General features: G+C 37.2%; 2 protein-coding genes across 3 annotated transcripts in view; one reads left to right on the forward strand and one right to left on the reverse strand.

Moving 5' to 3' along the window:
- The first annotated feature begins 5,505 nt into the window (after nt 1–5,505).
- SLC5A12 (solute carrier family 5 member 12) lies at nt 5,506–50,612 on the forward strand. The gene is made up of 15 exons (XM_027115697.1): nt 5,506–5,858; nt 12,636–12,701; nt 13,904–13,955; nt 16,381–16,448; nt 20,587–20,741; nt 20,862–21,002; nt 25,687–25,816; nt 27,207–27,295; nt 31,931–32,043; nt 36,641–36,708; nt 41,466–41,552; nt 44,246–44,412; nt 45,258–45,361; nt 48,340–48,467; nt 50,452–50,612. Exons 1-15 carry the CDS (start codon nt 5,520–5,522, stop codon nt 50,602–50,604), a joined length of 1,860 nt encoding a protein of 619 aa, XP_026971498.1. The 5' UTR covers nt 5,506–5,519; the 3' UTR covers nt 50,605–50,612.
- A 9,947-nt stretch (nt 50,613–60,559) lies between these two features.
- ANO3 (anoctamin 3) overlaps nt 60,560–72,089 on the reverse strand; it is a 193,099-nt gene continuing 181,569 nt past the window's right edge. For both annotated transcript variants that reach the window (XM_027115153.1, XM_027115154.1), the window contains 4 exons: nt 71,104–71,251; nt 67,179–67,259; nt 66,902–67,007; nt 60,560–61,899 (listed from right to left, as the gene is read on the reverse strand). In XM_027115153.1, the coding sequence (XP_026970954.1) occupies nt 61,717–61,899; nt 66,902–67,007; nt 67,179–67,259; nt 71,104–71,251 (518 nt within the window). In that variant the 3' untranslated portion in view covers nt 60,560–61,716. The remainder of the gene's footprint in view (nt 61,900–66,901; nt 67,008–67,178; nt 67,260–71,103; nt 71,252–72,089) is intronic.

A 72,089-nucleotide genomic window follows, 5' to 3' on the forward strand; every position in this document is an offset into this window, starting at 1 on the left:
AAGAAATCTCCATATCCTGACTCTGATAGAATACCAAGTGGTCTTCCCTACTTAACCTCAAAGATCATAAAGCTCTCAGGAGCTCTTTCTCCAATTTTTGTTTCTTCCGGGTTCTCAATCCCCTTCGTGTCTCTCTTCCTTCAGTAATATTCTGTCATCCTGCCCCATTTTGAGATCAAAGATGAACACAGATTTTTTTTCCCTTTAATTAAATGATAAAACATCAATACAATACCAGTGATATAGGAGGTTTTCCCTAAAGGTTAGGAGAAAAGACAGGAACTACACTCCAGCACAACATGGCTAAAACTTAACATTTATTTGGGGGTCTAATGGACAGTATGGTGACTATAGTTAATAATATTGTATTATATATTGGGCAGTTGTTAAGAGAGTAGATCTTAAATGTTCTTACCCTTCCCTGCACCAAAAAGGGGTAATTATGTGGAGTGATGGAGATGTTATGGAATCCTACTGTTGTAACAATTTTGCAGTATATAAGTGCATCAAATCATCATGTTGTACACCTTAAACTTACACATGTTATATGTTATTATATCTCAACAAAGCTAGAATAAATTTAACGTTTAATATTAATTATTTCCATTGTTAAAATCCCTTTGGCTCTCCCTTATACTGAGACAGTCTCACTAGTTTTGAGAAATGTCCCTGCCTCCATTCACATTTGTGTACCATTTCCTTGTCTTTACTCCTATGCCATGTCTCTAACATCATTCCCAAGGATAAAAGAAAAAAAAAATTAATTAATTTGTAGGCAGAGTTTTTGCTTCTTCACTTTCTCCTCAAACCTAACCTTTCTATATTCATAAAAATACCAGCTAATCAAGAGACTTCTACAACAGAGCTCCAGGCCATGTCTTCTGCTCAAAGGAGGAATAGAAACTCTGGATTCGTAGTTTTTCTTTTTCATGATAAAATTCTTGGATGTGGTCCCTTCTTCATCAGTCTCTGTAAGAATTATATAGAATTATCTTCCTCAGGATAGGAATTATTCAATTTCCCTTGGAAGAGAAAAATGGGTGCAGTCACTTTGCGTTTGAAAAAAAAGCGCAATAATTTCTGTTCAACTGTAGCTTGGCACACTAGTTTGTCTCCTAGGGGTTGGTTTGATAGGCATGATCATTGAGAGAAGAACTTTATGGGGAGGACTGCTTTCATAACCTGATTTAAGCAGCTTACTTACCATGTGGGAAGTTCTTTGAGTCACCCTTAATAATGTCCACTGGATTAAAAAATTCATTCATCATGTAAAATTATTAGAATGAGTTAATCTATCTGAGGCACAGTTCTGATCATGCCACTTCCCTGTCCAAATTCAAAACAAAACAAAATAACAGCCATGAAAAGGTAATATAGTGATAATGCAATCTCAAAATGGACAAGTCCTATCCATTTTCCTCCTTTCTGTCCTAGGCCAATGTAAACATGGTGTGCATAGCCTGCTATTAGGAATATTGCAACTGTGGTTCTTTTCCCTGGTTGCCCTATCCTTCCAATTCTTTACCCTTCCCCCCACCCTTACCTTGGTAGCATTCAATGTCCAACTGTTTTCCTCTTTTCCATTATAAATACTCTATGCCAGGTGCAGAACAATTTTACACTACAGAGCCTACTAATGATCACAACTACAAACCTAACCTATTAGGCAAGAGGGTAATTGAGTAGCTGGGCCTTGTTAAGGTAGTGTGTGTGTGTGTGTGTGTGTGTGTGTGTGTGTGTGTGTGTGTGAGTGTGTGTGTGGCAGGTGATGGTGTCTACATTCTAACAAGGGTCCCAGCTTTACACTAAAGGAATAAAGTAGAAGTGGTTGCCTTGGAGGCCCCTGCAAGAGGGTGCAGGAGATACTGAGATTTCTCCAAAGAAGCACATTTTCCTTTGTTCTCCTATGTTAGTATTTCTGACATAGGGATGTACTTTCTAACTTACGTAGCCATTGAATGTGTTGGCTTTTTGTTTTCCCTGAAAAGTTATGAATAAATGGGTGTTATGCTTTGTAATCAGCATGAACCTTGCATAGAGTGAGTTTCAATGGGATAGACAGAGAGTATGAAGACACTGGATACTACCAAAGGGAGAAAGTGTAAAGAAATAGAAAATAACTGAGAATTAAATTAATATAGTAATGCTGTGCCTTATAATCAGCAAAATGTTGGAAGCAAGGAATACTTTACTGTGAGAGGCGTGAGGTTCACATCCCGAACCATTAGCCACTCTGCTTCCCCACTGTTTTGAAGTCCAAGACCAGTGGAAGCCATGTAGATAATACTGTTTCTTGATGAAGGTTAATTGAATCAGCAGTACTCATCAACACTTCACCTACAAGCTTCCAGTATTTAACCTCTGGACTTCATTGATGTAATAATAGTCTTTTGAATTAATATTCACCAGACTTGTACAAGTTGTCCACATACCTCGTGGACTGAACATTAACACTTAATTGATGTTAATATTAAAGCATAAAATAGTTAAGCTTCTGAAAGCTGGAGCTCTGATTTTCTGCTGAGACTGTTAACGAATAAAAATCTGTTATATAATTAGAATACCCCACGGTACAAATTAGTAAAAGCCAAGGTTAAGACAAAATATTAAAGACTATTTTTCCCATTAACCCTGATTATATCAACTGTGTAAACTTAGAGGAGGAATTTAAACAACAGGACAGAGACAACTCCTGGCAGAGTTTTTGCACATTTCTTTGCAACTAAAAGCATATTTCAGCCATCAAAGCTTTGTGTGGTCAAATTCAAATCCATGGATCAAAGTAGGGAGTGCAGACAGTACCCAGACTAAACAAATAATCAAAGATTCATTCAGTTACTCAGATGTCAAAAACAAGATTAAAGTTTCCTCTGTTTGATAGGAAATATTTCTGGCCTTGGACATTATGGATAATTTTTGTCTTTTGTTTTTTGGATGAGTTCCTTACTTTCTACAATAGCTAACTATGTATAGGTACATAATAACTATGTACTGGGCACTCTGGACCAGGCCTTGTGCCTCTGCCTTCAATGAGTTGGTCATCTACAACTGCTGACTTGCTCATACAGACATACACATAGAGATTCTTTAAAATAGGTGAGGATATTCTCAGAGTAAAAAGTGAGTACCAAGGGAGCCTGTTTCCTACAGGAGTTGGGGGAGAGAGCAGCAGGAGATGTGAGTCAGGGAAGGCTCCACAGAGCAAGGTATACATGAACTAGATCTTGTGGAACATACTGGTTTTGTAGGGATGGTGTTGGGGAAGACCTTTGAGAAGGCAGGAGAAGCATGAATGATGTAGAGAAATTGTCCTCCAGAGGTTTGCTGGGGGTACTTTAGAACAATAAACAGAGTCTAATAGGAGCAGAATCAAGAATCCATTACTGTTTTGTAAATAAGTTCATTTGTATCATTTTTTTAAATTCCACATGTAAGTGATATCACATATATTTGTCTTTCTCTGTCTGACTTACTTCACTTAGTATGATAATCTCCAGGTCCATCCATATAGCTGCAAATGGCATGATTTCATTCTTTTTAATGGCTAAGTAATATTCCATCGCATATATGTACTACATCTTCTTTATCCATTCACCTGTCAATGGACATTTATGTTGCCTCCATGTCTTGGCTATTGTAAACAGCGCTGCAATGAACATTGGGGTGTGTGTATCCTTTCAAACCATGTTTTTCTGCAGATATATGCCCAGGAGTGGGATTGGTAGTTCTATTTTTAGTTTCTTAAGGAACTTCCATACTGCTCTCCATAGTGGCTGTACCAACTTACATTCCCACAAACAGTGTCGGAGGGTTCCCTTGTCTCCACACCCTCTCTAGCATTTATCGTTTGTAGATTTTTTTGATGATGGCCATTCTGACCAGTGTGAGGTGATAACTCATTGTAGTTTTGATTTGCATTTCTCTAATAATTAGTGATGTTGAGCATCTATGTGCCTCTGGGCCATCTGTATGTCTTCTTTGGAGAAATGTCTATTTAGGTCTTCTGTCCATTTTTTTGATTGGGTTGTTTGTTTTTTTGATATTGAGCTCATGAGCTGTTTGTAAATTTTGGAGACTAATCCCTTGTCAGTTGCATCATTTGCAAATATTTTCTCCCATTCTGAGGGTTGTCTTTTGGCCTTGTTTATGGTTTCCTTTGCTGTACAAAACAGAAACAGACTCATAGACTTAGAGAATGAACTTATGGTTACCAGTGTGGAAGGCTGGGGGGAGGGATAGATAGGCAGTGTGGGATTGACATGTATACACTGCTATATTTTACATAGATAACCAACAAGGACCTACTGTATAGCACAGGGAATTCTGCTCAGTATTCTGTAATAACCTTAATGGGAAAGGAATTGAAAAAGAATATCTACATGTATATGTATATGTATAACTGAATCACTTTGCTGTACACCTGAAACTAACACAACAACATTGTTAATCGACTATACTCCAATGTAACATTAAAAAAATAAAAAAGAGGAAAAATAAAAATAATTTTAAGGCACATAAGAAAAAGAATCTATAACTGGATTCTTACCTTCTTTCTCTCATTTGTCCTGGTCTTAACTAAAACTTAACCTCTTTGTACAAGAGTTGTGAATGGGTCTAAATGAAGGAGAGACAGAAAAGATAAAACTGAGGACTACAAAAGATTTATTAATTATTGGTAAATTTATTTTCTGAAGCCTAGAGTCAAAAGAGAGTCAACTCTATTATGTTCCAGGGTGCTTCACTATAAGCACACATAATAGCTAATTATTGATCAGAAAAAAGAGGGTCAGAAAGTCAGAGACACTTAAAGACTCATCATAACCCTCTGAGGTGTTATTATTCCATGTTCCAGATGAAGCTCCGAGGGGTTAAATATTTCATCAGCAATATCACAGCTCACTTAGGTTTGCACCAACTTGAGCAAAGGTCTCCTGATCCCTCGTTCTTTACTCCTTTTCCCCCACACCCACTGTCTCATGGAGTTGCAGGGACACACCTTCACCCTCCCTTACTCGGATGGAAGATACAGGTGATAGTTGTGTTGGCATTTAACAGATTCTGTTTCACTCATTAAAAATGCTGAGGTGGTGAACTTGTATCACTTCTATGGTTCCCAGTAATGTTTAACCTTAAGTTTAAAAAAATCTAGGAGATTAAAGAGCATGTTATCTGGCAAGTTCATTCCACCCCCAGTGGTTATTAATTTTGGAACACATCTGAATTCCTTCTCTGTGGCATATGCTTTAGCAGAGGAAAAGACAGCTCCAGGCCAGGGTCAGATTTCAAGTTCTCATCTGTTGGTACCACTACCAGATCCCTCTTTGTCGTCAACTTTTGAGATCTTCCCTGAGTACAACTTGGTTTCCGAAGTGCTACACAGTGCCCCTGGTCATCATTCTCTTCACACAACCACAATCTCCTCTCCTGGAAAAGCGTCTACTCTACTGAGCTTTGCTTTTGGAAAGAACTTCTCCCTGAGACCAGGTTGAGAGCGACTCTCTGGTGCCATACTTCCCAGCATGGAGGTGAAGAACTTTGAAGTTTGGGATTATGTCGTCTTTGCAGCCCTCTTTGTCATTTCCTCTGGAATTGGGGTGTTCTTTGCCATTAGGGAGAGAAAAAAGGCAACTTCAAGGGAGTTTCTGGTTGGGGGACGGCAAATGACCTTTGGCCCCGTGGCATTGTCTCTGACAGCCAGCTTCATGTCCGCTGTCACTGTCCTGGGGACCCCGGCTGAGGTCTACCGCTTTGGGGCATCCTTCATCATCTTCTTCATTGCGTACGCATTTGTGATCCTCTTCACGTCAGAGCTCTTTCTCCCTGTGTTCTACAGATCTGGCATCACCAGCACATATGAGGTAAGACAACTACTTCCTTCATCTTCACTTTGGGAGGTAGTTGCTGTTTCCTCTCCACTTGAACATGTTTTGTTATTCTTGCTTTTTTCTCTAGTGATACACATTGTCTTGATGATAACACATGATAGTTGAAAAACACTCACTTATTTTCAGGGCAATTATACATCATGGGAAAAAATATTGCAGTGTTATTGGGGAAAGCTTAAGCTTTGGATACAGATACACTTGTATCCAAAGACATCTACAGACACCTACACTTTCCATCTGTAGAACAGAAATAACAAAGTCAAGCCCACCAGGCTACTTCAATGATTAAATGAGAACATGTAGGTAAACATCTAATATACTGTCTAACTTGTAGGAGATTCTCAATGAAGGAAAGCTGATGTTATTACTTGTATTATTATTAACATCAGTATTCTGCAAAGCACAAAGAACATTGTGTATTGTCACTTTTCAGCTAAGAAAACGGAGATACAGATAAATGACTTAGTCAAGGTTGTACAGTGGATTGTATAGTTTTAGTAAAACAGTTCAGTTACTACATTAAACCAATTGCAAATATATAACTGAGGAGATTTGAGACAGTACAGATAGAGGACATATAAGCATTTCATTGAATTTAATTTACCATTTACCTTTGCCCTTTACATATTTTTTAAATTGTAGTACCCTAATAAGAAGAAATTCAGATTGTGTAAAGTACATATTTTGGGACTGCCTCTTTCTTTATAAGAATTAGCAGTGTGGCATTAAAAGGGGTTAAAAGTATGAACTTTAAACTCAGGCTACTTGGCTTTGAATACTAGCTCTGCTGCTTAACTAGCTGTATGACTTTGGGAAAATGACTTACCCTCTCTACCTGATTTTCACATATGTAAAATAAGAATAATAAAACTACCTATCTTAAAGAATTTCTGTGAGGAGTAAATGAGTTATTATATGCAAATACTTTTAACAGAGCCTGGCAAGTTGTAAATGCCATGGAAGAGTTTTATATTATTTATCATTATTGTTCTTGTTGTTGTTACAGTCCCCAAATTTCTACCAATCTCTGTATAGAAACTTGAATTTATGTTTATTTGTTCATCATCCATCTTCTGTTACCTAGCCATAGATATTCTTACCAGGATCTTTTGAAGTAGTTAAAACTGAAAGGGTAGAGTCTATTTCCTGACCTCTTGAATCTGGGATGGTGACTTGCTTGTGACTTGCTTTGACCAATAGCATGTGGCAGAAGTGATGTGTGAATTGGGAGCTTAAGTCTCATGAGGCGTAATTATAGCTTCTGCCTTTGCCTTCTTGGAATGTTGTCCTGATATAGCTATGTCAGGAAGTGGGTCTAGTTGTTCTAGCTTCTGGAGGATGAGTGAACAAGTAGAGAAGAACAGAAGCACACTGGCCGGCAGCCAACACCAATCACCAGACATGTGAGTGATGCCATCTTGGATTTTCTCCTCCAGCTGAACTTCCCATTGATTGCAGCCCCATGGCAGCCCTTGATTCAAGAGAATCAAGTAGAGGAATCACCCAGCCAATCCTAATAATTGTGAGAAATATTAAGTCCTTGGTTTTTAAGCCATTGAGTTTTGGGATTGGCAATAGCCAACTTATTTAAATGCTTTGATATGCAGGGGGATTTCAAGACTAATCTATGTCATCTGTGCTACTTTGTCACTATCCTCTCCCGTGTCAAAGCATAAGGAACTGTTTTCACCCTCAAGTTATAAATTAGACTCAACTCATTTGCAATATCATACATTTTCATTATCTCCACTTGGACAGTTTATAATTGGTCTCATCATGTTGTCTCCACTTCACTTAGAGTTATTTTCTTCTTTGTCTTATCAAACACTAATAGATCTAGCATGCTATTATTTACCCTTAACACTACCTGTGAGCTGATGTCTACCTGCTTTCTCATTTTTCTTGGACTTCTTAAGCTAAATAGTTTCTGAACTACTTACTTCTCTCTAATCCAGACTTTTTCATTATAATGCCCAGGCTACTACTTCTTCCATAGTGTTTTCTAAGCATAGATTATACACTTTTTTTTTCTGTAAATTGCTTTCCTTTTAGTTCTCCTTTAAATTACATTTGTGGCATTTTAGTAATTATATTTAAAATTTGAGAAATTAGGTGTGTAGGTATAAGATATCATTATTGAGTATTATTTCAGTACAGTAAATAAAGTGACAAAATATTTGTTGTAAATGGATATTTAGGGTGTGATATGGTCTAAACCAATGTTGTGAGGCCTTTTCAAGTCATTATAAGGATTGATGTTTACTCTCAGTGGGATGGGTCATTGCACTGTTTAGGCAGGAGAGTGCTGTAATGTGATTTGTATTTTAAGAATATTACTCTAGCTGTATGTTGAGGCTAATTATAAGGTTTTTACTGCTGAAGCAGGGGGTCTAGTTAGGAAGCTATTGCTGTAATCTAGGCAAGAATGATGGTATTAGCGTGGAGACAGAGGGGATAATGCAAGTGAAATTTTGAAAGGGTAGGGAGGAGGTGCCAGGATTCTTTTATGAATTGCATGTGGGGAGTGAGACAGAAAGAGGAGTCAAGGATGGCTCCATGATACTTGAACCAACATGAAAAGTGGACTTATTTCCTGAGATGGAAAATAGTGTGGCTATATCAGGTTTGGGGTTTTGAAAATAGTCAAACATGATGGTAAATGTTACCTGTGCTATTTTTAAAAGCAAGCACAAAGCATGCAACTTTTCTGCTGAACTTCCATTTTTACTTTTGACTGTAGTTAAAACTATACACCGATCCAGGATGACCACTGGATACGTGAGTGAGTGAATACAATCTTTCAGATGGAGAATTATGCAGTTTGAATAGTCTCTTATTTCATGGATGAGAAACCAGAGGCTTAGATAACAGAGTGAGATAGTGGCAAAGCTCAAACTAGAATTCAAGATGTCTTACTTCTGATCTAGTTCTTTTTTTTTCATATATATTTTTCTTAATACTGTCTCTCTAGTTTGACTGAATTGACTGAATTTAGAGGAACTAAACTGAAATGTTAAAACCATTGACTTTTGCTGATTCCTATAGCAGTTTTCTCACTACCTTTCCATTTTTCAGGAACGATTTCCCCTTTGCTTTCCTAGACTTCATATGCCAAACAGTCCCAAAGCCAATATCACATAGTTTGGGTTTTGTTACATTTCTCCACTTCTGATACCACATTTTATATCAGTTATCTATTGCTGTGTAACATACCATCCCAAAACAAATTTCTTAAACCAACAATTTTACCTGCTCACAATTTTGTGGATCAGTAATCTGACCTGAGCTCAAGAGAGTCTAGTAAGACAGTAAGGTTCTTCTGGTCTTACTTGGGGCCATCTCTGTAACTGCCATCAGTTAGTGGGTTGGTTAGTGGCTCGTTGGTCTAGGGGAACTCAGATGGGACAGCTTGTAGCATACTACACTTGGTTTCATCCTCTAGTAGGCTATCCGGGTTCTTCATGTGATGGGAAAAGAATCCCTATCAACCAGAAGACACAGCTCATTACAAGCAATTTTGCAGTCTCCACTTGAATCATATTTGGTAGAAATATCACCGTCTTAAGTTGTGTTCCCCCAGAAGCAAATTCTGAGACAAGGAGTTTAATGCAAGTCATTTTGGGGGGAAATGATTTTATTAAGCATTGGTAGGCAAGTGGCAAGTAAGACATGAAAAAAAAGGAAGCCAATAAAGTTATGCTTTTGAGCAGGTTGTTATTGTGAGCAACTGAGGTTCTAGCTCACTGGGGATTTCTGGGGGACAATACAGATCACATATCAGGGTTGGTCTCCTTGAAATAAAAATAACTGGGATTTTTTGGTCCAACTTCCTTTTGTCATTGGCTGAAAGACAATGATAACACCCCCAAGCACTTCTAGTCTGCCCTGTGCAAGGGGTGAGATAAAGCCCTCAAGCAGAAAATCACGGTGCAGTTAGATGCTATCAACATGTACTGGGACAGAGAGTGCCAATAAGCTCCAGGGGTCACACCCACAATGACTACTACACTCACTAAGATCCCACTATGTTCCTGTCCCTGCACTTGATGTTATCGTACACTATATCATTAGATCCTACAAATGCCAATTTTAGAAAGAGGTGGCCATCATTTAGTGCAATAAACTAATCCTTCCAAGGACATGTGATTTGAACCCATGTTGTCTTCAGCTTAAAAGTTTTGCACTGTTTTTTATCCTATGATACCTGAGACTTTCAGTTTCTCTCTCAGTGACTTCCTTACTTCTTTAAAAATATTTTCCTCATACCTAGTGCCCTCAGTTACACATCCACTTGATTATTACCTGACTCACAGTGTACTGAATGTGTTGTCTGAATAAAGATGGTCTGAAAATAAGGTGGTTCTTCCCTTGGGGGAAGGGTTGAGCAGTAAATTGGGAGATGTGGATTAGTGTGAAACTGAGTCACAATTCTGTCAAGAGGAGTTTTTTCTAGGGTTTCAAAGAAGGTTCCACCTTAAGCCATCAATCAACACTTACTATGTATTATTTCTAGGAAAAGGACACATCAGTAAACTTCTGGGTTAATCAAAATGATTTTTCTTAAATTAGATAAGAAAGAACTGCTACCAATTAGAAATTACTACCAAGAACTACCACCAGGATATTAAGTCCTCAAGTCATTTGCTACTTTTAACATTCATTTTGTTCATTCAGTACATGTTTATCATACACTGGAAGACAAATACTAGTGCCTTCTAGAATATTTGTTCAGGAATACCTTTCTTGACCTCCAACAGTAAATCAGATCCATCTGTTTAGTGTGTTCACACCTCCCTGTAGCTTTTTAGTACATACCATCACTGTAATTTTACTTTAGTATAAATTTGTTAATGGTCTCCTCTAATCTGTAAAATCCTTTGTGACATGAACTATATAATATTTGCTATCATTGTATAGCAGAATGCCATATAGAGGGAAAGTAATAAATATTTGTTAAATGAATGAATACATGAAAGACGAAGATAAAATGAATAAAATAAGACCCTGTTTACATGTACCAGGGAAAGTAAGTGTGGTAGGCTGAAAAATGCATCCCCCTCCCTCTAAAAATCATAATAAGTGTTCTAATCCCAGGAACCTGTGGCTGTTACCTTATATGGTTTAGAAAAAGAGATCTCTGTAAAGTTGAATAAATTAAGGATCTTGAGATGGAGAGATTATCCTGGTTAAACCAGGTAGGCCTTAAGTACAAGCACATTTATATGAGGGAGGCAGAAGGAGATTTGACAGACAGAAGAAAAGGCAGTGTGACCAAAGAGGCAGAGATTAGAGTGATAAATCTAAAAGCTAAAGGACTGCCTGCAGCCACCAGAAACCCCAAAGAAACAAATTCTTCCCTAAGACCTCCAGAGGGAGCAGAGCCCTGCCAACACTTTGATTTTGGCCCAGTGAAATTGATTTTGAACTCCTGGCTTCCAGCAGAACTGTAAGAGAACACAGTTCTGTTGCGTTAAGCCACCCAATTTGTGATATTTTGTTACAGTAGCCATACGAAACAAATACAGTAAGCTACGCGAATCCAACACTAAAATACAAGGCAGCAGGTGATCAAGTGTTATTACATATGAAAGAAGTTTAATATTAGTTGCCCTAAATGCTCAGAGGAGAAAGTATGAGTAGGAACAGGAATGGCAATTGGGCTATCCTTTTTTTTTGTTTGTTTTTTTACATCTTTATTGGAGTATAATTGCTTTACAATGATGTGTTAGTTTCTGCTTTATAACAAAGTGAATCAGTTATACATATACATATATTCCCATATCTCTTCCCTCTTGCATCTGCCTCCCTCCCACCCTCCCTATCCCACCCCTCTAGGTGGTCACAAAGCACCGAGCTGATCTCCCTGTGCTATGTGGCTGCTTCCCACTAGCTATCTATTTTACGTTTGGTAGTGTATAAATGTCCATGCCACTCTCTCACTTTGTCACAGCTTATCCTTCCCTCCCCATATCCTCAAGTCCATTCTCTAAGAATTGGTGAATTTGGAGAGAGGGAGGCTCTCTCACACTGAAAATCTGCCTACACAAAGGACAAATCTGCAGAGTACAAAGCATGCTGGTTGAATTATACATAATGATTTTACGTGGAGAATAAATCATGTGAGGGTTAGTGATGTGAGCTAACAAGAAGGGTGTGGATCAGACAGTAGAGAGTTTAGAATGTCAAGCCTGGGATGTGCATTTTGTTTTGTCAATGATAGAGAGTCACTAGAAAGTTTGAGGAAAAGCATGACATGACCAGAGCTCTGCTTTAGGAGAATCAGTGCAGCAGGTGTGTGGTTGGTGGAATGAGTGGGCAAGGCTTGGAATTAGAGAGGTCAGTTAGGGGGCTACTGCATTGATCTGGGAAAGAGGAAAGGAAGGCCTGAGCTGAATCTGGGGACAGTGGGGATATAAAAGGAAATAATGGCTTTGGCATATCCACTAGGAAGAGCCCTGGATAATGAGCCAGAAAATCTGGTTTTTATTGAAGCAATAACAATTTAAAAATAAAAAACATTTATCTTCTCTGACCATCAAGGGAAGCTTGAGCAAAAATTGAGTTTTACTATATCTTTGACTTTAAATAATCCAAATTTGTTTCCTTTTCTCCCAAGTACAGATAGCGTATAATCATGTTATAAACTAAGCACTAAACTCAGAGAAATACCAAGAAAACAGAAAACCTTCTTAGCAGCCCTTACATAAAACTTGCTGATTCTTTGCACATCCTTCTCTCTGTTCTTTCTAGTACTTACAACTACGATTCAACAAGCCAGTTCGCTATGCAGCCACAGCCATCTACATTTTGCAGACGGTAAGGGGTAAGGGTTGCTGCAGAGGTGGATTGGGGAGTGACAAGTATGGGTTTGTTTATTTCAGGGGGCAATTAACACAATTAAAAGAAAGATTCAACACTAAGAAGAAACTACTTTCTTCTAAGGATAGCACTTTCAAGACAAATGATTATATCAAGGTATTTCCACATTTCATAGACCCCATATATCTGTACAAATAATGACAAACAAATATATATATAATAAACCACCAAGGGAAAAAAAGCTTTTTCTTAAATTTATTTTGAACTCTTATTTAACCTGTTCAAGTTGCTTTTGATATGAAATGATCTGGTAACTAATTCTGTTTTGTTTTGTTTTTTTACTAGTAAACTATGTTGAACCAGAAATACCCGTTTTGCTGAAAATCTGTTTAAGATTATACTCTCAAACCAATATTCCCACATTCCCCTTTTGGACTCCTCTCCTGGGTTCTAGGGTGCCCTCTTTCTGCCCCACACTTGCCTGTGGGACACCCTCAATGCATTTCCCGTGACTCACCAAGAACTTTCTGCTAGAAGCTAACTCCCTTCTCTTTCCTTAATCAAAACTCCCACTCACTGACTGAAGGATTTAAGAACAAGTAACTGCTCCTTGACCTGTCCATAGATATTTGCCTTTTAAAACCCCACATGGATCTCTAAATGGTGAAATTTCATTTAAAATTAAATGGGACTCCATCCACTTCCATCAGTGTAGTGGCTGCAGGTCTGGGAGCTTGAAGATATACCCACTATGAAGATCACCCATGTTGGTAGTTTTCCCTGCATGGTGCTCTAATCACGGATTATTTCCATCTCCACTCTAAAATTTATGTTCCAAATTGCTAAAATGTGTTTGTGTCATGGTGATATGTGTATGATGGGGTAGTGGAAGGGTGAATCAAAAACTTAACTTGAACCCTATTTTCATATCCTTCAGAAATATACCAGATCTAGCCATAAAATCTCAAAATATGCAGCCATCTTAAAAGTCCAACACTCTTCCTCCATCGCATGCTTATTATCCCTTCTGCAAATTAGTTACAGTAGCCAAGGATTTCAAAACAAGAGTGCCTGGGATTGAAGTGTTTGACGAAGAAGTTTAAGGAAATGTAGCTTTAAGGTCATAAGGAATTTTTTAGGCAGACTTAATTTCAGTGTCACTTTTCTCACTGGTCACCTGATTCTTGTCTCTCCACCAGATTCTCTACACAGGAGTGGTGGTGTATGCTCCTGCTCTGGCCCTCAATCAAGGTGAGCTAGCGACACTCTCTTGCACTGTCCACCATTTTTATACATGCCTTGTCACCTTGAGAAATATACACACAACATCTTGTTGAGGAGACATTCCTGTGGTTAGGGTGCTTGAATTACTCTAGTTGTCACAACATAAAGCTCTATAAACTGAACGCTGAAAACAATGCAAATAACTAGTTACTTGATTTTATCCACATGGTTCCAAACACCCAATGTGATTATTGCTTGTTTTCTAATCACTGAAGTTATGGCAATTTTTTTTGAAGTATGGTTGATTTAAAGTATGTTTTGTTAGATTGTACATCAAAGTTATTCAGTTGTATATACTTTTTGTGCAAATTATTTTCCATTATAAGTTATTACAAGATATTGAATATAGTTCCTTGTGCTATACAGTAAATCTTCCTTGTTTATCTTTTTCTTTCTATTGGAGTATAGCTGCTTTACAATATTGTGTTAGTTTCTGCTGTACAATGAAGTGAATCAGCTATAAGTATACATATATCCCCTCCCTGTTGGACCTCCCTCCCACCCTCCCCCGCATTCCCACCCATCTAGGTCATCACAGAGCACTGAGCTGATCTCCCTGTGCTATACAGCAGGTTCCCACCAGCTGCCTATTCTACACATGGTAGTGTACATATGTCAATCCTAATCTCCCAATTCATTCCACCCTCCCCTTCCCCACCCCCCATGTTCACATGTCTGTTCTCTACATCTGCGTCTCTATTCCTGCCTTGCAAATAGGTTCATCTGTACCATTTTTCTAGATTCCACATATATGTGTTAGTATACAATATTTGTTTTTCTCTTTCTGACTTACTTAACTCTGTATGACAGTCTCTAGGTCCATCCACATCTCTACAAATGACCCAATTTCATTCTTTTTTATGGCTGAGTAGTATTCCAGTGTGTATATGTACAACATCTTCTTTATCCATTTGTCTGTCGTTGGATATTCAGGTTGTTTTCATGTCCTGATTATTGTAAATAGTGCAATGAACACTGGGATACTTGTGTCTTTTTTTTAAATTTTATTTATTTATTTTTTATACAGCAGGTTCTTATTAGTAATCTATTTTATACATATTAGTATATACATGTCAATCCCAATCTCCCAATTCATCCCACCACTGCCACCCCCACCCCCACTCTCCCCCCTTGGTATCCATACGTTTGTTCTCTACATCCGTGTCTCTATTTCTGCCTTGCAAACCGGTTCATCTGTACTTTTCTTCTAGATTCCAAATATATGCGTTAACCGACAATATTTGTTTTTCTCTTTCTGACTTACTTCACTCTGTATGACAGTCTCTAGTTCCATCCACGTCTCTAAAATGACCCAATTTCATTCCTTTTTATGGCTGAGTAATATTCCATTGTGTATGTGTACCACATCTTCTTTAACCATTCATATGTCTATAGGCATTTAGGTTGCTTCCATGACCTGGCTATTGTAAATAGTGCTGCAATGAACATTGGGGTGCATGTGTCTGTTTGAATTATGGTTTTCTCAGGATATATGCCCAGTAGTGGGATTGTTGGGTCATATGGTAATTCTATTTTTGGTTTTTTAAGGAACCTCTATACTGTTCTCCATAGTGGTTGTATTAATTTACATTCCCACCAACAGTGCAAGAGGGTTCCCCTTTCTCCACACCCTCTCCAGCATTTATTTTTGTAGATTTTTTCATGATGGCCATTCTGACCGGTGTGAGGTATGTATAGTAGTGTGTTTCAGTAATCTCATACTACTAACTTATCCCTACTCCTTCCCTTTCTCCTTTGGTAGCAGTAAGTTTGACAATTTTGTATGGTACATACACAACCACTAAATAAGGTCATCTATAATATATGTCCTTTCTCAGCAATCTCATGAAGTTGATACTCTGAATACATGAGTAAAATGTGCTTGTAGTAATTATTTTAAGATTTATACCTGACCCCTTTGAAAGAATAGAATCCTAGGGAAAAAAAGGAAAGAAGAAACAAAAGTGAAAGAAATTTCATAATAATACCTGTAATATTAGAAGTCCTCAGTATTCAATTTAATTGTGCTATGTGATTATAATGAGAAATATTTATTCATGGTCAACGTTTAGGTGGTTTCAAAGTACTCAGACTAACTTTGTTAAGAAAAACAAACAAACAAACAATTGGTGCAGAGATTGGAAGCTCTAGAATATTAAGAGGAATAATTTGGCTTTTAGCATTACATGAAAATTATGGGCTGGGTTGAGGTATAATAATGTAATAAAATAATCTTTATCAGAGGTGAGAAAATTTAATGAGACAACTCTAATTTGATTTCCATTTGCGCACAAAGAACACAGACAAAAATATTGTGACTTTTTCCTCATAAAGTTTGTTCTTTTACTTTCCTTAGAGAAACTTCTTTCAATATTTTTTTCTCCTTTCATAGTGACTGGGTTTGATCTCTGGGGCTCTGTGTTTGCAACAGGAATTGTTTGCACATTCTACTGTACCCTGGTATGTATCTGGCTGTGAAAAAGTATTTAGCACTATCTCCTAATATGGGATAAGGGCTAATTTCCAACATCAGGGCATCTAAGTATAGCAGAAATTGCTATTCCACAATTAAATAGAAATATGCTGGCTTATCTATCACAGTTTCCAGAGGAAGGTGCCATTGTTTTGTTTAAAATTCTTTTCAGTACCAGCCATTAATAGAATTTGGGCTTTGGGCTCATTTGAGAAAGCCATGGCTAAGAGAAGATTTAATGACAGAAATATCTCCGTGTTCGGAGGGTAGGTGACCATATACAACTACTGAGAAAAAAAAAAATGTGCTCATTAACAGTGATTATAAAACATAGGTAGCATTTATACTTCACTGTCTACTCGTTGAGGAATACAAAATGCATGAATGAACGATCAAGGATGGCTGGTATTTTGTAAAATTGAGATTCCACAACTTGCTTTTGTCTCTTATAGATGGATACATTTGGACTACATTTAACATTTGGTCTTACACATGGTCAGTTTTAACCAAGGAACCTGGGTGGTATTGGCAATTATATTTATATAATTGTTACAATCGGTTTAGTTCAACAAACGTTCATTGAGCACCTATTATTTGCCATGCCCTGCAATAGAAATCTTTATTCTTCTGAGTCATTGGTACCATATATGGAGGCTTTAAGTAACCAGTTAAGAATATGGCAATGGTCCGCAGATAGCTGGATTCTCCTTCCTCCTTTGCAGAGAAAAATAAAGTAATTGATATATTATCATATAGCACCATCCATGTATTTTGGCCTTGTGTGCATATCACTTACTCTTTTAACATATATCATGATAACATACAATTTAAAAATGCTCTTATCTCTATTTTCATACTTGCAAATCCCACCATTTCTTTGCACTACAGTTTTATCTTATTTTTTTTCCATTCCATTCTCACTACCATAATTCTATTCCAGACATACTCCTCCTACCTAAATTTAAAATAGTCTCCTATTCCTTACATGTCTGGCCGTATGTGACAGATTAGTGACTCTGAAGTAACTTCCCATAGGAGGATAAATAGATGCATTGCTTAGCAACAGTAATGGAAGCCAGAAACAATGGAATAATATCTTCAAAGCACTGAAGGAAAACAATTGTCAGTTATAATTGTGTATTTAGCAAAACTATCTTTCAGAAACTGACTGTCAAGAATTGAGAGAAATCACCTCTAACATATCTTCCCCTGAGAAAAACCTAGAGGAAATACTGTGGGAAGAAGGAAAATTATCCAGTTTTTGATGGAAGAAGTAATGATAAGAAAATAAAATAGTAAACCTTTAGTAAGTCTAGTCAAACAATTTCCGTTGCTTAATGAAAACAACAATAATTTTATAGTATGGTATAATTTATATAGTATCTAATAATATAGTTTATAATATTATAAATATAATAATAATGATTACTATTATATGTAATTTTGAGATTAAGAAAAAGAATAACTTTCATTTGGACATCAATAGCATGTAAATCAGGAAGAGAGTAATTAGACTTAAAGATTTTTGTGGGTTTTTTTTTTGCGGTATGCGGGCCTCTCACTTTTGTGGCCTCTCCCGTTGCGGAGCACAGGCTCCAGACGCGCAGGCTCAGCGGCCATGGCTCACGGGCCCAGCCGCTCCGTGGTATGTGGGATCTTCCCCGACTGGGGCACAAACCCGTGTCCCTGCATCGGCAGGCGGACTCTCAACCACTGCGCCACCAGGGAAGCCCCTTAAAGATTTTTTTAATCCTTGAATTGCTGGGGATTAAGACATTTTAAAAATTTGACTCTAAATGAAAAATTCATGGCAAAATTTCAAGCAGACTCATTTAAATAAAACAATCAGAGTAGAAGAAGGGAATTAAAACAAAGCAAAAATAAAACTGCAATTGATTTAAGAAAGAGAAGAAAAAAATACAGAAAAAGTAGAACAAATAGAAACCAAAAAGATGTCAGAAACAAGTCTGGATACTTTAATAATCACAATATACAAAAATAAACTAAATGTACTACCTCTTAATTGATTTCAGTGTTTCCCTCCACCCTGCATGCCTCTGTTAACTTAATCTTCTTAAAACATCCATCTCTTCACGCCACTTGACTGACCTAATTCTCTCCTTGCTTCCCATTGTTCACAGGATAAAGTGTAAACTTCTTAACCTAGTGTTGGAAATCTTTCAGTCTGTGAGTCAATCCACCCATCTAACCTCTTCTCACACATCTTTGTTCCACCTCCTACCTCTCGCTGGAACACAAGCTTCAATGTCTTACCAAACTGGTGACTCATTTATCTAACACTTTTGCTCATAGAGCAGTTTCTTTACTCTGTTAATCCTGTGGATGTGTAGCCTAGCTAAGATAACCAGTGGAAGAGATATAAAAAAAAAAAAAAGAAAAAAAGAAAGAAGGATTCCTGCCACCCAAGAGTTTGCAATCTAGGGAGGTAAACAGTAGAATCAAAACAACAGACTGATTAAAATACCTAAGTGACACTCAAGGCACAGTCAGGATTGTAGATGAGTGGTGTGTGGGCGTGTGTGTCTCTTGCTGTATGAAGGAGTCATAGAATCAGAGAAGTTTTCATGGTAGCTTATAGCTACATTAATCTGCCTTTTGAAGCACATTTGTTAAAGCGGTGATGAAGTGGTTTGTTCTCTTGCCCCAGGTCTAGCTCAAGTTCAGGTTTATGCATATAAACCATGCCAAGTAGCCTCTGAAAACTGAGGTCTTTGATATTTGGTCTTCATATCACTAAAATATGATATTGTGATTTGGGTTTAGAAGTCTTACTGTCTTTAAAGAAAATCAAAATACCACTCTTGGAAGGTGGAAGTAAGAGATTGCATATTTCTCAAATTGGAAATAGAACAGAATATAGAAACACAATGCATGTGGAAGGGACTTTTATGTCTATTTTTAAATTGCATTTTAACTTTAACTACACGAGAAATGATGAGACAAATCCAGTGTCTTCTTTCTTCTCAAGATAAAGATGAAGCCTGTCATCTTTTCACAGAAGTTCTTGACACTCTGGGGGAGTAACTGGGGGTAATTCTATTTTTCAACGTTAAAAATACCACATCCTTTCATTCACATAGTGCTTATTCATTTTCAAAGTACTTTTAAAATATATCACTTCATTTAATCTTTCCTAATTTGCTCATGGCACCTTTACCATGTTCCTAAGGGATTCTCCAGCAGCTTCTTTCTTTCCTCCTTTCTTCTTGCCCACATATTCCCAACTAGAATTGTACATTGGAATCACCTGGGGAGCTGTAAAAACACTTAGAACTGGGTCCCAGCCCAGACCTCAATTTATTCAGAATTCCTGGGGATGGGGCTCAGTCATTGGGTTTTTTTGTTTGTTTCCAAATTCCCCAAGTGACTCTAAAAAGCATCCAGGTTTGATAACCACTGCTCTAACCTATTGCTGAATCACCGTCTCCTGAGGTCTACTGTTAGATTCACCCTCCTGACACTCTGGTTTGCTCACCTCATTATTTGACCATCCTCTAGCTCTTAAAACAACTTTCTCCATGGGTGTCTGGAATCTATCATTCCTTCCTAGTTCTTTTCTTTTTTTTCAGTAGCCTACCATCTCAGTTTCCCCAAATTTATTCACTGCACTAAATTTACAAAAAATAAAATCTCAAATTGTACAAGCAAGACCCAGATGATCATCCTCAATAAACCTGGCACATAAAATGTGCTCAGTGATGAAAGAAAGAAAGAAAGAAAGAAAGGGAGGAAGGAAGGAAGGAAGGAAGGAAGGAAGGAAGGAAGGAAGGAAGGAAGAAAGAAAGAAAGAAAAAGAAAGAAAGAAAGAAAGAAGGAAAGAAAGAAAGAAAAGAAAGAAAGAAAGAAAGAAAGAAGAAGGAAATAGAGAAAGAAAGAGGGAGAGAGAGAAAGAGAGAGGGATGGAGGAAGGGAGGGAGGAAATAAGGAAGGGAGGGAAGGAGAGAGAAAGAGAGAGAGATTGAGAAAGAGGGAGGGAGGGAGGGAGAGAAGGGGGAAGAAAGGGAGAAAAGGGAGAAAGAAAGATGCATTAGCAGAGAGGCTGTGCAGAAATGGAAGAGTTGAGGCTTCATTTTTAAGAACTCACATCCATTCTCTTCATTTCAGGGAGGACTAAAAGCAGTGGTGTGGACCGACGCATTTCAGATGGTTGTCATGACTGTGGGCTTCTTAACAGTTCTCATTCAAGGATCAGCCGATGCTGGTGGATTACACAATGTATTAGAGCAATCAGCCAATGGATCTCGACTAAATATATTTGAGTATGTCCAATGCTACTTTTTCTTGTTTTATAAAGATTTAGCCATATGACCTCATCACCTAAAATAATATTTGGGCATCAAAGGAATGTATTTGTTCACTCACTTCTCTCTGCCTCATAGCTTTGATGTAGATCCTCTCAGGAGGCACACTTTTTGGACAATCTCAGTGGGAGGAACTTTTACATGGCTTGGAATCTATGGAGTTAATCAGTCGACCATCCAGCGATGCATCTCTTGCAAAACAGAAAAACATGCCAAGCTGTGAGTTATTAATGAACATTTCAATGTTTCTTCTCTGCGCTTTATATGCTTCAAATGTGTTTGTGTGTGTGCGTAAAAGAGAGAAAGAAACAAAGATTCATTTAACCCTTTCAACAATTTTTTGAGGCAGGCATTACTATTCCCTTCTCCACAAGGAAGTGGCAGTGCTGGGATTTGAACTTAGATCTTTCTGTCTGCCTTTGTTCACCGTCATTTGCTGCTTTCATTTACTGAGAAATTACTGGGTTAAATTAGGTGCTGTGGGAAGAAATGCAGAAAGAAGGAGCACATATTTCTTACTTACAGTTTCTGTGATGAGATGGCCCTCATCACTATTTCCATCCAGCATGTGGTCTCTTCAATTACGATTTTTATTTTGATGGATGTACTGTAAAAGTTTCCAAGGGGACGTTAAAAGAAGAAAACCCAAGGTAATGAAACAAGTCGTAACAGGGCTTCAGCTGCTCCAACTCCTGCCCGGATAACCAGTCACCAGTTTTACCAGGTCTGCTTACTCTGAAGGACTCCACAGAGTTGCAACTTAAGGCTTTTTAAAACCATGCAATTCATCCCACCTTCTAGAATGGAGACCAAAGGAAGTTATGCACTTTTATTTTTTATTTTTTGTAAAACTGGCAGAAATAAGCTAGAATTTCATTGAAAATGGGCATTTCATCCTCATTGCTGCTACCCAAGGTTCCAGCCTCTGCAGACTTGTCAGAATGCCGTTAACTTTTCTTGGAGTGAGAAACAGCCACTATGAATATTTCCACAACTGATCATAAAATACTTTCAATGCATAGTTTCTTATTTAGACAGAATAATGGCTATGGCTATGGTCCAACATTTTGTAACTTGAATTTCAAAAGGGAATATGTTACTTACATAGTTAACATACCCTCAGAAGGAAGAAGTGAAAACATTATCTACTGTTCTATCAATTCACTGGTAACATATTCATATCCTATTACAATAAATAATATTAAACTCTCTACACATGTGATCATCACTTTCTCAAATAGTTGAATTACTAAAAATGTATTTAGGATCAAATATAATTTTATCTTAAAATTCACTTAAAATTAGAATTCATTTAAAATTCTGCATTAAAATAAATTAGAGTTGACGATATCTGATAAGGGAAGAATCATTAGGTGAAATAAATAATAATTCTCTATTAAATCAAGGGGTTTTTTAAATCTTATGTGCTTGTGTTATACTGTTTATTCTTGTGAACATACCTAATTTCTCCCTATTATTATAATAGTACCTAAAAGTTAGGAAATGTATTTTTTTCATCATTTTTTCAAGAGACCAAGAATAGTACTTTGTGCTTATTAAATATTGATTACTTATTGAACAAAGTAATGCTTCAAGAAGGTCATGCTTGAATGTGTAAGCACATAAATGGACACATATATACATAAGAATTTATGTGTGTGTGTGCATGTGTAGGAGTGTATATATGTATATTCCGGCATGTGTACTTGTGCTTGTGTATCTTTAGATCTTGTTTAGTGGATTGGTTTAAACTAAGCCACCCATTCATAATAGTTTCTTGGAATTTGTTACATTGGTATTTGATGGGTATGAAAACTGTCAGAAAAGGAGAGATACTCACGAAAGAAAATATATATATAATTTCCTAAGCATTTAGGACTGCCATTCCTGGTTCCACCCATCCCCACTCCCATGGAAGGACCAGAGCTATGATGGGAATTTTGTTAGAATAAGGAAAGATGAAAAAATAAAAACTGTCTTTAGAAAAGACTTCCCTGTAAGAATCTTAGTTGATACAATTCAGGAGCGAGAAATCAGTCCAAATGGTCAGTATGGTTGAAGTGCACACAGCTGGAGGGGAGATTGCTATAGTGGGGATCTAGTGGGACCTCTCATTTGTCACGCAACTGGAGCCTCAAGGACACTTCCAGGGCAACTGGGGTCCACTCAGAGCCAGCTGCCAACAGACTCTTATCTAGGAGACTCTATAGAATGTTGATTACGTGCATCACTTCTGCTCAATTATCTGAGAGCCTGATGTAATTAGGACATTCCATCAGGGTTTAGAAAAATCTCTGCATCATAGGTAGGTGAAAATACATCCATAAAGTTCATACTGAATGTGGCCATAGGTTAAAACCAGAAGTGACCCATTATAGATGCATTTAATTGCATGGCCAGAATGGTGATTACTCACTAAAGACAGCTTCATCTTAAGCCAGATCTTCTTCAAACTTAGGAATAGTATCACTTACCAAATCATTTTAGACGTGCTCCCTGGAAGCTGCTTTGGACGCTTTTGTTTCTAGACTTCAGTTTACATTTCAGGACTTCAGGTAGAAGATGATGCTGTGATGGCAGGAGAAGCTGGTGCAGGTTACCACGTCCCTTCCCATCACCATCTCATGTCCCAGCTAAGATGAGCGCATCCACACCCAGTCACTTATGTTCCATTCTCTTTGCCTTTGTTTATTTTCTTTATATCTTTTATTGCATCTAAAATCACCTTGTTTATTTATTTCATTTTGGTGATTATTACCTGCCTCTAATCCCAGAATATCATCTTCATGAGGGTGGGCTCTGGGTTGCTCACTGTTATGTCCTCAGTACCTGGAAGAACCTGGTACATAGTGATGCTTCATAAATATTTTCTGAATGAATCGATGAAGTGGCTTAAGTTGCAAACAGGAGGATTAGCCATGTAGAGAATTAAAGTCTATCTCTAAAGAAAAAAATAAGTTCAAATACAAGGGCTTTAACATTCTATTATACAATTTTGCCACTGATTTCTCATTTCCCATAGTTGACTGGTGAGTTTTTAAAATTGTTTTGAATAATGGCTATACAACCTACATATGGCTGTATAACCTCTATAGATTTTTATGGAGTATAACTCATTCAATCTTCATATTAGTCCTATAATAAGAGGTAAGGCAGGTATGTTAACACTCTTTTTACGAAGGATTTAACTGGCTCAGAGTCTTAGTGACTTGTCTGAAGTCACACAGTTGTTAAGGATAAAGTCTTCTGACTCCAGGTCCGATGCTTTTTCAAAAAAGAAATGATGTAAAGAGTATAACCATATTGTAAAGAATTTCTATCTTTCATTTATTCATTTAATCATTTTTAACAAAAATAAAATAATTTATGTCTGCTATGTGCAAGCACCATTGTGTGCTCTGGGGATGTAGCCCTGTGTGTGTTCGAGTGGGGGAAACAGATAATAAACAAATAAATGTATTATACAATTTCAGATAAGGATAAATGCTATAAAGATGTAAAGCCGTATAAGGAGTAGAATCTGATGAGAGAGCAGGGAGTGACCTTTCAGGTAAAGAGGCCTATCCAGGATATGGCCTGAGAAAAGTTTGAATAAAATTTGTCTAGATGGCAGAAGTAAGAGTACAGCAAATTCAGTTTGCAGATATTGACAATTTCATGTATCAAATGTATTCCCCAAAGGCTATGTCTAAATCAACCTTTTTCAAACAAAAGCAAACAAACAGCTAAAACTCAAAGATAAATATGGTTGGAATAATCCCAAGGAAGGAATTTCAGAGATAATACCCTTTCCTAATGTAAATAATGTAAAATAAAAATTTCCAGATGGGTTGATTATTTAATATATTTGCTTCATAAAAGAATACTTTGATTTAAGGGTTTTCTGAAAGTCAGGTACACCTGTACAGCAGGGCTTTTAGGGGGCTTTGAAATGAATATGTGTCCTTACATTTGAATGTGAGTGCATCTGAATCCCTTCAAACAATGGCTGGACATTGTTTGAATGAAATGAAACATTCCCAGGAAATGCCTCCTGTTGCTCTTTGGGCCCCCTGCCCCTTGAAACTCTCTCCAGAGCAAGATTGTTTGTTCTCTCGCTGATCCAGTGTGAGGCCAGCCGACTTTCAAGTCTTCCCTGAGATTTAGAAGATGTGTAATATTTTGACTTTCAAAGAACAGTATGAATACAAAATAACCATAGGATACTACAAATGCACTCAAACTGAAGTTAAACAGAATGTTATAGAATAAAAAGAATTGTTGTAGAATAAAAAGAATTGCTCCAAAGAATGTGGGGAAAATGACTTTAGGTTTTTCATACCTTCTATTGCCTTTTAAAGAACTGAACTTTAAACTTCATCTGATTTAACCTCCAAAGCGAATATTTCCAAAACGTGTCTACTTCTACATTTATCTCATCATTCCTCTGGAATAAAAGATGTTAAAATGAAAGTTGGCTTTTTGACAGTTTCATGAATTGAGTGGGGGGAAATTACTTGAAGTTATATAATATGAGTGATTGATACGTGAAATTTCATCCAAGGAAATAGACCTCACACTACACATTGCAACTTTGCAGAAAAGCTATTTCAAAAGCAAACCCATCAAAAATCCACCTTGTTCAAATTTCATAATCAGTCTAAAATTGTAACATGCCCAAACAAAAAAAATGCAAAAGTATAAAAAGTAATGATTTTTAAAAATTGAAATAGAATCGACTTGTATTAGTTTCAGGTGTATAACATAGTGACTTGATATCAAAATATATACATTCTTGAAGGCTATAGAATTTTATTTTATAGCAAAAAACCCCCCCAAATTTTACCATGAGTCTTTGGTAATGCCCTGACCACACTGTAATATGACATAGAGTCTACCAGTAGATCCATGTGTTATTTTCTAGAGCCTTGTATTTCAACTTGTTGGGCCTCTGGGTCATTCTGGCATGTGCTGTCTTCTCTGGCTTAATCATGTACTCCCACTTCAAAGACTGTGATCCCTGGACTTCTGGTATCATCTCAGCACCAGACCAGGTATGTGCTCCCTTGGGACCAGTGAGGAACAGCTGAAATGAGTGTGTTTCTGGCCAGCAATGCTGAGCCTTTCTCTTTTTCGACCTGGACCTCTAGGTACTTCCCAAACCCCAAAGACTTGATTTCTCCTCTTGGATGATATTATCACAGATCAGGTTCTAATACTGGGGAGTGAACATGTAAAAAGAAGGTATCTTACCTTGTCCTTGAAGGCAAGGACTGGGGCCAGGGTAGGGCTGGGGAGAGTGGAAGAGGACTTGAACCCATAGCTTTGGTTTTCAAGGCCACCATCAAATCTTTTTTTCTATCCATCACAGGTTGATTAATGCTGCTTTAATCTCAGATTGAACAAAATGACCCTTATTTCTATAATGCTTCTGCTCATGTCTTCTCATTATGGCTTAAACAATATCACCCCAATATATTACATTAAGCATGCTTTTTAAAATTAATTTTTATTGGAGTACAGTTGATTTACAATGTTGTGTTAGTTTCAGCTGTACAGCAAAGTGAATCAGTTATACATATACATGTATCCACTCTTTTTTAGATTCTATTCCGATATAGGTCATTACAGAGTATTGAGCTCCCTGTGCTATACAGTAGGTTCCTATTAGTTATCTATTTTATACATAGTAGTGTGTATATGTCAGTCCAAATCTCCCAATTTATCCCTCCTCCTCCTTTCCCCCCGGTGATCATAAGTTTGTTTTCTACATCTGTGACTCTACTTCTGTTTTGTAAATAGGTTCATTTGTACCATTATTTTAAGATTCCACATATAAGTGGCATCATATGATATTTGTCTTTCTCTGTCTGACTTATTTTACTCAGTATGACAATCTCTTTGTCCATCCTTAAAAACTCCATTCACGGAGAATATTCTCAGGAGGAGCTATCGTCTCTATCCTCTCCCCCTACATATACAACTGTCCCAATGTGTCCTGTGGCTGTTCCTCTCCCACAAATCTGGCTCCAGAGTAGAACCATAATACCTAGCCTCCCTGAAGACCTGTTTTAAGCATTTGTTTTTAGGATTTAGTTTCTAACATTAAGGGTAAACAGGCAAGAAAATAGCACACATTGCAAATGTAAAAAAAGTTAAAAGTTCCTGAATATTCTTAAGTTCATGCAACATTTTCCTTAAATGACTGTCCCTTTCCTATCCCTTCCCCTCCCCTACAGCTGCACCTCAGGTCCATGGAATTGGACTGATCATAACCTCATTTGTTAGCATTTAACAACGATAGTCCAGGCAAATTCCTTTATTGTTACTTTATTTTTTCTTTTTTTTTCCCACCTCCTTTTGCTAAAAAGCTACAATACAGTCCCACATTTCAGACACTGCTGATGAGACCACTAATCCCATCTCGTTTTGCCTCCTCTTCAGCTGATGCCATACTTCGTCATGGAGTTATTTGCCACAATGCCAGGACTCCCAGGACTTTTTGTGGCTTGTGCCTTCAGTGGAACTCTGAGGTTAGTGTATTGACTACACTTGGCAATAACGTTCTGATAATGATGATGGTGAGGATGGTGATAGCAAGGCAACCAGGATGACAAAGGTAATGGTGGTAGTCATTATCAGTATTACTGAGTATTCACTGTGTGTCAGCTGCCCTGCTGAATGCCTTATATGCATTTGCTCATTAGTTGTCACACATTATATGAGGCCGAAACTACTCATTATCATCAGCTTACAAATAAGGAAACTAAGATTTAGCAAGGTAGATAACTTACCCATGGTGAGACAGTAAACTACAGAGGTGGTATGTAAACCTAGGTCCGCCTTTGCACTAGATCTCTCTGTTTATTTTCTCAACCTTGTCTGATGCCAACTGCCCCCATGGTTTTGCATCACAAGGCAGCTCTCTCTGCTGGCATTTCTCATTCAGCTGCAATACATTCTTACAGGTCTATGCTTCGCAATCCATTCTCTCCATCTTCAATAACACACTCAGGCACATCCATATCCAAAATGTAAGAACATCCATATCCAAAATGTAGACATTATTCTAAGTACAAAATTTTTCACACATTTATTCTAACAAATATTTTAGAAGGTTTATATTATGCCAGGCACAGCTGGTGACAGTGGGGATACTTCAGGGAACAAGACTAGCATAAGTATTGCCCTGATATAGAGTTTTCATTCTAGCAGACATGGAAGACGGACAATATATAACTAAACAACAACAAAAAAGACAAGGCATTGTTTGATAATGACAAATAGTATAAAGGAAATGACAGAGTGATAGCCTAGAGAGAGGTTAGGTTTGGGGACTTTGTTTTTGATAGGGTCTTTAGTGAACTCCTATTTAAGTATATGACATTTGTGCTGAGATCTAACGTGTGTGGAGAAGCCAGCTCTGTGAAGATCACAGGCAGAAACTTTCACAGGCAGGGGGGAGGGCAAATACCAAAGCCCCAAGGAGATAATCTGTATGGAATAGTTCAGGATCCGAGAGAAGAGTTGAAGCATAAGGAACGGGGAGGACAGCAGATGGGGAGGAGCCTAAAGAGGCAAGCAGGCATCAGATCAGGAAGAACCTTTATGAAAGAATAAAGAGCTGGCATTTCATATTAAATAGGAAGCTTTGAAGCAAGGAGGTTTGATGATGTCATACAACTGAAGACTCAGTCTTTGTGGAGGGAAGTGGCTATCGCTAAAGCAAGATTGGTGAAAGTGGGTGACTATACAGGAGGCTTTTGCCTTAATCCAGGGTAGACATGATAGTGACTTGGAGAATGGGGGCAAGAGTGTTGAGAGCAATGGACTAAAACATTAAGACAGTATCACGTTTTTAAATTCCACATGGCAGTGATATCATATGGTATTTGTCTTTCTCTGTCTCACTTACTTCACTTAGTATGATACATATTCCCTTGATCAGAAGTGGGGTTGGCTACCTTTCCATACTTTCACTGGCCGTTTGTAGTTCTTTTTCTGTAAACTGCCAATTCATATTCCCTGCTATTTTTTTCTTTTGAGTTTTCTTCCTTATGTATATAAGAAAATAGCTTATTGACATATGTCTCATTTTTCTCATCTGTCCTATGTATATTTGCTTTATTAATAGTATTTTTGAGTATGTTGAGCTTCTATTTCATATTAATCAATCCTTTTACATTATGGTTTCTGGGTTTATATCATTCTTATGAAGGCTTCTCCATTCCATGTTTATAAATAATCATCCAGATATCAGCTGTCCCATTATTTTTTAGTAAAAAGCCACATTTTCACCACTGACTTGAAATGCTACCTTTATCACATCCTACTTTCTTTTATATATTTGGAACTTTTCCTGGATTTTCTTTTATATTCCTTTGATCTATTTGTGTACAGTTATGACAATACTAATAATTTTAGTGACTAAGCTTTAAAGTTTGATTTAAAATATGTTAGGTTAGTATTTATTCATTATATTTCTTTTACAGAATTTCCCTTGATATCAGATTTTTCCTAATTATTTTCAGTTAATTCTATAGAACTTGGGTGTACTCAAATCATAATACCTGCCAATACTTTTGAGTTTTCTTCTTTTCTAATAGTTACACTTCTATGTTCACTCTTATGTAATTATGCTTTGAGAACAATGATAAAAAATTGAGGGATTACAGAAATCCTTGTTTTGTTATGCACTTTATCTTTTTATTTTATTTTTTAATAAATTTATTTATTTATTTATTTTTGGCTGTGTTGGGTCTTCGTTGCTGCGTGCAGGCTTTCTCTAGTTGCGGCGAGCAGGGCCTACTCTTCCTTGCGGTGCGTGGCCTTCTCACTGCAGTGGCTTCTCTTGTTGGGGGACATGGGCTCTAGGCTCACGGGCTTCAGTAATTGTGGAAGGTGGGCTCAGTAGTTGTGGCTCGCAGGCTCTAGAGCACAGGCTAAGTAGTTGTGGTGCACAGGCTTCGTTGCTCCGCGGCATGTGGGATCTTCACAGACCAGGGCTCGAACCCATGTCCCCTGCATTAGCAGGCAGGATCCTTAACCACTGCACCACCAGGGAAGTGCCTGTTATGCACTTTAAAGGGAATTGTTCTTGGATTTTACCATTAAATATGATTTCAGGTTTTGGTTTAAACTATATTATTTATTTACATTTTAAAATATTTATATAAAACTAATAAAATCATAAAAAAGAACAAAAATGCATATATTTATTCTAATTTAAGAAATATTTTTATCAGGGAGAAATATTGAATTTTGGTAAACTATTGGCATTTTTGAAATGAGTATTTTTTGCTTTTTTAGCTTTTGGCATATTAATATTAACATGTTGACATTTCAAAAATAGCGACATCTCTTAATTCATATAATGACTTTAAATTGCTTATGGTATAATTTTAATTTAGTGTTCTGTTGAATTATTTTTACTAATACTCTTTGTAGGATTTTGCATCAGTAATATAAAATCATATTGTCCTGTGGTGTTGGTATTAGTATCTCAAGGAAACTAGGGACAGAAACAATGAACACCAGAGGATCAAACACAAGTAGCGTGACATGCTAGCTTTCATTTTGTCCTGCCCTACAGAGCTTTATTTATTTTTCTTAAAGCTGACTCCAGAATGGAGAAATATAGCTGTCAACAGATTAATTCCCCCATAAGAGAATGGTTGATTCTTTTGATCTCAAGTTCTAAACTTCCAAGAAAGAGACACTGGACAGTACATATTATAGAGAGATTACTATTACTATAACATTAAGGAGGATGTTGGGTTAAGGAAAGGGAAAGACAAGAGTGGGGGGTGGAGTAAAGAGATGGTGGTTGAGAGATAGGAAAAAAAAAAAAAGATTTTCACCATCTTGTAACAGTTTTAGAATCTGATAAATTGACATATAGATAATACATCTGACCTCAAAAGCAACCCAGTAAAGGTTCTACAAATCTGCTCCCTCTGGGCCAAAATCAGCTTTTTGTTCCCTCCCTCCCAATGGATTCAAGGGTTAACCCTAATGTTTGAAACTTTCAAATGATGGATTTTGAGCCATATATGTTGGGAGCGTGGAAGTTTATTTTATTTGATCATCTCCTTTCCTTATTTGACTTGCATGGATCTACAGATAGAAGAGGAGTCATATAGGGAACATCTATTCTACTAGCTAAAATATTCCTGGTCTAGATGAGGAATTTAATAAGCTTTCATGCTATTCTGCAAAGAAAACTCGAACTTCTTGGGTTTTCTGTCCACTGAGCGAGTTTTAGGGCTATAAGACTGAACTCTGGAAAGTCAGAGAGAGAATATCAGAGCTTTTATGTGCTTTTGGTCTTTGCCTGCTTCCTAGTCTTATCTTTGCCCCTTTCTCCCTTATTAATTGCATGCTAATCACACTGGGGCTTCCTGTTGTTGAATGAAACAAATTTTCCACCTGTAGGCATTTACTTGTAATTTTCCCTTTGTTCTAAAACATCTTTTTCTGAATTTGCATGGGTCCTTTCAGTGCCTATCTTAACCATCACTTCCTTTGGGAAGAATATCCTAACTTCATATCGATTTAGGCCTCTGAAAGACATGATTTCATAGCTCTGTTATTTTTCTTCATAACAATTGTAGTCAATTGTATAATTGGTTGTTAAATGTCTATGTCGCCAAGTAGAGTGTAAGCTCTATGTCTTTCTGGTTCACCATTGTATGCCTAGTACTCAGAATGAACAGATGCATAAATGGTATGAATGAATGAGTGAATGAATGAATGAATGGCATATTGTACTGATTCCTGGATTAGGATAGTCAGTACTTTCTGCCTCAAGTTTAACTTTCACACACACACACACACACACACACACACACACACACACACACAAAATCTCTCTGCTACTGCATGCTAACTCATTTAATGTCTTGTTAGGGGAATCAGTGAGAGTTCCAGCATGGAAGCCTAGCTTCTTCACTGGACTTAGAGGAAGACATCAAAGAGCATTAAGCACAGAAGCAGCTTTGAAGAGTGAGTAGACAGGTCATGTAGTTCCCCTGAAGTTCCAGAATAAGGACATATGTCTGTCTCTGTTTTTTTCTAGAGCCCTGCCTTATCTATTCGCCCTGGACACCAGGGCAGGCCGGTCAGCTTTATTTACCTTGGACTATGTTCTCATTTTTCTCTCCCTGTAGCACCGTGGCTGCCAGCATCAATGCCTTAGCAACAGTGACGTTTGAGGATTTTGTCAAGAGCTGTTTTCCCCATCTCTCCGACAAGCTGAGCACCTGGATCAGTAAAGGCTTATGTAGGTACAGCCGGTGGATCTTCTATTCCATATCATGAAATGAACGTGTGGTACGTGTCAAATCCTGCACACACTATTCAGGGCACTCTGACAGGCACAAGTGCATGTGAAGATACATGAGGAATCTCACACGTCAATTCTTACACTTCTGGAGATACCAGGAGGGTACTAGGAAAGAATGACCAGTTAGCTTAGCTTTTACCAACCTACATTCGACATTCTTCTGCGTTCATCCTATGCCCTAGATTCATCACATCAACACCTCTTGATTATGCCATGTATTGATCCTGTTTAGTCTCTCCACAGAGGAAGATGCTCTGCTCACTATCGCCAGTCAGCTTGTCTAATAAAGCCAAATTCTTTTCTAAAGAGTCCTTTATTACCAAATATTCTTCATTGGTTTTTAATAGTTTTAGTAGTAATAATATGCAATATAAAATTATTTTATCTATAAGAATATGTTTAATATTATATACTTATTTTCATTAAATTAAATTATTTATCAATTGCAGAACTAATACCATCTTGTTTTATACTATAGATTTGCAGTGTTTTATTTAAAATATCTGGTAGAGCAGCTCTTGTCAATTTTTGGGAAGAAATTTAAATGTTGTGACTGTTTTTTTTCTTTTTTTGCAAAAACAAATTTTGGGCTGTTCATGTTTATTTATTCTTTCAGATTAAGTTTAAAATAATTCACTGCATGTTATCTAGTTGCACACACACACCCCCATCTCAACAGAACTGCACTAAACTGAAAAACGTATTTGGAAATAATTAACATCTTTATAAGCTTTCCATCTAGCAATAGCATTTTGCATTTAACACCATATTTTCTCTCTTAGATATTAATTATCCTCATGTCTTCATCCTTCTGCTTCTCCCCCTCCTCCCTTTTCTTCTCCTCCTCCTTCTACTTCTTTCATCGATATTATGAATGGAATGTTTTCCCCATAATATCTTCTAAACTGTTTACTATCAACGTGGAAATGCTATAGCTTTTTGTTTTTGTTTGTTTGTTTTGTAAAGCACATATTTGGCCATTGGCACAACTTTTGTTGATTCTTAAAATTTTAATTGATTTTCTAATAAGTGTGGTTATTGCCTACAAATATTGATAGTTTTATCGTACCCTTATTCTTAAATACTCCCCTAATTTGGGGTTTGTGTTCTCCATATTCTTCATTATTTCTCTTATTTTCATAGCTTTGTCCTTTTCCTCTGCAAGCTTGAAGGGCTCAGGTTTTTTTCTCAATGTTACTTTAAGTTCTCCACAAAGTAATTTTCTTAATAATAATGATTTGAATTCTGCTGTTGTGTTTTGTTCCTCACATTTTACTATAAAAATTCAATCATACAGGAAAGTTTAAAGACATTTACCATGATCTCCTGTATATATGCCACCAAGATTCTCCATTAATGTTTTATTAAACTTGCTTTTTCACATATCTATCTAGCTCTCTATCCATCCATTAATGCATCATATATTTGATACACTTAAAAATAAATTGTAGACATCAGTACACTTTCCCCTAATTATTTTAGCATATTATTAACTAGAATTCAATAATTGGTTAAAGTTTTTTAAATGTAAAATCTACCCACAATGAATTGGACAAATGTTAAGTATACATTTGCTGAGTTTTGGAAAATGTGTACACCTGTGTAACTCAATCACTAAAGATATAAATCATTACTATGACCCTGGAAAGTCCTCTTGGTTATTCTGGTAATTCCTACTCCCAATTCCCTCTAGGGGCAGCTACTATTCTGGTGTTTTTCATCATAGATCAGTTTTCCCTCTTCTAGAATTTCATATAAATTGAATCACACAGTACCACTCTTTTTTGTAAGGACTCCTTTCACTCAGCATAATATTGTTGAGATACACCCATGTTTTTTTTTGTATCAGTAGTTTATCCCTTTTTATGGCTGAGTAGTATGGCATTGTATGGATTTACCTTTTTTTTTTAACTTCTATTTCTATTGAAGGTTGTTTCAGTTTGAGTTTTTTATGAATAAAGCTGCTATGAATATTCTTGCACAGGTCTTTTTTGTGAACATGTTTTCATTTCTCTTTGGTAAATACCTAGGTGAGGAAGTGCTTGGTCAACTATTATAATTTTTAATTTCCTTATAGTTCTTCCTTACCACACCTGGATTCATCTTCATCTAAACTTATGGGTGTTGCACCCTACTTTGTTGTGTTTTCATATCATTTGCTTTCTCTTGAACTGCACTTGTTGCGTCATTGAATCTATGTGTTTTGCATCATATTGAAATTGCCAGTTTCTAAATACTTTTTTTCTGGCTCTTAAGTATTTCCAGAAAACATATTCTGTATTTGAGTTTTCAGGTTAATTATTCATTTCCTTGTTTAGTAATATTTTGGCATGGATCCCATATTTCTTTTTTTCTTTTTCCTTATGCTTGAACAAGGAGAGATTGGTGCTGACCGAATGTTTGTTAACTGGGTAGTTGAATTGCCTTAATTTTTTCACTATCTTGCATAATGAGTTACAGCTAATAGCAGGTGGATTGGCATCACTCCTGGTGCAATTCCCAATTTCTAGCAGACATTCATGAATATGCTGGGTAGAAATTCCTCTTCTGCCCATGGTTTATTGTCTGATCCTCCGAGCTTATGTAGCACTTGGAAAATCCATAGTATTTGCTGCAACGGTGGTGCTTTCTCTACCCGCCCCCCAACACATTTACTGCTTTGTCTGTGGATCCGTGCACTCCAGGTATCCATGGAACCCCACCAATTTCCCCTAAACTCGCTGCCTTGCAGGTTGCTATTGATTGCAATCTGGTGGAAGTGTAAAGATATGGGGGAGAGGGGGACTGAATCAATTCTCTAGTCAGCACAAAAATGTAGAACCTTGGATTGAGGGGTGGTTGCCTAGAATCCCATTTGAAACAGATAACCGTTGGCCCAGCAAGAGGGTAATCGGTAGCAGAGAAAAGACACTTTTGTTATTTTCTTCAGGCAGGTGGAGTTCTGCTTATTCATGAAGTGAAACAGAACGAGGGCAAACATTGTTTCTAATCTATCATCTTTAAATATAATGAGAACAATTTTAGAATTCTGAAAGGTGTTTATTGATCAAACTTGGATTTCAGTGTTGTGTGAGTTTCCTTATTTTTCTGTGTTTTATTGAGAAGTTGGAAAATATAGCATTAAAATTCGCTATCCTGATTTCATCTTAAAAGTGAATTCCTGATAATAAATTTTAGAGATATCATGTACTAAGTCTGAAATGATGATGATGATGATAATAATAATGATAATAATAATAATGGCAAGCACATAGTACTTGCTATGCAACAGGCACTGTTGGATAAATTAATTTATTTATGTGTAGTCCCTTCCTAAAATGTGAGATCTCTGGGGCAGTGGCATTTATAGCACTGGCATTTAGTAAAGTGCTTGACATATGGTCAGTACTCAATAAAATTGCATTAATGGTGACATTGGGAACTCAGCCAAATATTTAGCTGAGAGAGAATTTCAAACAGAATGAGAAAAATCATTTTCTCTATTTCTGTCACTGTGTGTCTGTCTAAATCCATCTCCAGCACCTTGTCTCTCTCATTTAGTCTATGGATTGTAATGGGAATTGAATGACTTTTAAGATAGTTTTTAAACAAAGATGTAGAAAAACAATTATTTTTAAAAAGATCGTTTGAAACAAGACATCACCTTTAAAAGATTACTAAGATGGATATGTTGATTCATCCAACGAGATCCTATGATGCTGGAGGCTCCCTGTGCAAGATGCTGCAGAGCGCGGTACCCTGATGGCCCTTATGGTGCTCCAACATAGCCATGTAAACAAAGAAATCGTTACACAGTATACTGAGGGCCATAATGAAGGTATGAATAAAGCATGAAAAGACCAGAAAAATTTTCCAGATTTGCAAAATCTGTGAGGTAAACTGTATAACTATTTAGCCATTTTAATGATGAAAAACTATCCATATCCCAGAGAGGTTAGTAACGTCTTCAGCTGATTATTGGTGAGTGGTCGAAATGGATTTAATTCTCACGAATTTAATCTGGATTAGCCTAGTAGACCAGTGACCTTTCTGCATTTTCATGTTGCTTCCACAGGACAGTTTTCTTCTTCTTTTTTTTTTTTTTTAAAGATTTTTTGGATGTGGACCATTTTTAAAGTCTTTCTTGAATTTGTTACAACATTGCTTCTGTTTTATATTTTGGTTTTTTGGCCGCGAGACATGTGGGATCTTACCTCCCTGACCAGGGATCAAACCTGCACACCCCTTGCATTGGAAGGTGAAGTCTCAACCACTGGACCACCAGAGAAGTCACCAGGACAGCATTTTTCTTAAATCTTGTAGAGAAGACTCCTCAAGGCTGGATTCCAGCTCATTCTGCCTGACCTAGGAAAGCATGTCTTTGGGAGAAGGTCTCTTAAATGGCCCTCTTGGGGCTTGTGATGGCTAAGTGGGGTGGACAGTCCTTCCTGAGACCCCTTCTGATAGGGCTTACATGAGAGACGGCCCTGGGCGGGAGTTCAGTGGATCCCTCAAAGCCAGCTTGGATGATAGTCATGAAGTTTCTTTCCTCCAGGTCTCTTGTTTGGCATAATATGTACCTCCATGGCTGTGGCTGCATCCCTCCTGGGGAGCGTTGTACAGGTAATGAAAGAGGAAAAAGACACATTTGATTTTGTAGCAACTTTTTATCCACCTTCTTTTCTAATACTTTTCCTATTCCTCCAAATCCCAAATGCTCATACTCTCCGATACCAGGTCCAAGTTACACATGCATGTAAAATTTCAACCAAAATTTCTTTCAAGAGGGGAAACTTTTAAAAACTAGTAATGAGACTCAGTGACAAGGTACACTGTAATAAAATTAGAAAACCTTTTGAAATCCAGATCTGAGAATGTATGATCCTGAGATAAAAGTAGGAATGATAATCTTAGCAGGAAAAACAATAATTACAACTGACATTTATAGAATGCTTATGTTCAAGCTACCATCCCAAATGTATTATCTCATCTAATCCTCGTCACTTCTCTATGAGGTAGTATGATTAATGTACTAATTTTATAGATGAAGGAAACTAAGAAATAGAGAGGTGAAGAATTGCCCCAAATTCACATAATGAAAGAGTGGTGGAGCTGGGAAATGGGCCCGCCCCTACCTGTTATCCAGACTGACCTGTCTCCCATACGTCCAACTCCCAGTTCCATAAAATATCAGCACTAGAAAGAGCCTCAAGGATAATCTGTTTCAACATTCATTTTGTAGATGGTTACAGAAAAGAGTGAAAGTATCCTGCTCAACTTCTCACGTCTGGTTAGTGGCTAAACCAGGTTTACCAGCAAAGTGTCTGGAGCCACCCCTCTTCCCTTCCCAAATTGCCCAACTCACAAAGGACCATTAGATAAACCAATCTTCAGATTCTATTTCAACCCCCTCAGTCCCATTGGGTCATTGTATAATTTGAACATCTTGTATACTTTCTTGGCATGGATTAGGTTTTCAATAAATGCTGCTTAAATGAAGACATGAACAAGAGTGAGTGAATAGTCATCACTGACTTTTATAGAATGTGTTTTAGTTCCCAGAGCAGTGTATCTTGCTTGATCCTTCCAATGACTACTTACATAGGTTCCATTATTTCCTTTTTCAAGTTCAAGGAACTAAGTCTAAGGGAGTTGAGTGACATGATAATTCACTTTCTATATAAGAGAAGTTGTGGGGCTGGAAACTTGATGTCCTCCCTGCTAAGTATGAACTTTTTAAAATGACAGATATTTGGTGATTTCTTTACAATTTTTGAAGCACTCTGATATCTACCCATCCACACAGCAGAACTGGTGGATTGATGAGGTTTGTCTTTAGTGACCTCTGCAGCATTTTTTTAGGTTTATTTTATCCCATTTCCAAGTTGCCTCTAATGCTTTGTACCCCTTTCTTTTCTCCCCTTTATCTAATTATTATTTACTCTTAAGAAAGTATCACCATGTTCAATTTAGTGAGGATTTGAATCACTAAATTGTTTCCTTCAGAATTATTTGCATATTAAGCTTGTTTGCCATTGAGGTATGAAGGTTCTGGAATAGATAAAGACTCCTGCAAGGCTGGTGTAACACATAAAACTTATAAGGAAGAGGAAGTTGTGAGTGATGCTCTCGTTGACTTGTCCTTATTCAGATAAGTATGCTAGCCTCACTTTCTTCGTTGGTTAAAATGTGTTCACACAGTTTAGGGGACAATGAAAACACTGATGTGTTGTTTCCTAGGAGAGATATTTGTGTCTAAAATGGCCCCCTCATTTCTCCGAACACATCTGACTTGACAGGTGCAGAAAGACTATAATCCCTCTATTTAATTTTCCAAACAGCTTTGCTAGATCTAATGTAATAGAATAATGTATTCAGGGAATATGGAAGACTGAAACCAAACATCCCATAAGTATACAGCATAGAGCCAGATTTCATTTCATGTTCACAAAAACGACACACACTCATGGCGTGTGTTCGTTGGTGGTGCTGGGGGTGGGCAGATGTCAGCTCCTTAAACAAAGCCCTTTTCAGTGTTTTAGTTTAGGATTTTCAAAGTGTTTTCCAGAGACCCTCACCCTGGGAAATGCCCCAAGAGTGAAAATTTCCAAAGTCAAAGACTTTTGGGAAATGCTGCACAATGTGTTCCCCTTTCAGAAATCCACAGCACACAGTAGCATATCGAAGGCTCTGGGAAGACCTAGCAAGAAAGCTGTTTCCCTTTAAATATGTGACCACAGAACCAAATGCGGGGAGAAGAGATAGGAGGAGGGGCAGGTAACAGCAGCAAAGATCTGTTAACTAGTGATTTGCGGAGCTCCCTCCGAGAAAGGCCATTCTGTCCATTATGCTGCTATCCTACTGACCCTCAGCTAGTTCTACCAAGGCTTGTCATGACCTCCAGGAGTCTTCTTTTCTCAATTTAAGAAAGTGCTTTCTTTTTTTTTTTTTCTTTTATTTGGGGGGAGTGGTCTTCCTTCCTTCCCTCCCTCTCTCCTTCCTTTTTTTTCTTTCCTTCCTTCCTTCCTTCTTCCCTCCTTCTTTTTAAGTATAAAAAAAGTACTTTCTAGCTCTCAAAACAGTCCAACCATCAAATGGCCCACTTCAGGAATCAGAGAGCTCACTAACAGGGTAGGTAAGAGGATAATAGTAAGATTATAATAGTAGATAATATTTGGGGGGCAATTATCGTGTGCTCCAGAGTGCCCAGGCACTATTCAGAGACTTCTTTTGGATTCCACTTTGAATAGTCTCATACACGCACACAAAAACAACCCAGGAAGCAGGTACTTTGATCCCCACTTGACATCTGAGAAAGCTAAGACACAGCAAGGCAACCTCAGTCCTAGAACACACTTTCTGAGCCATTGTCCTTTCCTTGCAGGAGGGGCTTAGGTGAGATTTGGCCACTGAGGTGGAGGTTGTCAGATGAGCTCTGTCTTCCTCCAATTAAACACACTTAATGACAACAAAAAAAGAAACATAAGAAATTGAGGTTAGTTTTGTACATTAAAGAAATACATATTTTTCAAATCCAGAAAGTCTTTGATTTATTTCTCTTTCTAGCATGTGAAGACTTTTTTCCCCCTGGGGCATATTGGCTAAGGACTTTGTAAGAGATTGTTCATTTTCTCTCCCACAAGAGGAAATAAACATTTTTCCTAACTTATTGATTCTCCCATATAATAGCTAGTAAATTAACTTCCAAATTCAGCAACCACAGCAACTATGAATTAATACTATCAATCAGCAGAGAATATGTCAAGAATATTAAGTATTGACGTTAGGGAAAAGTATCTACTTTAATCTTATTTGCCTCCATCTTGTCAAAGATCAATCTGTATCATTGACTTCTCTAAAAATTATCCTGGAAAAACAATCATAACAGTACATTGTAGCTCATTTTTCTGGATAAATTAATTTATATTGCAGCTGGAGTGGACTTGAAGGCCCCTTGGTCCTATTTCTATTTTTTATAGAGAAAGAAGACTCTCTGAAGTAAAATGAATCTGAGTTAATAACTGAAGGTTCACCAAATTATGTGTTATGTGTGGCAGGGCCAAAATTTGAATCTCAATATTCTCTTAGTGCTGGACTCTTTCAAGAACTTTTTCCCCTTAAACAGACAAAGGAGACCATGATGGTGGTCTGTGCTCTTGACTTTATCTATTTTTTATTTTTTAGGTGGGACTGCTCTTAGGAGAGAAAATGTGGGTTTCAGAGCCAGACAACCCTGGCTTAAAACTCTTAAATCTCATCTCTGCCACTTTCTAACTGAAAGTATACTTTTAATATGTTTTCTCTCAGTCCAAATTTCTCATCTATAAAATCCAGTTAGTGCTACCAACTAAGCAGGGTAATTGTGGGGATGAAATGAGGTCATTTATTTAGAGTGCCAGGGTATTTCATCTTTATTATCTGACACATAAGACACATAGGGGTGCCTGACAAATTGGAAATATGTATAAAGTCTTTACAGCATCCTTATCACAGCCACTTTATCTAAGAGCCCTGCAGTTGTATTGATAGAACTAGACAGGGCTGCATTGCAGAGTAGCTTTGTGTGTGTGTGTGTGTGTGTGTGTGTGTGTGTGTGTACGTGCACGCGCGCACGCACATATGTGTGTACATGCTCCCTTGCAGGCATGTCAGTGCCTGTGTACGTTCAAGACTTCTGCAAGGCCATGGCCCAAGGCTATAGGTTGATAGAAAACTAGCTTAACTAAAGCCCCTAACCAGTTCACCGGCTTCAATAACTTAGAGATTAAGAGATATGGAAATGCATTTGCCAAACTCTCTCTATATCCAAAGGAGACAGAGCCATGAAAATGGGTTATAGGATATGGAATGTCCAATGTCCTCCCCATCATGTCCCAACTTAATGCTTCAACATCCTTGAGGTATTCTGCTGGGATAGCAGGAGTGGGGTAACAGACAATTATTATTATTAAAATTATAAAATTATTCAAACTAAATTAAAACAGCTGGATCAACTACCTGAGATATTCAACATAAGTTATAGATGTATTTATTAGGTACATTATTTAAAAAGCTTTTGATAAGATAGAAAATATAAACAAATCAATAAGTTCCAGCTTGAGGGAAAACTTATTCTACCAAATCCAAATTGCCTGTGTGTGTTTACACACACGTGCACACCCTCACACACGTATGTTTGTAGGCGTTTTTGGTATTTTACATACACAGTGCTTATTAATGAGCCCAGAATGGAGAAATGATTTCCAGGAAGCACATGATTCATGAGTGGCACAGTCAGGACTAAGACTGTATTCCATCTCCGGTCCAAGAAAGGGGGTGGTCCTAGGTGGGCCACAGATTCAGGGGAGTGTAGTGTTGATCTGATCTGCTTTGATCCACAGGCTGCCCTCAGCATCCACGGCATGTGTGGGGGACCGATGCTGGGCTTGTTCTCTCTGGGAATCCTGTTCCCTTTTGTGAACTGGAAGGTAAGTCTCCCACACCCCTCTTCACACTTCCCAGCTGAGACTGGGCCCCAGACATTTTCTCCCTCCTCTCAGTCCTCCTTGGAAACGCTATTTGTCTTTGCCAGAAAAAAATGGGGGCTTCTTTCTACAGCAGAACTAAATAGAACCTCAGCCTTCCAATCTCTGACTTCAGTGAAGCTGTATTAGGAGCAGAAAGCCGAGAAAGTAGTGGTCATGAAATACCATATGTCATGGCATCAAACCTGATTCTGTAGGGTTTAAATTGTCTTCTCTAAATTAAGAGCCCACAAAATGAAATTTAAAATAGATATTGAGGTCAGACATAGTTTAGTTAAAACATGATTTTGAAAACTTTAAAAATGTAAAATTTTTTTCTATATTTAGTTACCCAAAATTATAAGTAATTTAATTAATTAACTAATTTAAGAAAGGGCGGGGAGACCAGCCTGGTATATTCTGACAGCTGAATCTTCTTGGTGTTCTTGGCTGACAAGCTAGTGGTTTGCCTTTAAGTAAACATTGGTTGGATGACTGTGTAGTAAACATAAATCAAAAGGAACACTTATTTGGAAAAATAGTACTATAGTAATATTTTTAAATATTTAAAAATATAATTTTTTCAATCTAGAAAAGTTGCCATTTATTGCCATTCATCCACTTACATGCAAATCTTTTTAGAAAGTTTTTAGACTCTAGGAAACCTGACTGTATGCATATTTTTATTTATTTACTTAGTTCTTTTTTTTTTTTTTTTTATGCGGTACGCGGGCCTCTCACTGCTGTGGCATCTCACGTTGTGGAGCACAGGCTCCGGAAGCGCAGGCTCAGCGGCCATGGCTCACGGGCCCAGCTGCTCCGCGGCATGTGGGATCTTCGCGGACCGGGGCACGAACCCGTGTCCCCTGCATCGGCAGGCGGACTCTCAACCACTGCGCCACCAGGGAACCCCAGTTTTTCATATTTTTAAATATACTATAGAAGTCTTGATAAAGCCTGAGCTACATGGTATACCTAATTAGGTCTCTGTGGCTACCTGACCCTTATTGACCTCTATTCTAGATAAATCTTGTGTAGATAGGTAAAGAGACTGGATAGATGTGAAACATTTGGGAATTTGTGGTGCTTCCTTGCAGTCTTATTAGGTGACACTTTGTTTTAATCAACTTTTCTGAGATTGAGGTTGACAGGGATAGTTTAATTCTTGCGGAGATAATATGAGGAAAGGTAATTTCCTAGCTACAAAAAAACCCTAATAACTAGCAACATAACAACTTAGTTCATTCTAAACATTAATTTATCTATGTTAGCGAGTTACGGTCCTGCTATTTAATCCAGGAAACCACCTTGTTCTAGAGAGAGGAAAGTAAATAATACCAATTGGGGTCACCTCTCCCCTTGTTGTTAGCCATGGTTGATCGTACTAATCGATCATGGCTCTCTTTCCACAGAATGTGGATGCAACCTCAGAATCCTTCTCAGCACGGCTCTCCAGGCAGCTACTATAAATCAGTGAGGGCTGACTCTCCTACTGAAGTCCATTTACCCTTTACTGGTAGGCCAGGGGCCAGCATACTATATCCCTCAAGCTAAATCTAGCTGATCTCCAGTTTTTGGGTGACCTGCAAACTAAAAATGGTTTAGACATTTTTAAATAGTTGTCAAAAATCAAAAGAAAAATAATACCTCATGACACATATATATTTTGTGAAATTCACCTTTCAGTGACCATACGTAGTGTTACTGGAACACAGCCACTCTCCTATGTATATATACTGTCTATGGCTGTTTCTGTGCTGTGATGGCAGAATTGGGTAGTTGTGACGGACACTGAATGGCCCACAAAACCTAAAATACTCCTTAGTTGGCTGTTAAGTTTGCAGACCACTGGTCTAGACCAAGGGCCCAGGTATTCGAATCATACACATTGCTTTAGTTTCCCCCAAACTAAAATGAGCAGAACATTCTGGTGCTGTAATTGAGGAGTCTTTTTTTCTGAATAAATAGAGAAACCAACAAGTTGTTTTCTGTCACAGAGAAGGCTCGGCTATCTGGCAGAGACCAGCAACATCCAGTGGTCGTGATCCCTGCTCGATCGTTCTGCTTCCTTTACAGGAGAAATGACTCATTGACTTTTAACTTTTTATCAAGAAGTATGACCCTTAAATGACAGGACTAGTAAATATACTTGCTAGTAGTTAGACTCAAACTAAAAACTCAAAACTTGGGAGTCAGAGGACTTGAGCAGAATTACTTGGGAAGAGCTATGAGGGTAAAAGTTTCTATATAGTAGTAGCTTATAATGGCTGTCAGTGAAAAATGACCCCAGCAACTCTATTATCTGAGGTTTTCCTGAATTTCTGAAACTCTTCTACTGGAAACTGAGGTTCAGCAGATGTTGAAGTGATGAGGAAGAAGCCAAAAAGGAGAAAAAAAATTCCTGCTAGAAATTTTACATGTAATGCCCACAGTAAAACCCTCCAATGTCTTCATTTAAGGAACCATGTATTCCTATGTAAAGCTACATTGTGGGGGGTTGAAGGCAGGCAGTGTAAGTGGGCTGTTTCTAGTACATGTGGCCAAGATCTGGGGTAGAAAACCAGAATCCCTGAGATACAAGACATCATCATCTCATTATTCTTTCAATGGCTTTGTCAAATCTCTCATTACTTTTTTTTTTTTTCTTCTTCATCAAGGGTGCCCTAGGAGGCCTTCTGACTGGGATCATCTTGTCATTTTGGGTGGCCATTGGGGCCTTAATTTACCCTGCACCAACCTCCAAGACATGGCCTTTGCCTTTATCAACTGACCAGTGTGTCCCATCAAATGTGACAGAATCAGTGCCTCCACTGCTGTCCAGCAGGTATGCTGACCTTCAGGATAGCATCAGGTCCCAGAGAGAGGGTCACCAGGTTAGAGAAAAGTGCATTCTTCTGTGCTAAGTCTGAGGAGACCATCTTGCTCCCCTATGAGAATCGCTCTGGGTAGTACCCATCATTGAAGAGTGTCTGGGGGCTCCAGCTTTCTGTAAATATCCATCCCTCTGCATCCTGATGCCCAAGAGTGAACTTGGCAAGAGGGCTAATTGGAGGTCTGAGTTCTCAGGTCCACTATGTTGTTTCTTCCTTACTGCCTGTGCTTATTCTATCCTCTTTTCTTGGAATGCTAAATCCTAGCCCTAACTGCCTTCTTTGATTGATTAAAACTAACCATTTAAAAAAAATAAGTTGAGGCATCATCTCACATATCAGCCTGGGTTTGACACTCTTTCTGAATATTCTCCAAATCCTTTGTTTCTCTTCCACCACGGCGTTTTAGCCTATTTTATGATTGTCAGCTCCTACATGTAGACTTTGTGGCTTACTCATCTTTAATCTCCAGTGTCTGTCACAATTTCTGGCACTAAATCTGGGCCTTGTAAATGTCTGAAGAATAAATAATGCAAAAGAAATGGAAGGCACAGTCCTCATTGCAATTGTGGTTCAGTAGCAAGACTTGTAATTTACAGACGGATTGGGTTGAGTGGAATATAAAGTACAACTAGTCTACAGTCGGTTTTTTTAAAAAAATAATCAAGTGACAAAAAGTTAAGCTTTGGGGGTTTTGAGAGATGCCAGTCCCTAAAATGAACCCTCGGCTGTCCTGTAAGTCACTGTGAATCCTGACTTCACACACACGGAACTGATGATGTGCCATTGTTCTCTGCAGACCTGCCATTGCTGAGACCTGGTATGCGCTCTCCTACCTATACTACAGTGCAGTAGGCTGCCTGGGATGCATGGCTGCTGGAGTAATCATCAGCTTTGCGACAGGTCGGTTACATGCCTTCCTCTTCTGGGGACCAAGAAAGACGTGGGCTGGTCTCACCCACTTCTGGACTAGGCAGCTGTCTTATGGGTCTGAATTTGGGTCCACCACAAAAAGTCCGTTTTCCCAAAGAGATATTCTCTACTTTCTCCAAACTGACATGTAAAGGCATCCCCCTGATTATTGTACACATGATTACTAATATGTATAGTGTATTCTTAAATATGCCCCATATAGTATTAAAAAAAGATCTTTAGACACATGGCCCTCAGGGGCCTGAGTAGGAAGAATCCTTTGCAATATATCAGTAAGAAGATTAAATATTAAGAGTGGTTCTTTTCCCCTTCATCTCAGTTTTTTCCTTATAAATGCCTTACTATCTCATGGGTTAGCCTTTACTAACCTACTAGATAAGCAGAGGAGAGTCTTACTGTTGCTTTTGCATATGGTGTCCTTCGGAGGCCAGTCCTCTAGGCCCAGGAGTTCTGCAGTGAGCAGCTTCACTCTACGCCATTTCTGGTACCAGTGTTGACTTCCCCCCTGTACCTTGAGCCATAGTCCCTCTGATGGTTCAGTGTCCTTTTTATGCCAAAGCTCATGAAGGATTGGTGGGGGAGGATGGCATGGAATAGGCCCACTGTAATCTACTCTGCCTCTTTGGAGTATGCAGTTTAGCTGAATCAAATATTAAGATATTCTAGTTTTCCACTACCATGATATAGTCACAGGCTATACGGGAAGTCAAGATTCCTACTTAACACAAAATCTGAATGGCAATATTCCTGGTGACTTAGAAACACTGTGTGCAAGCTCCAATGCCTTATTGCTCTGGCCAAGAGATCACCAGCTCTTCATTTAAATTTAAGCCAATCTTGGCTATGATAAGGAATAGAACATAAATTTTGTAACCCCAGCCATTCATGAACTCCCCAAATATTTTTCTTTATGGAAAATGGGCTCAAATGAAAGGTGGTCTATTTATGGTGCTTAGATTTTTTCCTCAGTGCCCTAACAACCATGGAGGCTTCCTTGATCCTAGTAGGATACACCTAGACTTATCAGTTGAGTGGTCAGTCACCTTTAGAAGACAGCTAGAGTTTTAGCTGCCTGGTTCCAAAGCAGGTATTGTGGGCATCATAAATTCTAGGTATTTTCCAGATGCTTGTTGGAATTGACATGTTCTTGTGTTGATGCAGCAGCCATTATGTTGTATTTAGATGGAAACTTCTTTGCCATCTTGAGCACAAACAACTTTGTCCTTGTATCAACCCTTGTGTTTTATTTTTCTACAAATATCCAAAATCTTAGGGAAATGTCCTTAACACCAAAAGGAAGCACTTTATCAGAGGGTAGTTATGGCACTCGACCAAATCTTTGAAAATAGTTTTGATCCTTGCCTCCTGGTACCTATCTTCCAAATGAGGCCCTAGTGCTATCTGAACACCTTCAGGTCTGGTCACAAAGGGGCTTTCATAAACCTTCTATAACACCCAGTGAATCTTTAAAAACGTCTTAAAATGTTAACTGTTTTCAGGACAGGGTCAGTGGGGAAGCCAGAGGCCTTTTGTGGGCCTGCTCATCGTTTGTCGTATATTGTCTTGTTCTTGCTATTTGTCTTGCTTGGTCTTAATAGGTGATCATTTCAATTCTGCTTCTTCTAGATGATCTAGCACTTCGAATATATGCTATTTATGTTACTCATAAAATAGAATTATGTCTATTTTGATTAGTATCTCCAGATGGTTTATATCATTAATGATTCTCTGCATCAGCTATTAAAAGGTGATCTTGGCCCAAGATATACCTTAAAGTTTTTGTTATTACTGGTAAAATTCTACTGGGCAGTTAAGAGTTGTTTTCCTTTATCTCGTTAACCTCGTGAAATGAAAATACCATTTCCTAAGTCAAGAACAAATATCTTCATCAGTTTATTAGGTGGCCAGAACCTCCCACTCTTGAGGGCACTGTGTGGGTTTATTCTAGTCTGGTTTCCACTGCAAAGCAGTTTGTACTCGTGTGAACCTTCCCAATTTGTTTCTTCATGTATCATGTAGCTACAGGTCTCAGATATAAAACCTTTAATTATCAATTCATTAAGTTTATCTCTTAGGTCGGGGGTCAGTAAACTAAGAACACATTTGGTCCATTACTTCTTTTTATAAATAAAGTTTTATAGAAACACAGTCATGCCCATTCATATACTATTGTCTCTGGCTGATTTCACTCTACAAAGGTAGAGTTGAGTAATTGCAACAAAGACCCTCTGGCCATATGTTTACCGTACACATATATATGATTCCTGACAATTTAGAATGTAATCTATAACATTTCTGTGACAAGATCAAAGATCCAACACAGAGGTTAGTAAACTTTTTACGTTAAAGGCTAGACAGTAAATATTTTAGGCTCTGCTGGCCTGAGACTCTGGTTCCACAACAGGGTTGAAGGAATAGGACATTGAACAGGTATGTTTTAATGATAAGGAAGGAGATGTCAGGGAAGTCCAGAGTAGCTGGAGGAAACATGAAGGTATTCCTTGTTCAGGATGCTGACATGAAAGGAAGAAAAAACAGTAAAAATAATCTTCCTAATTTCACTAATACTGATTCTGATGACCTCTAATAGATCTGATTTGGTGGAAAACTGAGAGCTTTCCTAAAGGAAGAAATTATATAATTCCTGTAATCTCCTCTGCTGGCCTACAAAGGGTACTAGGAGGGTTTTCCACAATAAATATTTAAAAATAAATATGTTGTTTCTATTTGTTTAAGGCCATGAGTTTGCCTGACCTAACAGTTTGTGGATGTTTAAAAGCAAACTCTCACTTTTTTGAGCAGTTACCAATTTCTGTATTTTAACCAATCAGGCCTCTTTTCACCCTTCTCCTAAGAAGTGACCTGCTTCTCAAGTGGACAATGCTTAAATCATCAAAGAAACTCCTGGAAGCGTGCAACAACTTACCCATTTTTCCTTTTGTTAATAGGTCACCAAAAGGGCAAGGATATTCAACCGCTGCTAATTAGACCGGTTTGCAATTTATTTTGCTTTTGGTCCAAGAAATACAAAACACTGTGCTGGTGTGGTGTTCAGCATGACAGTGGAACAGAGCAGGTGAGCTGATGTTTGAGCTTCTGAATAATGTGAATTGGCTCAGAAGGATTCCCTTTCTGCCCATTTAAACCATCTACAAGGCTGGGTGCAAGGAGGGAAGGCAGTGGATATGAGAACCTGAAAGAATCTGGGTTTCCACTTCAGTTACCTCAGCTAACTAGTTCTTAAGCACGTAAATTATGTTGATAGGTAAATGTGCCTTTGGGCTGAATTGTCGTTGCAACTGATCAAGTTCCAAAATTCCCTTTAATCCCTGTGAGGGTAAATTCTAGGAAAATTTTTAAAAATTAATAATAGAAAAGGAAGAAAAGAGGGGGCACATCTAGTATAATGGTGAAAAGCATGGGCTTTAGAGTCAGCCCTGGGTTTAACCCTGGTTCCATGTCTAATTTTCCTTGGGTGAGTTATTTAACCTCTTGGAACTTCAGCTTTTATCTGTGAACTGGGGGGAAACCATGCACCGTGATCTACACATGAACATCTCCAGTGTGCCATGAGGTGTAAATATAAAGTAAGATTTATTGGTGGAACTTCTTAGGTAGAGAAGTGACAGGATCTGCATAACCTCCCAGCTCTCCCCTTGTCCCGCTGAGAATTGTGTTTAGGCCACACAGGGCTAGGGACATTGTTCCAGTGCTATTAAGGTCTAGAGACACTGTCTGAGTACGATTAAGGTCATATCAGCCCAAGACCACCAGGAACAGCCTGTGGTCAGACCAAATTGGACTTATTGACTTGATACATACAGCAAGGGGACAGGGCTACCCCAGGGGAACCAGGGAGTGCCACCCTCAACAAGAGGGTAAAGGTTCGGGCTCCCACTGAAAGATTCTGAGAAGGGTCTAAGTAAGAGAGGTGGGAATGAAGATAAAGCCACCTGGGGCAGCACTGCTCAAAGAGCAGCAATCACTCAATGAATTACTATGGCAACTGGTAATTCCAAGACCTTGGAATAAGCACTGTTTCCTGTTGGAGTTGCAAGGGGTCTTATCTGTGTCTGTCCTCTCAGCCTGATTACAGGCAGGCTTTTTATTTTTCTTTTTTAGTGAGGGCTTATTATTGTTCTTTCAGACCCAGATATTTCACTCTTTCAGTACTTTAGGTGGGAGACTCTTCGCCCTTATCACAACTCCTAAGATGTCATTTGTTTTCCTTCCTCAAAACACCATAATAACATGTATGTGAAGTAAAGCTGAGTTTCATAGTTTTGCCACGAGGAGAGCATCACCTTGACAAGGGCTCAGAATGGGAAAGCAATCTATTTGCTGAGATGACAGCCAGCAAAGCAGTGTATTGTTTGGATAAATGGATTTTGAGGAAATTCTAGAAGGAAAGAATCATGTTATTTACTGCTTTATAGACTTACCTTCCCAGGCCTGAGTTTCCTGGAATAAATGAGAAATCCTGTTGATGCAGGTGGCTTCTGTTCTCAAGGCTGAGTCGAGCGTGGGAGGGGGCACTTAGTATGTCACTACTGGGCTCCTTTGCCAAAGGCTAACACTGAGCAGCCTCCTGGGAAGTTTGCATACAGGGACCCCTGTTGTAACCAGAGGCCTTGCTGTTCACAGGAAGGGGGGGGCCCTTCTGAGACACAGGTTTTTCTCTCCTCAAGAGGTAATACTACTACCTCACGGGACTGTTGCACTAGATATATAAACTTCTTCACACCACACATTGATGTATTGTGAATGCTCACTAAATTGTTCTTTCTGTTTTATGATCATTAGAAGTAGTACCTACATGGATTGAGGCATCAAAATGATCAGTTAGGAAGTGCCTTGGGTCAGTTATTTGTACTTATTTTCATATCTATCTATCATTTCATATTTATCTATCATTTATTTATTTCATGTTTATCATTTAGTTATTTTCATATTTATCTATCATTTTTTTCCAAAGGGAGAGGCCTAAGCAAGATTCCCTCAGTTTGATTTGGAATACATTAAGACTATCCCACTGATATGTGTCTTTCCATTTTCCTCAGGAAAACCTTGAGAATGGCAGTACCTGGAAACAAGGGGCTGACTCTGTCTTACGAAACGGCCTCAGGCGAGAAAGCCTGGTCCATGTTCCAGGCTATGATCCCAAGGACAAAAACTATGACAACATGGCTTTAGAGAAGATTACCCATTTCTAAGGCAACACACACACGCACACACACGCGCACACACACACACACACACACACACACGACACACACAGCCCACATACTTCTTGCCCATTGGTTAGTAGACTTCTGTACTTGCCCCTGCTAGAAGACAGGGATGTCTAATATGTATTTACACTTATTCAAGACCACAAATAACATGACTGTTCCCAAGAATATTCTGCAGGTTATTCTTTGGAAGACCCCACTTTCAGGTGAGAAAAAACAGCCAAGCGTTAAGTGCCCGGCAACTTCCTTTTTGAATAAACTAGGGCTTGATTTCATCGTAGTGCAAGAATCAGTCTCCTTGCTTTGTGTTATAATAAACTTCAGGGATTTTGTTTGTTGGGTTTTTCTGTAGTTTTTTTAAACCATCAAATATGTTGGAGTTTGCAGGAGGGGAGATGCATATTAAATGCTTCTCTGCCACTGCTGCTAAGACAAGGGAATGGCATCCACCCCAGCACCCCCTTCACATATATGCGAACTCATGTCACATCCCTGCATCCTGCAGGTGCAGTTAGAACACTTAACTGCTTTTTTTGTTTTGTTTTGTTTTGTTTTGTTTTGTTTTGCGGTACGCGGGCCTCTCACTGTTGTGGCCTCTCCCGTTGCGGAGCACAGGCTCCGGACGCGCAGGCTCAGCGGCCATGGCTCACGGGCCCAACCGCTCCGCGGCATGTGGGATCTTCCCGGACCGGGGTATGAACCCTCGTCTCCTGCATCGGCAGGCAGACTCTCAACCACTGCGCCACCAGGGAAGCCCAGAGCACTTAACTGCTTTTGATCCCTCCCCGCAACCCACCCACACACCTTTAAGTCCTCTTCCAGTCATTCTTGCGATTACAGCTGTCCTGACAAAGCCTTGAAATTAATTTTGCTCAGCAAAGGAGAGGCTGGTATGTTTGGTAAGTAGGAGTAATTATAACTAAATACTCTGCTCCCTTTGTGTTTTCAGTGTAGTATTTCTTCTTCCCTTCTAGCACCTTACAATGAAAAATTCAGTCTGTGCTCAATAAGAAGTCTGGAGTCTTTCTCCAGGGCTGGGTAAAGAGGAAAGGTACATCCTATAGGAAGCTGTTAGGACAATATTGTGTAAAAGAACCTTTGCAGATAGCTTACCAGCCCACAGGGGATTTCAGTAGCCCTAGGGTCTTCTTTGGTGCCAAAGGCTTTGTCCACAGGATTTCTACTCTTTTTGTTCAGCTCACACCTGAAAGCTCAATGCATTCCATCAGGCTAAGGTGACAGAAGTAAAGATCTTAGTAGTTGAACTCTAGAAAATAATTGCTAAAGTTCTGGAGTAAGAGGGGACCACAGATCAAGAACTGAATTAATAAATGGAGAGGCAGTGAAAGCTTTTTGAAAGAAGCAAAGAAATAAAATCCTTAAAGGGTAAAAAAGAACCAGTGCCATATGGGCTAGATCAGAGGAAAGATAGTAGGAAACAAACCAATGTCTCAGTGTCAGGTATATTAGGGCAGGTGACAGATATTTATTTTGGTGGCCAGGTAAGATCAAGAGGCCTAGAAAGAATGTGTGTCAGCAAAGTAAGAAGAAATGGTCCAAATAGGCAGGGATAAGGAGTCGCAAAGCCTGGGTGGTTTAAATGTTACCCAGAAGGAGAAAACGTTAAAAGAAGCATGAGATAGGGGAAAAATTTTTATGAAACTGGTGTTTATTAATAGGGAGAGAAGGTAGAAAGAGGGGAAAAACAATCAATAGAGGAATTTAAAAAATAGCTGGAGTTTATAAGCCACAGTCCATTGCTTGCCTTCTCTTCTCCAGTCTCAAAGAGGAGAGGAAATAATAGGAGAGGAAGAGAAAATTGGGCTGTGGTTTACAAGAGAAACAAGAAAAATACATTCTGAAAAAGGAGGAAAGAAGTGAAAAGGGAGTACACTGGGGAAAATACCTGAAAATGAGAAGGAAAAGAATTTCTAAAAACGTTTTTGAGGTCCAGCAAGTTAATGAAGGTATTGATCTAAGTATTTGCAAATTGAGAAGTGTAATTACTTTCCAAATGATTTAGGAGTTAGGACATTTTTATCAATTAGAACTTCAGAAATACATTAGATGAGTGTTGAAATCTGGGCCAAACCTCACTGTCTTGGTCAATATGATAGAGAAGGAAAAAAAAAAAAAAAAACCCTGAGGATAAGAATTAGATTTACAGTAGCTATCTATCTATCTATCTATCTATCTATCTATACATATATATACTATATATATGTATATATGCACTATATATATAGTAGCAATATATATGAAATTTATATATATATATATAGTAGCCATATATATATGAAATTTGGAATACAACTTTCACTTGGAATTCCACAAAACCAAAATGTACCATATAGTTTTTCATTTTACTCACAAATTCTCTCACAAATTTTACTCACAAATTATCCTACAGATATTTCACTAGCTCAGTACTTTCCCAGAAAGTTTTTTGGATATTTTTTCTTTCTCAGTCACTAATTTTTTCACCCGGAGTGTTATCAAAGCATAAAATGACTTGCACATGGAAAAGGGTACTATATTATTATAAAAATACCATGTGATGGAACCTATGGCATTCTGAGGTCACATTTCAGAGCTTTTAGAGGTCAGTATAGGTATCCTGCTTGATTCTTCCTGATTGAACAGATGCAAAATCTAACATTTTAGCTAGAGAGCAGATGGGGATCCACAGGGGAACCATCTTCCAGAGTACGTAGAAACTACATTTGCTGTGTAGTGAAGCAGACGGGAACTACAAGGGCAGAGTCAACAGATTTGCCCAGTCAGTCATAGCACACCTCTCCTCCCTCACTCCTCCCTAGGGATGTCAGCTCAGAGTTGTGTCAAGGCCGCAGGTGCAGTACAAAGTCTGTCCAGGGCTAAGTTCAAAGCCATAAAAATGGGTTAAATTTGTGGTTGGTTTTGTCACAGAGTGAACAGGGATATTTTCAATAAGAGGGGCAATGAATGATGAGCTCCTAGGGTGGCCTAAAATGTGCCAAACTTGATGCCAGTCTCTATCTTTTAAACATACTCACAGATATGGGTAAAAATGGAACAGAATGACCTCAATGCCTCTTTCACTCATTCGGAATGAATTGGTTTTGATGATTGACATTCTCTTTGTCAACATTTGGAGCAAGGAGTACAGCTTATTGACTGAGGTGAGGGATTGGAGTCAAACGGCTTCAGGTTCAAATGTAAGCTCTAACAAAAATTATCTTGGTAATCTTGGGCAAGGCTTTTTGAACTTTAGTTTATTCACAAATTAAAAGGAGCAAAAATTGTCCCTACTTAATAGGATTGTTGTGAGGATTTACAGAGGTAATCGTCTAAAGTAGTTAGCACAGTGACTGACCCGCATGGAACACTCAACTCTTGTTAGTCTGCAGTATATGAAGAAAATGGCATCCATTCCAGTATTCATTTTAAGTTAAATTGGTTCGCTGTTTCCCTTTAAGATTTTCAAGATACTGGTTTAGTATATGCATTACTGAATTAGTTTGAAATTAGAAATAACAAGATAAACATAAAGCATTATATAAATTAAAAATCATGTCACATATTTTCAAACAGTAGCTCTTTTAATGCTGAGTTTAAATAAAATATGATTTTCCAGAGAGTAACTTTTCTAAAGATCTTAAATTCTCGAAAAAAAAAAAAACTACTGTTATAAAGATAGACAAGTTTTATTACTGAAAAGTGCAATATTCATATCTATGATTTAAGTACTACATTTATAAATGTAAACCTTGATAAGTAAACAGCATCTCAACCCAAGTTTGCCACTCCATGCACAGGTAATGGCAACTGTGATTCTCCAAACAACAATGGAAGGGGGAGGACTTTTCCCTTTGTTTAATTCAAATAAATTTTCTTTAATATAAATTTCATTGTTTTGTGATTTTATATGGTTATACCACTTCTTTCTAAAGATAAAAACAAATAAACCACAGACCAGGGGGCTTTGTGAACAGTATTTCAAAGAGAGTATTATTGAAATATTTTTATGGTATTACAATCTTAATTAAACATTATTGCAAAGATCAGATCAGAAAATAGAAAACACAGAGGAGTCTCCCTTTAATTGTTCTTTTAGAAATGAATTCTTTTAAAATACTAGACAGTTTAGCTCTCCTTCTGTACATTTGTCTATTTAGAAATCTCATGGCTCAATCTCAATATTGTAAGGTAAATAAGTTTTCTGTAGAGTTAACCTCTTTTATTCAGCATTAATAACCTTGAAGTATTGATATAATCTATTTTCAAACAAATACAATTTAACTGATATTACCAATGATGTATATTAAAATGATACAAAAATTTAAATTAAGCAAGCGTAACTAGTAATTGATTGTAAATCACCTAATGGGTTATTTTTATTGTAATTCTTGGCAAGAGTTAATGCCATTATTTCCTCCTCCATTCCAATCTCCTGACCAAACCAATCTAGATTTGTAAACACCTATGTGAATAACAAACACTCATAAGCCCAACTTTCTTTTACTGCACTTTTGGTATTTGAAATATCAAGGTATCTTCACAAGACAGATGTAAGGTTATAAATGTTTGGCTACTTAATCACAAAATGGCCCTTACTTGGGATGTCAGTATATCAGTGGCTCTCTCACTATATTCTCATGACAAATTAGAAAAATAATCCTACTCTATAATGGGAAATATTAGTTGATAATGATATTTCTGAACATCAACAGGAAATTTAAGATGATATTTTTGTATTTCCAAAATTGTATGCAGTTTTCTCATAGAGCCCTGGAGTACCACTAAATTTAATACTATATTTATATAACTAGTTAATTTTAGAAAAATGCCTATAGAATAAGTATAGATATATAATTATTTTAATTATTTCTTTTAAAAATAAGTGCAGATTGAAGTGCATTCAAGTGATTAATGTGAATATTCTCTACAGGGTTAGGAGTGGGGTGCAAAATAGTTATTTTTCCTGAAGTCAGGCAGGTCTACCAAGTGACCAAGTCAGGCAGGTAGACCTAAAGGCAGGTCTACCAAGTGACCAAGTAAACATATGTCAAAATAAGGTTGACATATTGTTATATAACATGACATCTTGTTATATAACATGACATCTTTTTCAGTGTTTTCGATAATGTCTATAACATTTGGGCTACCCAGGGCTTCACACACACACACACACACACACACACACACACACACACACACAAGTAAACATTAAGATTTTATGACAATACAATAGGTTACTATATATCAAGAAAAGCAATATACAATGGTGATATCATTTATGGACTTGACCTATTTGTCCTCAGGAATTTCCAGAAACAACAATTCATCCGGTTTTTAAAAATGTTATAGCAAGTGTGTACACAGGTATTCATAACACACAGTTCCTAATTATAGAGTCTGCTTTGACACACTTGAAAAGCTAAGAATAATTTCATGTAGTGTATTGATTTCATGCCCCCTAATGTAACTGCCATGTAAGAAAATTAATGATCAATCCCGAAATTGCTTATTTGTAACAGTATAATACAGTCAGGCAGAATTTGTAGAGAACTGAGCAATCAGACCATGTTATTGACTGATTCAGAATCTACATTATAAAGGTTTATGAATCTTTATTGTTCAGTTCTTTCAATAATGTTGACGAAGACACCATCTAAAAAATTGATTCAGTTGATTTCAACAAAGCAAAGAGCTTCCTTAAATTGGCTTTAAAATTTCTTATGAGAGTTTGGAAAGAATGTTTTTAATGATTAACAATCGGCATTGTTAAGATTCACATTTTTAAGATTTTCAGAGGAAATATTGAGAGTAAAAGGAAAAAACTCAATATTTATATAATCGTCTGGCTAAATATATGGTTGCAACATAATTTCTCATATTGAGAATGAAAACACTTGGAGAAATCCAGTCTGTCTCTTCTGGCCTTCCCCAAATTCCCTCTTCAATTACTCTAGTCTTCAAGGACTCTAATAGTTCTTTCCTACTTGAAAATTACAATATAGAGGCCAATAACCACCCATCCTAGGAAGATAAAATTTTGCACTTATTTTAAGTGCATTTTCATCTTCAACACTGAAAACTGAGACGTTTATTCTTTGGCTAGAGTTGCCACTGAAATCTAAGCTTACTAGATTTAGCTTCTAAAATAGACAAGAAAAAGAAAAACAAGACAAAAACCTTTCATTTCTTCTTCACGTTAAAAGATTAACTAAATTGCAATTGTTTCTCAGTCAGAAAGAAGGCAGGGTGTGCTGACTGCAGATACCGAATAAGAATCCGCAAAATAGACATTTTTACTTTGGTAGGAAAGTCTCTGTGTGCCCCAACATACCAACCCCAAAACATTGCTTCCACAATTACCTTTGCCATCAGAATTTTCTGGCCACTCAATCCCCCTCTTCTCACTTAGAGAACAGCATCAAAAATTTACAATGGGTCAAAATCAGTGGGAAAATCTGCTCACACTGCTTGTTAGAAAAGATACTAAATTTGGTCTAAAGTGTTTACCTGGTAGCATTGAGTGGCACTGACAAAATAATTATAAAGGTTTTGAGGCAGCTTAAATACCACAGGGGGGCTAGCCATCCACATGACAATTATTCTTGTGGGGAATATCTAAATGGATCTCATTCCGTTTTATTTTTCAACTAATAAATATAGGAAATGTTTGCTTTCTGAAAAACAGAGCAAAGATACTGCTTTTCCCACAGAAAGAGTAAGAACTGAGATAGAAATAAATATTCTGAAGAAGTCAATGCCAGCATATGCCTGAAAATCTCATCCCCTTCCTTCTTAGGGAAAGAGGGAAAGCAGAATCGACCTAGCTGACTGTCTAGTGTACAAGGCTCCCACTTTGGGATAGTTGTACATGGAACAGTAGTTTTTTTCTAGGGAAAATGTGTTGGAGCACACATTGGTAGTCATAAAGTTGTAAGGTAGGATGTATAGGCTTCCTCTCCCTGATGGTAAATTTTGATGGTCCAAGACATTGGATCTGGTCTCAAACAATGAGTCTCCTCTCCCAATCTGTCTGCTTTATTTTACGTTCTTGAAAAAGATGCCTTAATGTGAATGTGGCTAGGATGCAGTGGCTCTAATATTTGCGTTCTCCAGAAAGAAAACCATCAAATGTGGTCGTGGGTCTGGTTTCTGAGATGAACCCAGATAGCAAGTACTCTTGAAGGTAACTTAACACCACTACAAGTATGTAAATCCTAGCTAGCAAGAACCTAAGCTGATCAATGATTCAAGTTAAAGCCCAATCAATTTTCCCTTTGGACTATGTTTTGTTGGCACATTTCATTTTGAACAGAAATGTCTGTAGGGAAACGCTCACCTTCCCATCAGAAGTTGAGTTTTCTAGGCCATTCCTAAAATGTTTTCTTTTCACCTACTGAGGATAACAGGAAGGACATAAGATGTTAACTGATTCCCTGGATAAAATGTACAACTATTCCCAGAGTTTGGTATAATACTGTGATTTGGGGGAAAATGGAGTGAAAATATCTGATGACTCTAACAGGACTGAGTTGGGCGTATCTCACAGAGAATAAGTGCTCACCAGTTCTTACATAATAAAAAGAATTCCTAGTCATGTGTATGGATGCATACACACACACACACACACACACACAAACACACCCTGGGTCTACGTCTCCCTGTCCCCAGTTGACAGACTAATCAATTCAGCCTTATCAGTTAAGCAACTCTACACAACCTGGATTTTCAATTTTGACCATCAAGTTGAGAAAAAAATGGGCAATTTGGTAGCCTCATATTGATAGTTGGCCCAATATGTCCTCTTTCCTTGGCATGAATTATGTCTGCTAAAATTCCTGTTCCAGGGAGATTTTGATGGTGATTGATAGAGCCAGCACAAATGTGAAAAAAGAAAATGCTGCGTGACAGAAGAACTGATCAAGCTTCCTCTCCCAACTTTGCTAACACAAAGCATTATTAGGATCAATGTGATATTCCACCTGCACTTTCATGTGCAAATGCCTTGATGATGACAATGAGCTTATCGGAAGACACAGAGTCAAAACTTTTCAAGAGTGGGGAAGGGCCCACAAGAATAGGAAACTATTGCCTTGGAGAGCTAAAGAGTGAGCAATCCCCTCTCCCCATACACGCTCAACAAATCCCAACTTAATATTTAAAAAACAAGCAGGATTAAATTTAACATGCAGATTACAGGAAAAAATACCATATCACATGAAAATTTATTGAGTGAAAAAGATTCCTTTTCATTGCATTATACAACAGATAAGAGTCATTCTGGAAGAATGTGCAGCATTCAGAAGTTGTATCTCATCATGCAGTCACTCAGGAGCATTTTGTCTCAAAGTGCGTGCACAGACTCAGACAACTGCAAACTATTTCAGCTATGACCTAGAGCGATTTCCCACATACTGTACTATGAAAATGCTTCAGCTTTGTGCAACTTGTCAAGGCTGACTGCATGCACGTATATACATTATTTATTTGTTTGAAAAGACAAAAATTTAGAATAAGAAAATATATAAGCAGCATTCATGTAATACAGATTTCCTGAGAATAGTGTGTGTCGTATAAATCTTTGAGAAATAATTTGTATTCATTTGAAAACCATGATATAAAACATTTCTCTCAATTAAAGCAGAGTCTTCTAAAACTGATATACCCATGAGGGGCTGTCAGTATTTTGATGTCAACAATGAGGAAGGCATAGCTAGATTCTACTGCATTGTTGCACAAAAGGAAAATTTCAGATAATTTTTTCATTGTTTCTCTATTTTTCCATTGGTTTCAAAAAATATCAGAGAAAGCATTTTCTAAATCAATGTATTGTAATTTTTTATTAAAAACACCTTTCTCTTTTCATGTTTTTCTCTCTAGTAATCAATATGGTTATATAAAAATAACTCAGAAAGAGAAGAATTCTCAAGGACAGAGCTATCATTATTCTTTGCTATAAGACAAATGTCTTTGTCTGTGTCCCTAATTTAGAAAGGGACATAAATGTCAGGTTCATTCATGTCTTCAACGGGCATAGAGAGTATTTATCCTCAGGCATGTGTATACATTTAACTAACAACAACAAAAAAGGAAAGGCAGATGCTACAAAAATGGAGGCGTTCAAAGCTCCTTCGCGGAGTTAGTAGAATTAGTTGCTATGAATAAGCAGATGGCAGAAACAAAACCTCTCTGGAATCTGAATGGAAGAATCCCTTGTGGCAAGGGAGTGGGAGGGAAATTTAGAGTCTGAGGTTCTTCCCCTTGTTCAGTCAGAGGGCAAGCAGGGAAGCGAATAGTTTTGACAAAAACCAATCAACCAAACAACAACTATAATCTATCAGCTTTTCCCTGGAGTGAAAGAAGGAAAGGTCAAAAAAAATTTCAGTGTTAAAATTATAAAAATAGTTTTCTAGTTAAGAGAAACTTTATACTTTTCTTGCTAGAGAAACCCTTGCATATATATTACAAAGTAGCTTTATTCCCATTGGGTTTAATCTGATCTTTATAAAATTTGGAAATAACTGTACTTTGTTAAATTGCACAAAAAATAATCACATATTTGTATGATTATGTATTCCTCATCCCATTCCCAGGGGAAGAAAACTGAGATTAGCTTTGTTTTGCAAGAAAAAGTGTCTTGATTTCTACCATATATTTTCTTAATTCAACTCTTCTCTTCTCTCCCATCCTGCTTCCATAGTTTATGCCTCCACCAGACTTTCTTTAGTTGAATGCGTCATCATTCCTACAACATCAGCCTGTGAACATTCACACTCACAGATACAGAGTTCAGAGAAACAGCAACTCCACAACAAAGCAAAAATGATGTCTTGCACAATTAATTTGACTTTGTTTCTAGTGAGTTTTCAAAAATAAATCAAACCAATCTACCAAAGAAATAATAACAGAAAACTCCCTTCAGTGATGAAAAGAAAGTAAAACTCAAAAAAATGTATGTTTTTTACAAATAATATAAATTTATATTCATGCATTGTTTTCATCAGCTCAGGAGCAAGAGTGCACATTGTTGGAAAAGCTTAAGTGTTGCAAAGCATCTGGCTTCTGTTTTCCTGAATAAATAAGCCACAATGGCGTACTGTGTAACTGGTCTCAGAGCTGCATGAATTGTAACTTGCATTCCATATTGTTCAGGTGCAAAGGTACAAGGAAAACCAACATATTTACAGCATTTCAAGTTATTCTGTGAGAGTGTTGTAATAAATCAGGGAGGTGGAAATTAAATATACTATAAAACAGCTTTCCACAGTAAAATATGGATTCATCATGTTCTAAATGATATAAGAACACGCATCCATATTCTATAACTCTGTGGCTCTATTGGCGTTTAGCAAAAAAAAAAAAAAAAAATGCAGTAAAACTGAATCTGCCAGTGATAAAACAGATTAGAATGTAGCCAATGCAATAGAATATGATTTCAATGAATGGTATTCTTTTTGGAGTCTTAGATTTTTGGTTTGACTACTAACGATGTGCAACTCTTCAACTGCATAGTCAGTGTAAAGCAGCATAAATTCCCTGTGGCACAGATCCAAAATCTCACCAAGAAATAAGGGAAATTTCTATGAAACAGTAAGCTGAAGGGACATGGAGTTCAGGCAGCAAAGGTAATAATTGATTTGCCATTTCTTGTAAGTATCTCAACTCAGTCTAAGGTTCCAAAGACATCCAAAGATTAGTATGTGGGTGAGGACCACATGATACTTTAAGTCATGCCTGGCTTGTGTACATTTACATGGAAATCTGTCTCTAGAAACCTCATCATCACCCTTCCTATTACACTGCAGCTGATGGAAGGTGGAGGTTTCCAAACACACAACTCCCTGAGGCTAGTTCTGAGAATTAGATCCTGGCTTCCTGCAATGTCAATTTAACCATTTTTTTTAAGGTCACGGGTCATTTGTTTTCTTCCCTAGAAGCTTGGATATTTCAAATCCCAGAGATGGCTGTGATGCATTTCCAAGTAACATATTACACATATGTTTTGCCAGGTATGCCTTCCTCCTAGATCCCACCTAGAATTTGACGTTGCCATCATGCCCACTAATGGTATTGCCCCTGCTGGGCAACAGGTATCAACTAAGGCCATTCATGGTGAACAGGGTGACCACTTTTTCTCCGTTGTTGTTGCAAATGTTCTAGTTCAGCCTCATACATCATTTCTTGGACTAAGTACTTCTCCCGTCGTATTCGGTCATATAGATTCTTTGGTACATCTGGAATCAGGTAGGCGATGAATGACTTGATTCCAAAAACAAGGTGCTGAAAATTTAAGAGAAGAAAGTACATTTTCAACGATTCTGAAATGCTAATTATAAAACAGAAGTCATGAACAATGTTGCATTTGCCTTACAATCAAGCATCGGAACTCAGTATGTTCCATCTAGAATATTAATATTTTCAAAATTATATTGGGAATACGATTATTGCCTTCCATCACATAAGTATTCCAACAAAGACATGTTGATGTCACCTTATAAACATTGAATGAATCTGAAATTCACACCTATAAAAACCTTATATATTATGCAATACTGTTATGATATGCTTTGTTATACACAGAGAGATCACATACAGGGACAATCCTTGTTCGATAGATTATAATACACAGTGTACAAAACACACAGAATACAGTCCTGCCTGTGATGCTGGATTTGGACTCAACCCCCAGCACATACATGTTTCAGAATTTCTACTCTATTGAAAGCATATGTTATTATAACTGCTCTAAAATATCTTATCTCTATTAATTATTTATTCAATGATAAAAATAGATTTAAAAACTAAACTGATAAAAGTATTGTATTTAAAAAAAGCAGGGACAAAAATCAGAAGGTAATACACCAGTGGTTAAAAGTACAGATGCTGACTGAGACTGCCTATGTTTGAACCCTACTCTGACACTCATTAGTTGTGTAACCTTATGCAAATCACCTATGTTCTCTATGTCTCAGCTCTAAAGTGATTCTAATAATAGTGTCTCTTAAAGGTTGGTATAAAAATTAAACGAGTAAATATATTTGAAAGGAGTGCTTCACACAGTATAAGCACTACTTAAATATTATCTCCGACTATTATAAATGCATCCTATTTCTTTTCGCATGAACAATAAGTCTTTTAATTTCTCATGAAAGAAGAAAAATCTGATTGACAGACTTAGGATGATCTGTAGAAAAGAACCCATTCACCTAAAGGACTTTGCGACAGTAGTCTCTACGTGGAAAGGAAGAAGGCACTTTTAACTGGGCTTGCTCTATGTGTCCCAGGACTGCATAGTATTGATAGATCATAGAAAAGCAGGTCATATTTTCCATAGAGAAGCAGATCAAGAGCTTCTTTCCTGACCAAATATTTTATATTCACAGAAATAGCCAGCAATGTGACTCAAGAGTATATATATAAAAATTAAAAACATTTGTTACAAATTAAATCAGTAAGAAAGAATATGCTCCAAGTCCTATACGATAGTAATAGAGAAACCTATAAACTGATTCACAGAGAGAGTTTGACATGCAAGGATGGCTTAATATTAAAACGTAGATCTATTTTTTTTAAAGCTAGAGTTTGATACCCATTTATCAAGACACTATCATAACCAATCATCTTAAACAAAAAACCTACAGCAGATATCATACTTAAAGAAAAAAATCAGAAGTATTTCCACTGAAGTTGGAAAAAAGACATGTTTGTTCACACCGCTGCTATTCAACACCATATTGAAGTTTCCAGCAACACAGTAAGGCAAACAAAAGCAATGAAACATAAACCTTGGAAGTAAACATACAAAACTTTTGTTATTTGCAGCTGGTATTATCATTTGAAAAGACAATCCCAACCAATTTAATAGACAGAATACTAGAACCAGTAAGGTACTTAAACAAGGAGGTATGCTCATCTTAGAAAGACTATTTGTATTCCGGCAAAAATCAAGCGAATCATATAATGAATTTTAAGACAGTACTCATAGCAGCAATAAAAATATCTATAAAGTTTCTAGAAATAAAAAGGTACAAATAAGTAAGAGAATATTTAAAAATCTATTAAAGGAGATAAGAATGATTTGAATAAATTCTACATTCATTAATGAAACAGCACAGATTTTGTAAATAAGTCAAAATTTGATTTCTACAAATGTAATTCTAACAAAAGTCCTTGCTCAATATTCAGGGGAACCTGAAAAATGGCTTCTAAAATTTATATGAATGGTTAATAACTCCAAATAGCTAAGTAATTTTTTTAAATAAGAGCAAGTGTGGCAGGATGGGTGGTCACTTGCTTTATCAGATATGACATATTTAAATATTGCATTTAAATAGTGCAATAGTGATCCAGGAACAGACAAATGGAGTGATAAGTCAGAATACTGAGGCCAGAGATACACACATGACTACGTAGGAACTTGGAATATTACAGAGATGGATTTACAAATCAGTGGATAGATAATAGATGATTTAGTAAATAGCAGTGCAAAACTTATGTCATTATATGGAGAATAACCTTTTCCCTCAGACTCTATAAAAACTCCTGGTATTAAAGACATGTGATAGGTAAGACTGTAAAGTTAATAGTAAAAAATATAGTAGAATATCTTTTTGAACTGGAGATAAGGAAAGTGTCCTAAATAAGCTATACAAAATAAGCACAAACCATAAAAGGAAAACAATGATGCGCTTGACTACATCAAAATTGAACATTATCTGTTTACACATAAAGTTAATAGGTTATGGACAATGAAAAGGTATCTGCTGTGTATATAACTGGTGAAGATTAATATGTAGAATATATAAGGAAATCATAAAATTTGGTAACTCAACCAAAAATGGATCAAGGTTATAAATTTACAAAAAAATGAAGCCCAAATGGCTTTCTAGTACTAAAAGTGATGGTCAGTGTCATTAGTAAACAGACTAAAACAAAAAAAATTAAAGCAAAATATTACCTTACTCTTATACAACTGCAAAATGTTAGAAATTCAGATGCTATGAAAAGCTGGTGAAAATCCAAGAGAATTTTGAAGAGCAATCTGTTGGTATTACATGAAACCGAGTACGTGTATAAGCTAACAGTTCCACACCTGAGTAAGATACTCCTTAAAAACCCTTAAATATGTTTACAAGGTAACATGCCCAAGATTCTTAATAAAAGATTTATTGAGGTAGAGAGCATTATTGTAAGTCTAAGCACCTATCCTTAGGGGAATATGGTATTTAATTTTGATGAAATATCATGAATAGACAAAAGAAATTATAAATCTCATGGATAGATGTCTCTCTAGATCTGAAAAAGTATAATGGGTAAGAGATAAAAATGAATTATTATATAATACCATTGAGGTAATTTTGGAAAAGAATACTTAAAATAATACTATATATATATATATATATATATATATATATATATACACACACACACACACACACATATATATTCAATATACTTATAAACAAACATATATTCAAATAAAGATGTGGTAAATCTTCCACAGAAGAAAAGACAGTGGGTGCTTTTGGAGTGGGTGGGTAATGGGGAATGAAGAGGAAAAAAAAAAAAGAAGGAATCATTGGGCTTATGCATCCATGATGGTAGGTTGCTGTTAATTGAGGCATTTGATTAAGTCTTTCTACCTGAGCTCCAAAAGAAGATGAAGAAGAAAAAAGTGTACATTTTAACACACACAATAAAAACGACTTTTTGGAATCACTGGATTGGAAATATGCTTTAAACTCTTTTGCTACCTATAATAAAATAGAAAGTCAAACTTCATCAGGAGACATTTTTATAGGCCCATAGAGTCACTAAATAATAGAATTTAGTCCTGGATTAAACCTTATTTCATATGCAAAAAGTCTTATGTATGGCTATCTTTTTCTCTCCATAATTTTGGCCATAGGAAACAGATGCATTTAAAGGTTTTCCATAGACCTTAGTGAGTAGATACTCAATATATTCCAGTGCTAAGTTCTTCACTGTATCAAGCTGGTTATTTTTTAAGCAAGGCAATAATATGGTAGCTTCTCCAAAATTTCTTCACAGACTACAATCTAAAATTATTGCATGACTCTGATCATCAAAATCTATGCACGTTTTATAAAAGTGTTCTCAGGCATAATTTATTGAATTATGCACTGTTGCTGTACAAATACACATGATCAACTATAATTAGAGTTGATTGTTCAGAAAATAAGTCTCTCCACCTCGATGAATAAATATGGGTTCTTTTGTTAGATGATGAAAACCAACCTCACTTTTTAAATTTGGTTATTAGGAGGCTCAAAACTAAGGTGAAGTAGAGTTGATCTACAATGTTGTATTAGTTTCAGGTGTAAAGCAAAGTGATTCAGTTATACATACATATATATCTATTTTTTTTCAGATTCTTTTCCCTTATAAGTTATTACAAAATATAGTTCCCTGTGCTATACACTAGGTCTTTTTGGTTATCTATTTTGTATATAGTAGTGTGAATATGTTAATCCCGAACTCCTAATTTATCTCTCCCTTTTCCCCTTGGTAACCATAAGTTTGTCTTCTATGTTAGTGAGTCTGTTTCTGTTTTGTAAATGTTTATTTGTAGCATTTTTTTAGATTCCACAAGTAAGTGACATCATATGATATTTGTCTTTCTCTGTCTGGCTTACTTCACTTAGTATGATAATCTCTAGATCCACCCGTGGACCTAGAGATTATCCTAGATTTCTGATATAAATATTCTTTAACTTACATTATTCAGTTCTTGCTTTTTTGCATGTCATAGTGGTTTCCTTGTATCTGAACCTTTTACAGGGACATACTCAAGTCCTGTTTTGGAAGTCAGTGAGAAACTGACTTCAAAAAGGCAACTAGGGACTTCCCTGGTGGTCCAGTGGTAAAGAATCCGCCTTGCAGTGCAGGTGACACTGGTTCGATCCCTGGTCAGGGAAGTAAGATCCCACATACCGCGGGGCAAATAAGGCCGCACGCCGCAAATGCTGAGCTCACGCGTCTCAACTAGAGAGCCTGCGTGCCACAAATTACAGAGCCCATGTGCCCTGGAACCTGCGAGTCACAACTAGAGAGAGAAAACTTGCACACTACAACTAGAGAGAAGCCCGTTCACTGCAACGAAGAGCCCACATGCCTCAACGAAGATCCCTCATGCCGCAGCTAAGACCCGACATAGCCAAAAATAAATAAATAAAAAATAAATCTTAAAAAAAAAAAAGGCAACTAATATATCAGTCAGAAAAGCGTTTACCTAGAGTAATTTTATCAGCCTGTGACTAACCTCAAACACAATAATGAAGGCCAATCTAGCAGCGAGGATATGCCAGTATTGTAGGGTAAATTCATAGGGTTTGGAACTCCAAGGAGGACCTCTGTAGTCTCGGTACCTAAAATCCACAAAAACAAAGAATTTGAAGAACAAAGACCAAAATGTGGAGGCCCCAAATGTTCTTAATTTGTCAAAACTCCAAAATGACAGTTTAAATGGACCCATTAGCATGAGGAGACGGAATGGTGAAAGCAAAAAGAAAAGATAACTATAATTTATAAGTAAATACCTGCAATAACCAGATTTTCCCATGCCAAGCTCACTCAGGTCAAAGAAGGATAGGCTATTGTTGACATATCCTGTTAAACAACTGGGAGAAAAGAAAAGAAAGCATGTGTGATTCAGAGATTCATGAATTTCTAGTCCAGTTCCTTCATTACCAATGACAAGATTTAATAAGTGCCATTATGCCTTTCATTATAATTATAAACTCGTAGCAACTCAGCTCTCTGATTCTATTCTCTGACTCCCATTACATCCGTGATTATGCCTTAATGAGACAGACTCTTGCCTGCCATTTCCCTCCAATAGTTTCTATTTTGCCTTATCATTTGGCTTATGTTTAATTAAGTGTTTACTATGCACTAGGCATTATGGTAATTACTTCCTATGCATTGAAACTGAATAAATATATATAAACATGTAACACGATTTGGATAATTAACATCAAACAGCCAATTGATAAACATGTTTATTTGTAATTTATTAACTTATTCAATACATATTTATGGAGGACTGATGATTTGTTAGAACAATTCTGGATGCTTGGTATTCAACAGTAAACAAAAAAGGTAAAATTCCCTACTCTGGTGGTTAGGTATTAAACTGTGATCAGGGTTAAGTTTTACAATAGCCTTAGAACATGTATATTATTATTATCTTCACCACATAGATAGAAGAACTACGATTTACAGAGACTAAATGACTTTCTCTAGGCCTATAATTGTCAAAATTTCTGGTCTCAGATACCCTTTACATTTAAAAAAGCTGTTGAGGATCTCAAGGAGCTTTTTGCATAGGGGAATATCTATTGATATTTACCACATTAGAAATTGAAATAGAAATTTATGTTCATTCATTTAAAATAACTATCACATCCATTCAAATAATATGAATAACACATTTGAAAAATAGTTATATACTCCAAAAGAAAAAAACATAGCGAGAAGAATGACACTGATTTACATGTTTGCAAACACCTTAATGCCTGCCTTAATAGAAGACAGCTGGATACTCAAACCTGCATTAAATCTATTGCAATATGTTGTTTTGGTTGAAGGGCAAGTAGAATATCTGGCCTCATGCAGACAAGTAGGTGGAAGAAGGACGACTATTTTAATATCATTTCAGATAAATGTCAATATTTTTCTTTGATATTATACCAAAGCTCTACCTGTGGTCATTTCTTAAAGTTTAGTTGTAAGGTGGAATCTTCGTGTAACTGAACTTTCATATGCATCGTTCCATATGGATTTTGCATTAAAATCCATAGGTCTATCTTGTACTTTGAATTTGTCATTTATCCATGCAAGATTTTGTAACATCAAATTGGGGCCATTTGGAGAACATGTGTTCCCTGAATTATGCAGATCTTCCAAATGTTGATATATTTTTACTATAGACCATGAAAAAGCACAATTGTTAATATCGTCACTGACTTTTATCGGAAAAAAAAAACCCTATAAGTATGGGGAAGCTTTAAAGCTCAACAAATATTGTCAATTATTTTCCTTAAAATGACAAGCTAGTTTTGTGCATTCTGTAAAAGAGTGTTTGCTAATACCCAAGTCTGAATACTCATAGCTTGTCTGACAATTTTATTTCATGTTAAAAAAAAAAGTTTCTTTAGTTTGCAACTCCAAAAGTTTGCACTTTTCTTTGACACGCTCATCACACTTTAGGATGTAGCAGAAGCGCTTTATGTGCACTCTGCATTTTGTCGAACAGAATATTGAGAAGACATTTATTCAAGGGTGGAGGTTTGGTTAAAATGAATAATTATTACTGCTTCATCAAAGACATTCTGAAATTTCTTACTGGCCTTTTAAAAATGGTGAATGTAGAGTGGTGAGAAATAGAATCATTACTAGTATTTTTTGGTGCCACTGCCTTGAGTGATGCAAAGCCACCAGAAAATTTTAGCCCACTGCTTTTGTACCATCTGTGCATATGTCAATGTGGTGAAAAACGCAAATAGTATCTTAGTATTATTATGAAAATAGTATTGACCTCATGGACCCTGAAGGAGATATGCCGGCCATGGGTTGAGAACCACTGCCCAGAACATAGAGTTGTTAGAGACTGGATTCAAGTGCCCATTTATCTTATTCTAAACCCTAAATTTTAATTACAGGACCACACTGACTTCAACTTCACTCCCCTCCCTGGCCATCCTAGACCTCATAACTTATCATTTCAGCTTGCCAGTATCATCCTCTCCATTGCCACCTTGTCTTTTTGCCCCCTTGCTCTGAAAATTTCCAATCTGAATGAATTTACCCCAGTTTAGCTGCTAAACGTACCTGGAGAAAATTAATACCAGGAAGCCCCTATGAATGTGTGGTTTCAAACTCACAAGTCCTCCACATCTCTTCTTGAAATGATTCTACATCCCTAGTCACTGCTAATGGAGGAGTCAGGTGCTACCTACGTGAAAAGTCAGTACCTGGAATGTGAACAGAGCTTATACCTATCCAATCTCACTTTCACCTGCCACTAGGTGGCAGTAAAGACACTAACAAATAATGCCCGTAAGGAAGAGGGCTGCCAAGCGAGCCTACATATTTTAAACCATTAAAATCTGCTTCTAGGCCATTTTGAATAAAGAAAAAAGAGACTTTGGGGTTTTTCACTATGAATACTAAAAACCAACTTATATCTGTTTAGTGTTTTACAGTTCATAAAATGTTACCTCAGGCACCATTTCTTAAGCATAGGTCCAGATTGATGATGTGCCTTTTAGTAGAAGGCAAAGTTAGCACTTAAATCTTGGGAGTTTGACTTCAAGTTAAAATCTCTTGACAAGACTCCAATATATAAAAGAAAATCTCCTGCCTTTATTACCTCTCTTTGAAAAATTGAGACGTACATTTGTGTTCAGAAAGGCACTGCAGTGTTCTGAGACAAATGAGTTCATCTGCAGGACTAAGGGCTGAATTCATCCTAAACCGGGGCTCTGCGGGGCTCTGCTTGCTCGGGCACACGTCCCGCATCTAGATAAGATGCATGCCCAGGGCTGCTCCTGAAGGAAGGAGGAGACACAGCTTCTCCTATCACTACTTTATTTCCTATCACTACTTCCACACCTAAGGCTAACCTCCAGCTAAAAACTCCAGTTTCTCTCTGTCTCCAAGTCCAGGGCTCCCTTGCATTCTTCAAGTTTTCAAGAAGGAAAGATCTGAAAAACTCATATCCCCTAAGGCAGTGTTCTAAACTGGGTGATTTTGTCCCCCAGGGACCATTTGGCAATGTCTGGAGACATTTCTGGTTGTCACAAGTTGGGGAGCAGGGAGGTTGCTCTTGGTATCCACTGGGTAGAGGCCAAGGTTGCTGCTAAACATCCTTTGGCACAGGACACCCCTCCTCCTCAAAAATAGAATTATCTGGTCTGTAACGTCAATAGTGCAGAGGTTGAGAAACCCTGTTCTCAAGTGTTGATTTAAATTTTAACAAAAAAGAAAAAGGAGACAGGTCTAGGGTATCATTTTCTGCATGCTTAAAATCTCTAGCAGTAAATCCCTTTAGAACAATCTCTAGTCACATAGCTGAGAGTTTCTTCATATTCTGTATATCCCCACAAACTAGCTTAATTCCCTTCAGTAATTTAACTAGTATAGGCCTCAATTTCCCATCTATATAGACAAACTATTGCATTGGATTCTTTCAAAGTTCTCTTCTAGTCCTAAATTTAACTTCTAAATACATTAAAATGTTTTTAACATTTTAACACCGGTGATGAATTTACACAGAAAATCATAGACTCTAAAATTATTTGCTGTAAAAAACACTGCTGCCCTTTTTATCCCACTTGATTCCATCTAATAAACACATAAACACAACGATCAGAAACATTACCCTTAATGGTCACAGAACAAAGCTTGCCAATAAGTTCCCATTTTAATTACAAATAAAAAATGTGTACATTTCAACCTTACCTTTCACTATATTCAAACTGACTTGCACAGGGGCCATATTTGTATTCATAGACAAAACGTGGGATGTAATCAGATGTAATAGCAATTACAAACGCATTGGTAATCACAGCCAATATACCAATTCCTTCAAGAATTCCATACCAGATACCTAGTAGGAGAAAGATTAAAGATAGTGAGTAAAAAGAAAAAAAGTTAAAACACTTTAATCAACCTTAATTTGGAAAAAGTGTTTTAGTTATGTTGGAACCACGGCTCTGTCCATTATTTACTTTCTTAGGATGGTATGTGTCTCACTACAGATATTACAGCTATTGAATACTTTTCCATAGAGGGGAGGTAGACATCATGTAGAGAGATTTTAAAATTAAAATATTGTTAGGAACTGGTTCATGTCTGTACCAATGAGATACAGACACAGCTGCTTAAGATTCTTCAGAGCCTATGTATAGAACTTGAGAGGTACTCAAACCTATACAAATAAAGTTCTACTTCATTGTGTGAACTCTGAAATATCTGTATTCACTATGGGTTTTGCCTTTATCTTTGTCAGCTACCTTTTTAATGTAAAACTACGAAAAAGTAAAACTAGTTTAGTGTCAAGACCTGAAAATCACTAGTTGACATTTTCTACTTCTTAAGAGGCCAATCTGGCATCATATAGATACACAAAAAAGCTTTTGAAATTGTATATAGTATCAATCGACTATTGATGATGGTCAAAACTGATGTTTCAAATAGGATTAAAGTTAACTTTAAAAAATAATGGAATGAAAAAAAATAATGGAATGAAAAAATAAGCTCTGGAAAGGGATATATGAGATCCTTTTCAGTTACAAATAAGTTTATGAAATAGCATGTTCAGTATGAACTTACCCTCAACTAAGAGTTATAACTAAACTTACTCTCATTTCATTCTTTGGTTAACGAAAACAGTTTTGTTATGGCTGGAAGAGAGCTCCAGCAATAGAAACCCACGTTGTGCTAAG

This window comes from Aethalodelphis obliquidens, unplaced genomic scaffold, assembly GCF_003676395.1.
Source record: "Aethalodelphis obliquidens isolate GAN/ISIS:26980383/991018 unplaced genomic scaffold, ASM367639v1 scaffold14, whole genome shotgun sequence".
In the NCBI taxonomy this organism is placed as follows: Eukaryota; Metazoa; Chordata; class Mammalia; order Artiodactyla; family Delphinidae; genus Aethalodelphis; species Aethalodelphis obliquidens.

Bases quoted from the DNA above. Each gene is read 5' to 3' on its own strand.
- SLC5A12 (XM_027115697.1), top strand. From the start codon at position 5,520: ATGGAGGTGAAGAACTTTGAAGTTTGGGATTATGTCGTCTTTGCAGCC. The intron at 27,296-31,930 runs GTTAGTGTATTG...CTCTCCCTGTAG, and splicing joins GCCTTCAGTGGAACTCTGAG to CACCGTGGCTGCCAGCATCA. The intron at 45,362-48,339 runs GTCGGTTACATG...TTTTGTTAATAG, and splicing joins AATCATCAGCTTTGCGACAG to GTCACCAAAAGGGCAAGGAT.